The sequence below is a fragment of the Solanum lycopersicum genome, chromosome 3 (assembly GCF_036512215.1).
Source record: "Solanum lycopersicum chromosome 3, SLM_r2.1".
Lineage (NCBI taxonomy): Eukaryota > Viridiplantae > Streptophyta > Magnoliopsida > Solanales > Solanaceae > Solanum > Solanum lycopersicum.
This window is the reverse complement of record NC_090802.1, coordinates 54,318,592-54,372,615: the sequence shown is the minus strand read 5'-3', so window position 1 is coordinate 54,372,615 and position 54,024 is coordinate 54,318,592. Positions and strand designations below refer to the sequence as shown.

The 54,024-nt window shown below is 35.0% G+C and overlaps 3 protein-coding genes, 2 long non-coding RNA genes and 1 other non-coding gene across 8 annotated transcripts; 3 read left to right on the top strand and 3 right to left on the bottom strand.

Moving 5' to 3' along the window:
• The first annotated feature begins 10,249 nt into the window (after nucleotides 1-10,249).
• On the top strand, nucleotides 10,250-14,064 carry LOC104646459 (uncharacterized). Its single transcript, XR_740563.4, has 2 exons — nucleotides 10,250-11,652; nucleotides 11,832-14,064. It is a non-coding gene; the product is annotated as an uncharacterized lncRNA (long non-coding RNA).
• Nucleotides 14,065-28,462: 14,398 nt separating this feature from the next.
• Nucleotides 28,463-31,351, bottom strand: LOC104646458 (uncharacterized). Of its 3 annotated transcripts, none has more exons than XR_011220059.1 (4): nucleotides 31,213-31,351; nucleotides 29,440-29,497; nucleotides 28,882-28,960; nucleotides 28,463-28,781 (listed from the first exon to the last, which is right to left on the bottom strand). It is a non-coding gene; the product is annotated as an uncharacterized lncRNA (long non-coding RNA). The 3 variants fall into 3 exon arrangements; XR_740558.4 differs by lacking the exon at nucleotides 31,213-31,351 and adding an exon at nucleotides 30,685-30,825; XR_011220060.1 differs by lacking the exons at nucleotides 28,882-28,960; nucleotides 31,213-31,351 and adding an exon at nucleotides 30,685-31,132.
• LOC101258047 (protein VAPYRIN) lies at nucleotides 31,296-35,670 on the top strand. The gene is made up of 2 exons (XM_004235188.4): nucleotides 31,296-32,365; nucleotides 32,911-35,670. The coding sequence occupies exons 1-2, from the start codon at nucleotides 31,376-31,378 to the stop codon at nucleotides 33,349-33,351; spliced, it is 1,431 nt and encodes a 476-aa protein (XP_004235236.1). The 5' UTR covers nucleotides 31,296-31,375; the 3' UTR covers nucleotides 33,352-35,670.
• Nucleotides 33,674-35,455, top strand: LOC101257749 (peptide-N4-(N-acetyl-beta-glucosaminyl)asparagine amidase A-like). The gene has a single exon (XM_004235187.4). The coding sequence runs from the start codon at nucleotides 33,674-33,676 to the stop codon at nucleotides 35,453-35,455; it is 1,782 nt and encodes a 593-aa protein (XP_004235235.4).
• Nucleotides 35,671-37,504: 1,834 nt separating the features above from the next.
• On the bottom strand, nucleotides 37,505-43,631 carry LOC101257451 (eukaryotic translation initiation factor 2 alpha subunit family protein). The gene is made up of 7 exons (NM_001324457.1): nucleotides 43,103-43,631; nucleotides 41,288-41,344; nucleotides 41,115-41,201; nucleotides 40,888-41,034; nucleotides 40,543-40,647; nucleotides 38,691-38,789; nucleotides 37,505-37,888 (listed from the first exon to the last, which is right to left on the bottom strand). The coding sequence occupies exons 1-7, from the start codon at nucleotides 43,484-43,486 to the stop codon at nucleotides 37,733-37,735; spliced, it is 1,035 nt and encodes a 344-aa protein (NP_001311386.1). The 5' UTR covers nucleotides 43,487-43,631; the 3' UTR covers nucleotides 37,505-37,732.
• A 1,301-nt stretch (nucleotides 43,632-44,932) lies between these two features.
• TRNAK-CUU (transfer RNA lysine (anticodon CUU)) lies at nucleotides 44,933-45,016 on the bottom strand. Its single transcript has one exon. It is a non-coding gene; the product is annotated as a tRNA-Lys (tRNA).
• Nucleotides 45,017-54,024: the final 9,008 nt, after the last annotated feature.

Below are 54,024 nucleotides of genomic sequence, written 5' to 3'. Positions count from 1 at the left end.
GTTACGTCTTACTCAATTTTGTCTAAACTCAGTCAAACTCTGGATCACTCGAAAAGAATGAATGACCCAACCCACTAGTGATACACGACTTTAAAACGTGTCACTAGTTGGTAAGATCTTCTTACTTAAATCCCAACATCTCTTCTCTGTTCTGCTGATGTGGGACTTCTAGTCTTAAATTAGGTATTTAAGTTAGTAGGTCTTACCAAATAGTGACACGTTTTAAAGCTGCAGGAGTCTAGGCCTAAAACAGATAAGATTAATCACCTTTTGTTGCTCAAACTGAATTGTTACATTTTTGTAATTTTCTAATTGTTCCAAAGTTTTATAAGTTGAGTTAATAAAATTCACTTTTTCTAGTTATATCTAAGAGTATACATTCATTCAAAACTGCTCTCACTAGAAGGTCGAGCCGTTAAAAATGATATTAGAGTCATTCATGTGTTAGCCTTGTCGATGTGGACTAAGTTTGACTTAGTTTAGACAAATCCTAATAAGGGCGGAGGGGCAAACCTTAGTGTTGAGTATAGCCAAATCTCATATGGCGGGGAAAACCATAACGAGGACACTTAGTCCATAGATGAGGTGTAACTGATGCCCCATTATAAGATCAGGAGTCTCACGTCGGTAAAACAAAAGGGGGATGTTGAGTATTTAAGTAAGCATGTCTTATCAATAGAGACACGTTTTAATGTTGTGCGAGCCTATGCCGAAAATAGACAATATCACTAGTGATCTTGACCTTTAAAAATAATATGTCATAATAATTCATTAACTAGTTTTTACAATTATCAACCAAAATTAATAATGAAAAGTAAAATAACAAATTTTGATTTATCATTTGAAGTAAAATTTGGGACTCCACAAATTTTCTCCCTATTTTCATCATGAAATGTCCAAAATCCACTAGAGAAAGTCATTCTGCCACCACTCATTTTATCGGAGAGATCAATCATACTCTCCCCCTCAATTGTCTTCATCTCAACCACAAAACCTCACCATTCAGCAACCCTAAGCCATCGTACCACCAACTCTGAACGATAAATCTCTTCGTCATTGTTATCAACTCATCACACCCTCACCCACTTCATTCTCCCTCTCACATGTCTTTCTTTCTCCGCACCAACAACGACACTTGGAACCACCTATCCTTCCCAACCTCTTTGACGTACCAGCATTGCCAATGAACTCTATCTTTGCCTCTTAACATGCATGTAGTCACACTCCAACTTAACCATCTTAGTGCCATATAATCATGATCATTTGTCATAGGGTTTTTTAAGGGCTCAGTTGGTAAATGGTTAAATAGAATGGTCCATGATAAAAACTCATACAAGTACAGGAGAACGAAGGTTCTAGATAAGTTCTAAGTAGACGACTAGGCTTAGATTGAGTAGAATGGCGTAGTTTAGGCATAAAGCCACATAGTTTAAGTGCCCAATGCATTGGAAAAAAGACCAAAAGGACCTTGACTTAAAGCTGACAAAGTGACTTTAAGATAGGCTTCATGGGTTGTCTAGAGCATCACGACCCGTCAATTGAGTCGTGAAGATGTTGTGACCGATAGGGATTCACAATTTCGGATATAACTCTTTACTTTGAGCTTGAAATTAAGAAAACTTGGTGGCATTGGAAAGTGGACTCAGAGATTTTTTTTTATAGGTCATGGTTCACCTAATTTATTTTGTACCGAAAGATATAATTGGTTGAAGTTAACTCTAAACTCTAAATCTGATAAGTCTCCTTCACGGACGACTTCACAGTCCGTGTAGAGCTTCACGGACCATTTCTATTTTTGTGGCCCTTAACCAATGACTATGGGATTCAACCTCACTTAAATTTCGATAAAGTGATTTCAAGACAGGATTCACGGGCCGTCTAGAGCACCACAACTTGTCAAGCGGGTCATTAAGATGCTCTGCGCAACAGGGTTTCATTAAAATGAACATAACTTTTTACTTCTGGCTCGGAACTCGGAAAATATGATGATGTTAGAAAGAGGACTCAAAGACCTTTAATTAGAAGGGACTTAGGACACCGAATTCATTTTGTTAAAAGATGTGATAGTTTAAAGTTTCCCCAATAGTCAAGGCCTAACTTGGGTGCAACTTTTTTGTCTGAGTGACTTGTACAGACCCCTGGGTGGGATGTCCAAGTCACAATGAATCGTCTAAGGCGCCTTCTAGGTGACCCCTCCCACGGCCATCCTGGATGGTCACTCACGATATCCTTAACGGATCGTTGTCCCCTACACGGATTGTCTAGGATGTTGTGAATGGTCCATGGTCCATATTGGGTTCATGGACTTGCCCAAACTTTACCTTTTGTCACTTTGTCCAAGTCTGAGGTTGTTACATCTAAACCAATAACCGTAGCTAATAGAAGTGCATGCGAACCTCAAATCGTGCCCAATAATTTTTGAAGAACTCCAAAAACACTCGTTCATCTTCATATAGAAATACCGTTAAACAAAACCATATTTGGAGTCATAAGGGGCCTACTCTAGCTCAAATATCCATCATCAAGTTCATATAACCAACAAGGATTGAAATCATAATTGAAACACATCAAGGCTATAAAATACGAAAGTTACAGATGAAAGTCCAGAGCATATGTTTCTTCGAGCTAAACGGTTCATACTATCAAACTCAAATCGTTTAGATCAATCCAGAGGGAGTTGGAACTACCTACAATGATGTAATAGGATTTCTAAGGTATAATGTCTCAAAATAGCAATTCTAAGGCAATCAGTAACCTACACCTAGGCTAAGTTCAAGAATAATTAGCAATCATCAATACAAAAAGGCATATAAATCAACAACATGACATGATAAACATCGTGAATATGATGAAACATGCTCAATTTTCCTGAAATTACCCGTAAAAGAAGACAAAGGTAGGAATTCTATCAACCAAATGTGAGACATGCTAAGAACCTCCCAAGACTAGCTAAACACCATGTAAATACTAACACAAGCGCAACATAAGACTTGTATGTTGTACCCTACTTGAAGTTGATCACGAGCACTCCAAAGAATCCTAAGTCGAAGCATTATCCTTCTCAACATCAATTGATTGCTGCCACATTAACAAATAAATGATCATAACGTCAATATGTATGTTTTGACATCCAATTGACAACAATTTAAGACAAAATAAAATGATTAATCACAAACAATTCTGAAATTGACATGGTCAACAGATCCCATTCAGTTCAAGGCACTTGTGCCTCAAAAATAGGCACAACCCAAACTTGTAAAATAAGCTGAAACAAATCATGTGCACCCATATACTCAACAATTCACCGTTGAAGACTAAAACGGAGGAGAGGGAAGGAGACTTACAGGTTTAAACGTGTAATCCATGAGTCTAACAAGGCCCTAGTGTAGTCCCCAACTAATCCCGATATCAAAAGTTGATTTCTCACATAATTGAGCCCTCATAAATCCCGAAATTGAATAGCACTTAGGGTGAAAAAATATAAACTAAAAACAATGACCACTATAGTGGTCACTTGGCCTCTTTACCAACCACGTTGAACTGATGCCTTGACCTCTACAGCAACTAGGCCCTTCCTGATGGGTTCCGATATAGTGGTTTCCTGGATGCTTAAATGATGTTAGGGAGGCTAAAGTGATTAGTCCCTTGTTGGCAAGCCTCGCTAAAGTAGCTCCCTAGCAGCTAAAGCGGTGCCAGTGCCTCTTAGGAAACTACACCAACACATGCACTAGAAAAAAATTAGCAAAGTCTCAACAAACTTCACTCGGCGTTCGAGTTAAGTTTGGAAATCTGTGCACGCAAATGAACAATGCTACCCTACCAAATTTGATATTCTAAACTCAACGGAGATGTAAAAAGTTGCATTGAAGATTGTCTAGAAAGTGGGTCCCACACCCAAGACTTTGTTTAGCCAAAATCCACAAGGTAGCTCAAAATGAGCGCGAGGCCTTGGGACCTGAACTAAAGGTCTTCATAGACGAAACTCGATATTCCGAAGCTAACATAATCATAAAATCCATACTTTGATGTCGTTTACTTGAAATTTTGATTAAAGTTAACCGTTTAGACTTAAAGAGCTCCAAAACATAGAAACTTACATAAAAATGAAACGAACAACCAGTTGACAGAACTATCAGTCCAAACAAGTCATATATAACTTGGAATCGTTCTAGGAAAGCCTTTGATGCTGAAATATCTCAATACAAAAAAATGACCTAGAGGGTCTACAAGATATAACATTACAAAATTGATATGTTAAAAGTTATAAGTAAAAAAGAAATCTATTTTTAAAAGAGATAATTGTCAAAAATAAACCTAAATTATCTCATATTTTTTAGTTGCATACCTAAATTATTGAGAGTGTGAGTTTCATATCTAAACTATCGTTTATTAGTTTGATAAACACACCTCTCTCTTTAATTACACTCTCTTCTTGGTGTGTACTACACTTTTTTTACTTCATCTACTCCGCACCCTTCAAATAATTGTAGGATTTTTTAAAAAAATAAAAGTCTACGTACCCCACGCCACCAAACCCTCCACTTTCAATTTTTTTCTCGTGTTGTGTTAGATGTATACAAGTATAAAAATATTCCTAAGAATATATGTATATATCTAACACAAAATAAAAAAAAAATTAAAATGGTAAATAAATTAGAAGCGGAGAATTAGATAGGGTGGGATAGAATTTTATTTTATTAAAAATAAGATAATATCAATTTGTTTTAGAGAATGAGTGGGTAGTTGGGGAGGGGGTGCACATGAATTTTTTTAAAGTATTTTACAAACATTTAAAAAATAAAAGGACCGGGATTGTTCGGGGGGAGGTGGAATGAGGTAAAAATATATTTTTAGGGATAGTAATACGTATTTAATTTTTATTTAATTGTTAATAGTTTATTATCTAATTTTTCTCAAGGTGAAATATATTATTCATGTGGAATGTCATGTGTCAAGTTTTTTTTCAAATAAAAGAGAGAGAAAGCGAGTGTGTATTACACAAACCATTGAGGCGTGTTTGTTATGCCTCATTTGTTTTCATTAAGATTAAGACGTTTGAATCTGAACACACGTATGAATATTAAGATGTGTATTAAGATCTGCATTCTAGAGGTATAAATCTGAATACACATCTGAATATTAAGATGTTGTCTCTGAATCTGAACACTGAATTATTACAACGGTTTTTTTCAATATCGAAATGTGCATATGAAATTAAACGATATATCAATAAATATTATAAAACCCTCATTTTATTTAAATAGTTTTTTAAAAAATATAAAAAATAATAAATTGCATATTTTTATTGCAACAAGGTGATGTAATTTATCTTTTAAGAATTTAATATTAGTTTACACCATTAATATGATTATTCTTCGCACTAAAAAACTTTGAGAATCTAATATAATGCAATGTAAAATAGTTTATATAGAGTAGTAATACATTGTTTATGAAAATATGTTGTTATATAATAGACAATTTTGTTCTTGTTATTGATCAAATTATTAATAGTTCCTTATTTTCTGAAACTGTACTAAATATTATATAATGGGAGTACTTACCAATTCAAATATATTGATTAATTTATGAAAGTAAAAGACATATATTAAATTAATAAGAATAAAGGAAATTATAACAATAAACATGTAATTAACATTAATTAAATAAGAAAACCATATACCGTTTATGACTTGTTATGACGTAGTTGAATTAAGATAGGAGTCTTATTTTGAGTTTCAATGGTGTTAAGACTGTGTCACGGGATCTGATTCATTTAGATCTATTCAGACCCATTTAGAGACTTTTAGAGAAACAAAACAAACTTAAAGAATTGAATCTAAATAATTAAGATTCAGTCATCAAAAATAAACACACTTAGGTCTCATTAGTTTGCATTTAATGGAGGTCTGAATCTTAATCATTCAGATTCAGCTCATTAAGTACGTTTGAAATTTAGGACTGAATCTGAATCATTCATGTTCAACCAATTAAGTTTATTTGTTTTATTTTTCAAAAAAACCTTTTAATGGGTCTAAAGAGGTCTAAACGAATCAGATCTGTAAGAGACTCTTAACAACATTCAAACTGATTTGATAAGTTATAAAATAATAATAATAAATCATAATTGCTCTGCCTTGGGCGTGCTCTTTTTGACTTATAACTAAAATTTTCTTTCTCGCTTTTCTCAATCAAATACCATATTTTCCTAATTGGTATGTTTTTATAAATCCTTTCAAGTATTTTTTTTATATATTAATAACTTTTTTGTATTGATGTGTGTCAAGAACACTGATTGCAATAATATTTTTGGTGTATTAATTGTTGTTTATCAAGGTTTTTGAATGAAAAAATAGTACTCCAAATCATATGATTTATTAGAATATTTTTTTAATCAAAAGTGATATATTTTGTTGAAATGAAAATTTTATAATATTTTATTAATATTATATTTAATATGACTTTCACATTCAGATATTGAAAACAAACAACATTAATTATTTAGTGTTCAGATTAAAAGACCACATCTTAATATTCAAATGTGTATTCAAATAAAAAAACACTCAGATCTTAATGTGAATCTTAATATTCAGATGTTTATTCATATTCAGACCTCTTAATCTTAATGAAAACAAATGAGGTCTTAATGCGGTGAATCTGAATTATTAAGATTCAAACCCTCATTAAGTGCAAATAAATGAGATCTTAAACTAATAAATGATAGTTTATATATGAAACTCACACTAACAACAATTTAGATATGAAACTAAAATAAAAAAGATCTAAGTATGTTTTTGATAATTACATCTTTTTAAAACAGTGAACAAGGAAAACTAAAAGTGCATAAGAACGTATTCAATTTTATTTGTCCTGTATTTTAAAAAATAATTTTTCACCTTTACTGGTTACCTTTAATATAGGAACGGAAAATACTTTTTCTCACGTTTTACTATATCATTAGTTACCTTTCAAACTATTTAAAAATTTTTATACTAAATATCAATTAATAGGGATAGTCAGAAAAAATATTCATGTCAATCATTATTTTTTTAATGAATACGTCAAGTCCAAATATGACTAATAAAAATGAATGAATGAAATAACAACCGTTAATATTTTGTTAGTTTTTTTAAACTTATAATTATTATCAGCACTCTCGTATTCTTTACGTAAAATTTCCTACTCTTTATGCCAGTATTTGGTATACTGTATTGCAGAAGTTCTTCATTTTATAATAATATAACTATATATCTATATTACTTTAAAAACATAAAGTTCTTTATAAGTATTATCTTAAAAACATAAAGTTTAGATTAAATTTTTTCTTTTATAAAAAAAAAAATGGTCTGAAACCCCCAATCTATAAGTGAAATCTCAACTATACACTCCAACTTTAGGGGTGTCCTATTACCCATCTGAACTATATATTGCTCTATTTTCTACACTCCTAAGTGTTGACCTGTCATGGGAGGTGTTGTTACTGCATTTAGACGCGTCAAAAGTAGAAATTTAACGAAAAAAATTCTTCTTCTCCAATGATCATCTTCCCCACCTTTAAATAACCCATTGTTTCTTCTTCCGCACCATTAATCTTTGTTCCTTTTGTAAAAAAAACACGATTTCCTCTACAAATTTAGTAGGATTTAGTTGTTAATGTTCATTTCTACTTAAAATCTTGAATTTAGGAGTCGTAATCTGCTCTAATTTCTTATTAAGGTCCCTAATTAGAATTTTGATTTTTTTCAAAATTCATCAAAAATGTCAAATGAAAACTTGAATAAGCGTTGTATCGATGAATCAGACTCAATGTTCAACGCTGCAGAGAGATACAAACACATATTTTAAACACTTTGATGAAGAAGAGCCACTTATTGAAATTGTTGTAAATATCAATTGAGTTTCTCATATCAATCTTCGAGAAATGTTATAATAGCGGAAGAAGAAGCAATATCAGTGATAGAATTTTTAGAACAAGATTTTCTAGTGTTTAAAATTATGATGAAGGTTGAAGATGTGATAGTCATCAATTCGAGAAAAACTTCAAAGAAAAAGAAATGAAGGAACGGAAAAGAAAGAGAAAAAAGAAGATGAATATAAAGCAAAAAAAGTAAAATATAAAAGAATAATCTTTTTCTAAAAAAAACGGAGTAAACATTATGTGGCAGCACATGTAGACCATTGCCTAATACAAATTTGGGCGTGAGTTTATAGAGGCTAGATATTTTACTTTAAAATGTTCGGAAGGGGGTGATAGGAACTTCGTAAAGAATAAGTGTGTAATTGAGAATTCGATAATAGCCAGGAAAACTTTTGGCCATTTTCTCTAAAAAATATTCTGCAATAGATAATATGTCGTGTATGTGAGAATTTTCTAATAAAGATATGGGAAGGTTGTGTACGTGATGGGATCCTAGAATAATTAGGAAGACTTGCGAGTATGGGAAGTTTTGCTTATGTACGTGAGTGATCTTAAATATATGTGAACTAAAATAGACATGAGAAGTTTTGTTTGTGTACGTGATTGAAGGTAGGTGAAGGTTTTCTAATGTCCTCCTAAACGTCACTCAACTTTGAAATTAGATAGATGGAAGGGGTGGGGTGGGACGTGTACGTATGTGTAAAAAATTATGGAAGTGAAAAGAATGGCAGAGGGAGTGAAATATTGGGCTGGGAAGAAGACTTCCTTTTCAGAAGAATTAGTAAAAAAAAAAAGAACAAAAAACACCTTTAATAGTTTTACGTGCCCAGAGAATGAGTCACGATAACAAAAAGAATTATTAGCAGCAATTAATTTTTAATTATCGTTAAATATGTATTTTTAGCGCTAATTGTTACTCTTTGTATATGTCCGTAAAGACTTTAGCGACGTTGGTTCTAATAGCACTTAACTAATACCGATAAAGACTTTAACAGTCTTTTAATGTTAATATTTAATGCCGTTAAAAATTATTTTTATCATAGTGAATACACGATTTTTTACATGCAGTATTTTATATCTAATAGAGATAACGTTTGAACAAATAAAGTGTTTAATAGAAACAAAGATATATTAAAATGTTCAAATGAAACACGTAAACTACTTCAAAAGACTGTATATGACTTAAGTCAAAAGTCTAATATGACAAATACTTTTATGTAATGTGAACAAGGACCCACAAAGAAATAAAATTAAAGAAAGAACTCATTAAAGAATTTTTTTGAACAAATTTAATTAGTGAAACAAATAATATGACATTACTGTATATTTAATACTTACGAGTTATCATAATGAGTTTTTTTCTAGCCAAATAATTTATGATATTATTTATATTGTAAAATAGATAAACAATTAATTATTGTTAGTTTACTGCCCTAGCACATTCAAATTGATCTAACATACAAGACATTATATCATTTGAAAAACCTCTCTTTTTTTAGTCATAATATCATCAAAAGTTATTCCAATAGATCGACATATTGGACATTCAAAATCTCTTCGTCTTCTTTTTAACCATAATATATATTGAAAAATTTATTCAAATTGATCTCATAATATATCGTAAGTTAATGTATATCATAATATTTATTTTAGTAATTAAGTTTGTTCGTAAAATCTTTTTAATGATGTTTCTTTAAATTTTTTTATTTATAGGATTCAAGTTTATATATCATAAAAGATAAATTTATTTTGTCATGTCAATTTTTTAATGATAAATTTAGATAAGTGATTTTATTGACATAGATATCTAAGTTAAGTGATTTTATTGATATAAAATAAAATTTAATGACTTTATTACATATATTTTAAAAATTGAGTGACCTTTTGAGATATTAACTCAAACTATATGAAAAAGAACTATTAAAAAAATATATATCATATGGGAAATCCTGATAAAATAGTAATTAGTGTCTTTCTTATTATTATTATATGAATCCTTTATTTTTATAAACAGATATCATCAAATAATTATTAGTATTTAATTATTATTCTAATATTTATGCTTTGAAACTTATTAAAGTTGCGATTATTGAATATCTATTTTAATTATTTATAATTGATAAGAACTCTTAATATTTATTAATTTTTTGACTAAAATTTTATTTATTAAATCTTTCTTTATTTGAACTACTTTGAAATCCCAACAACTTTAATCTCAATTACGTATAGTTAACTTATGCAATCAGTTCTATACTAAACTGACTAATGAAAGTAGAACAAGTTCATCGGTGGATTATTTAACTTTATAAATTGAGTATTATTCTTTTCTACAACAATATAATATCCACGTCCTCAAATAAAGAATTGTTTATGATTAATAGAAGTAACTATAATTAATAATAATTATGTGACTCATGTGTAATTATTTATTCATGTTTTCTCTATATATATCGGATGTACAACCCTTAATCAATAAGACTTATTATTATATCATGGTAACAGAGCAAAGGTAAACTCTTCCGAAACCTAAAAAAAAAACCCTAAACCTTCTTCCTCTTCTTCTTCGTTCGCTGCCGATCAAATCAAAAAATAATTCTCTTTTTGTCTGCTTCTCTTCATTAACAATGGCACCCGATCCTCTTGCCACTCTTTCCTCCGGTGTGAAATTGTTTCTTCGCAATCTTCACAATCTCATCACAGAAAAATAACCCGATCATAATTATCCAGCCTGGTCGAATAGCGTCAAGACGGCGCTCTCCGCAAATCTTCTTCTTGGTTGGATCGACGGCACCAGAATAGTACCGCCAGTCAATATAACTGTCACGGACAAAGATGGTACAAACTCGACAGAACCAAATCCCGCTCATATGTCGTGGGCTCTTATCGATGCTCAAATTCATGCCTGCCTTCTCGTTGTGATTAGCCCGCAAATTCAGAAGTATGCTCGTGGCTTTACTACTTCTGGGGCTCTTTGGAATGCTCTTGCTACCCGCTTTAATTCCTTATCTACAGCCCATGTTTTTCAGTTGCGTGATCGTCTTCACACCCTTCGCAAGGGCACTCGCACCATGGTCCAATATCTAGACGAAGCAGCCTCGATTATCTCTGATCTTGATGCCCTCAATGAAGTTGTTCCCGAATGAGATGTCATCAATGCTGTTGTTCGGGGTTGCCTGCTGAATTTTCCTCTCTAAAACAGCATATCCGCTATCACGATGGTCCACTCACACTAAATCAAATTTCGGGCTGGTTGAATGCAGAAGAATTAAACCTTGCCATGGAATCCAAATTGTCCCTCGCTGACTCGACAGCTCAGCCAACCGACACTGCCCTTTACGCGGCTGGACAGCATGGTGGCAGCCGTCCAGGCAGACGCGGTGCACACCGCGGCGGAGGCAGAGGACGCCAGCAATCCATCGTTCACAGCAGCAGTTCTGGCCGCAGCAGATCTGACCAGGACAACAGACGTGGTGGCGGCGGCAATCTCTCTTCAAATCGCGACCTGCCCGTGTGCCAAATCTGTGAAAAGTGAGGCCACGCGGCTCGCGTATGTTGGTATCGCTACGACGAGCAATCTGCTCCTGCTCCAGACGGCGGGACTCGTGCGATGCATGCATCTACAAGCAACTCTTCAAGTGATTGGTATCTGGATACTGGTGCAAATTCTCACGTGACGCCTGATTACTCTCAACTCCATAATCCGACTTTCTATTCCGGCGCCAACACAATCACTGTAGGTAATGGCCAATCTTTACCCATCTCCAATACAGGTTCTGGCTATGTTTACACCCCCACAAGTACTTTCTCATTGTCCACGCTACATCACGTCCCATCCCTAACATCCAATCTTCTGTCTGTCTATCTGTTTACCAAAGAAAATAACTGTACTCTTCTTTTCAATGCCCATAATTTTCAGATAGTGGACAATTTAACCAAACAGATCCGGTACAAGGGGCGCTGTGAGCAAGGTCTATACACTCTTCCTTCCAAGCTATCTGCGTCTATCTCATCTTAAATTTTTCTAGGAGAACAAAATGAAGCTAATTTACAGCTCTTGTCATATATCTATAATTGCTTCCAATAATTATGAATATATAGTGAATTTTTTGCCCAAACAAGATGTCCAAATAAGAACATCCATGCCCAAACCGATAAACTATTCATACCAAAAGGGTTATATCCATTGATAAGTTGTGAAGAGTTTAACCATAAATAATCCCTTCATCAGTTGCTAATCAAGCCATTCGTTCCTCAACCTGGCACCGCCGACTTGGTCATCCATGTGCCGAAGTCACTAAGTCCATTATGTCTGTCTTAGGTTTTTCATTTTCCACTAAGGACCATTGTGAGTCATGTTATGTAGCCAAATCGAGTCGTTTACCGTTTATCTTATCTAATACTAAGGCCACAGCGCCATTTGAATTAATACACTCTGATGTTTGGGGTCCAACCTCCATCTCCTCTTTTAATGGTTTTCGTTACTATATTTGTTTTGTTGATGATTATAGTAAATTTACATGGCTTTATCCCTTAAAACGCAAATCTGAAGCATATTCGGTTTTTGTAAATTTTGAACGCATGGTCAAAACCCAATTCAACTCCAACATCAAAATCTTTCGCAGTGACAATGAAAAGAATTTTTAAACAATGCCTTTGGCTCTTTTCTCCATTCTCTTGGCATTATTCATCACACATCTTGCCCCTATACTCCTGAACAAAATGGTGTTGCCGAACGCAAACACCGTCACCTCATTGAAACCGTCGTCACTCTCCTTCATGAGTCTCATCTCCCTGCATGAGGCGTTGGCCACTGCCAACTATCTCATCAACCACATGCCCAAACCCTCCCTCTCTAACACATCTCCTTATGAATGTCTCTACACACACCGTTCGGATTACACTCACCTTCGCCCCTTTGGTTGTCTTGCCTATCCTTGGCTACGCCCTCACACTCAACACAAACTTCAACTCCGGTCCACACCATGCATCTTTCTAGGCTACCATCCCTCCATAAAAGGATACAAATGTTTTGAACCCATCTCTCAAAAAACATATGTCTCTCGTCATATTCGTTTTATCGAGGAGGACTTTCCCTATCCCCGGTTAAGTTCTGTCACTGCCACGTCCAACCCACTCGGTATTACTCCAATCTTTCCACCGAGCTCACATGGCCTTGTACCAGCACCCATTAACCCATCCATCATACACACACCACCCAATCCCAACACTCTCATCCCATCTGGATCACCCAGCACCCACAATTTACCCATCCCACCAATTTTCAACCCTCCTCATTAACAACCTCCACCAGCTGAAACAGCACCACCTCCACCCCCACCCCCATCCCCTTTACATCACATGCAAACCTATTCCAAATCCGGCATTTTCAAGCCCAAAGCCTACACCACCACTTTACCTGCTCCCTCTCCCTCTGAACCTATTACCTACAAACAAGCATCTACCAACCCCCTTTGGTGTCAGGCTAAGGATGATGAATACAGGTCTCTTATTAATCAACATACTTGGCAATTGGTACCAGCACCCAGACATCGAAAACCAATTGGTTGCAAGTGGGTGCACCGCATCAAACGTAATGCCGATGGATCCATCTCTCGTTACAAAGCTCGACTAGTTGCGAAGGGTTATCATCAAGAGTATGACATTGACTATAAGGAAACTTTCAGCCCAGTCGTCAAGCAGCAGACTATCCTTCTAGTCTTGTCTCTCGCTCTTCATAATGACTGGCCCCTACACCAGCTAGATGTGAGCAATGCTTTTCTCCATGGCACTCTCGACGAGGACATTTATATGGATCAACCGCCTGGCTACGTTGATTCCGCCACCCACATCTTGTCTGCAAGCTCAAGAAGTCCCTCTATGGTCTCAAGCAGGCCCCCCGTGCTTGGTATAATCGTTTCTCTTCCTTTCTGTAGGATATTGGTTGCCGAACGTGCACTCATGACACATATATCGGATGTACTAAATATTTCTCGTGTGTTTATTTTTTTGGTTCATATATTAGTATCTCAAATAAAGAATTGTTTATGATAAATATTTCTCGCGTGTTTATTTTTTTGGTTCATATATTAGTATCATTCATATGTAGGACAATTGATCAATTCAATTTAATATATTTAGTCATTTTTATATATATAATTTTTCTTTATTAGCTTTTGTATGACACTTTATTATTTCGATTTCAACAACATGCTCACAATTTGAGTTCAGTCATATTCTAAAGGTTCATTAAGAGTTGACGTAATTCACATATTTGATTATTATGTAATTCTCTTATATATCTTTGAAAGTACGTAATTTCATTATTTGATTTATCGTCAATATTGTTAATGGAATTAGACTATTTTCAACATACACTTTTTCATTTGTCGTAGCGTAAGGCATACGTTTTATCTCAAAGAGGAAAATATGTAAAATTAAAGAGGATCATATCTTTTAAGTAGAATTTTTATATTACAAATATTACATTATATTTATCAAGGTTTTGTAGTTGATAATATATCGTACAAACAACAATATTTTTCTAAATACATTTATTATTAATTAAAATGATACATACATGTAAAGCACGTACACTTAGTTACTAATATATTTAAAAGCATAAAGGTCCTTTGAATTGTTGATCGATCTTTTCATCATATCAGTAACTTTTTAAAATGACTATTAAACCTTCCTATTTAAAACTCTAATCATTAATTAGATAGACGTAACATTTATTTTGACTCCAACTGTTATTTTCTAATAATTTAATCTTCTTGTGTATAGTTTTACTAATTGACGTGAGATACACGTACAAAGTATCTAAGCTAGATTTTATTCTTTTTGTATGTATTTATTATTTATTAATATGACATATACGTACAAAGTCCACACATTTAACTAGTCTTTTAATAAATTGAATCAAATATTTTTAGTATACAAGGAACAAAGTAGTATAAACGAGTACTACAGTTTACTTACAAACTGATACAAAGAGACAATAATTGTGACTTTTCATACTTGTGTAGACCGCCTGTGTTTATTTTATTTTTTTAATAACAACAACATAATAAAGATTATGATAGAAACGATGAATCTTTTGTGTTTACATGCGTAGAGACACTTTTGAAATACAAGAGGTCAGTGTCCGCAGTACCTAATAGCTCATTCAACAACAATTGAGTGAGGGCGACCATTGGTGTCCCCCACCTTGACAATGTGTGACCTCGCCTCAAGTTCACAATTAGCATAGACCTCTCCGACTAGGTGAAAAATTTTAGTCCTAATCAATTCATCATCCATACAATTGAAGCAAACACAACAATAAGTAAGAAAGGCAATGGGTTGCGTCACCAACATGTTAAAATAGTAATAGGTATATACAATCCTCCTTAGAATATGAAGAGGAATAGTATATAGTGTCCTAGCTACTTAGAAAAGAATTGTATTGTAGTATCCTAGTTAGAAAAGGAGTCTATTGTAGTGTCTCTATGTAATAATGTAGATACAACAATTCAATAAGGGAAAAAAGGTCTGATATACCCCTCAACTTTGTCATTTAGAGCTGATATACCCTTGTTATGAATGTGGCTCATATATATCCCTACTTGTAAACAATTGACTCACATATACCTTTTTTTCTCTAACGGAAATGAAAAAAATAATTTTAATCTAAAATTTTATTATTTTTTTCAAAAAATATAATCTCATATGAGTAAATTTAATCCTCGTCAAACATTTTTTTTGACTTTTTTGTTTGAATGACTAATTTATAATTATTATTTTGATAATCAAATTTATTTATGTTTTACTAATATACTTGTAAACCTTATTGTAGATGACCAAATTTTTTCTTTGAATACGAAATTAAATTACCATACACGCACAAAAAATAGTTTAATTTTTTTTCTTTAAACTAAGGAATGAAAGAAAAAAACAAAATAAGAATAAGAAACTCAAATAATTATAATAAAAGAAGTCAAAAAATAATTTATATATGAAAAAAATTAAAATATACCTTGAACTTTGATAGAAGAATCATATATATCCCTGAATAATTTTTTTAAAAAAAATTAGAAGTAATAAATATAAATTTTAAACTAATTATTAACTTCCGTTAAATGAAGGGTATATATGAGTCATTTTGTAATGTCAGGGGTATATGTGAGCTGTTTGTATAACAGTAAGGGCATATATAAGCTTTTTTTTATAACGAGGGGTATATTAGCTCCAAATGAAAAAGTTGAGGGTATATCAGACCCTTTTCCCATTCAATAATATTGTTTTCCTATATTTTTCATATGGTGTCAGAGCCTCTATGATCTTGGTAGAAAATCAAAAAAACTTTCACTGTCGGCGGGTGGTTATTACTCATATATATCGACCGTCTGGCCAACGATGATGTTAGCAAAAGTTGAGTCACCATGTATCTTCAATGACTACCTTCTTAATTCTAATTTTTTTTAGCAACATGTCATCTTTTCGGTGACTACTTTTTTCATATTTAATTTATGTAGGCACTGTGTCATCTTTTTTGTGACTACTTTTTCATAATTAATTTGTGTAGCACCTTGTCATCATTCTGATGATACTTTTTCATAATTAATTTGTGTAGCACCGTGCCACCATTTCGGTGACTACTTTCTCAGATTTCTGATTTGTGCAACACCGTGCCATCATTTCGGTGACTACTTTTTTATATCCTATATGTATAGCACCATGTCATCCTTCCGGTGACTATTTTTTCTATTATTTGATTTGCGTAGAACCATGCAACTCTCCAACTACTTTTCATATTTGATTTGCGTATTATCGTGGATTTTCCAAAATATTCTCATATCTAATTTGCATATTGCCATTTATTTTTTTGGTGACTCCTTTTATTTGATTTGCGTAGTTTGACTCGTCTTTTTGATGATTCCTAAAATATGATTTGCGTACTTATTCCAATCTTATCCATATAATTTCTCGATCGTGACAGCATTTTGACCCACACGTGTACTTTTATTTCTTAGATTGTGACTACTTTCAACCATTAAATCTAATACTTCGACGTATGAGTATGACCAGTTTTTCAGTGACTATCTTTTTTAATATTGACTTATCTTATTGATTCCAACACAATCCATATACTTTATACTAGGATCGCTGCGTTGTAAAGAAACCGATATGGAGCAACCACCTAGTTTTGTTGCTCGTGGGATTCTACTACCTTATATGTCGATGGAGAAAGTACTCTATGGTCTGAAACAATCTTTGCAAGCTTGGTTTGGGAAGTTCAACACTGTGATTTTATCATTCTACGTTTTATCAACTTTATGCGTCAAATTCGTATTTCATGAAAAGACCAATCACTTGAGATTGACCGAAATTATGCATCAAATCTAGTATTTTATGAGAAGGCTAAACACATAGAGATTGACTTTCAATTTCGAGAGTCGAGTGATCAACTTACAGACATCTCATGAAACCCCTCATTAGTCCTCGTATTAATTACATTTGTAACAAACTAGATATATATGATTTGTATGCACTAGCTTGAGGGGGAGTGTTAGAATAGTAATAGGTATAGACAATCTTACTTAGAATAGGATAATGACTAGTAATAATAGTAGTATATAGTGTCCTACTTAAAAAATGATTGTATTGTAGTGTCTATAAATATGATCTCTGTGTAATAATGTACAACGTCTTATTTTTTTTTTGTGGCTCGACTCTTCTTTCCTTTTTTTTAAAGCTCCTAACCATTACAATCAATTGAAAATCTAAACTAAGTCTAAAATTCAAAACTAAGAAAACAAAACAAAGCATCATCTAATACACCAGGTCACAAGTTGCTTCCCATGTAGCGCTCGACCCAGCCCGTGAATTACTCATCATTCAACTCGAGTGCTTCTTGATCTTGATCCAAATCATTCCCTAAGTAATATTTGACATGCAGTCCATTCACCAAAAATGTGGAGCTCTTGTCTTTATTCGTTATCACCACATCACCATCATGCGTCATCCTCACCACTTGGAATGACCCACTTCACTTAGACCTTAGTTTTATAGAAAACAACTTTATTCAAGAGTTAAAAGAGTAGGACTTGCTTGCCAGGGTCAAAAGTGCAAGGGGCAACGTGCTTGTTGTGCCACCTCTCTATCTTCTCTTTGGCGTTCTTATGAGTATGGAGCCTAAACTCCTCAAGTTCATGCAGTTGCCCTATCCTCTTCTTACTGGACAACTTAGGGTAATGATTCAGCTTCTTGATTGTCCAATACGCTTGGTGTTCTAACTCTACCGGAAGATAGCAAACCTTACCAAACACTATGAGATAAAGAGAAGTCTCTATTGGTGTTTTGTACGCCCATAGTGCATTATCAAGCTTCTCAGCTCAATCCTTTCTCTGTGCATACACAGTGTTTTATAGGATTTGTTTCACTTCTTTGTTTGATGCCTTCACTCAGCCACTAGTATGTAGGTGGTAAGTTGTAGCCACCTTATGGCGAAACTCATACTTAGCCAATAGATTTCTCATCACCAATTGATTTATGAAGTGTTTCCCCCCAACGCTGATATAATAGCTTTTAAAGTGCCAAATCTGGTGACTATATTTTTTCATAAGCTTAATAACAACCTTTGAATAATTTTTGGGTAGCGCTACGGCCTCAACCCACTTAGACACATTATTCACCGTCACTAAAATGTATTGGTTCCCATTGGATGGTGGGAACTAATAAGTTTGAAAAGTTGACTCATTTGAGGCCTTTTTAGTTCAACAAATAGTGTCCTCAATGCCTACTTATGTTCGTATTTGATGATATTTTGATGTTTTATAGCTACAAAGGATAAAAGACAGAGAAAGAATGAATATGTGAAAAGAGACAAAAAACACATTGAAGAGAGGGTAAACCCTGCTAAGGATCACCTATAACGATGGGCGAATTGTCCTATAGGTTTTTTAACGACCTGTTTAGTCGTTTTGAGCAGCAGATTTTATTTCTGGAAAAACTGGCTGAGACAACGGATCCCACGACGGACCGTCATGGGCACGACGGACCGTCGAGGGGGTCTCGTTCCAAAACACTTAGATTTCTGAAATTTGGGTACTGAAATCGACTCTCTGAACTTCGTGACGGAATGGTAGGACGGACCGTCACAGGCAGGACGAACCGTCACAGGCGTGACGGGCCGTCACAGATCCTTTAGTGAAATTTAGTCTCTGAACTTTGTGATGGAAGTAGCAGGACGAACCGTCGCAGGAACGATGGGCCGTCACAGACTGCGTAATCCCAGGCTGGGTCGGATTTTTGTTAAATATTTTAAAGGGCGTTTTGGACTATTCTGGCTATAATTATAAATCTAGTGGGTTAATGTTAATAATTTAACTACTGGAGGGTTAAAGGAGATAACCTTGAATTAATTAATGGGTTAATTCATCATCTCTTATACTTAATTATATGCTAATTAGGGTAAAAGAAAGAGCGTTGAATAAGAAAAATAGAAAGAACAGCGAGAGGGAGAAGAACGATCGAGAGAGAGGAGAAACGAAGAGGAAAACAAAGCTTTGGGGAATTTGCTTGCTTGATCACTAATCTTCGGTGGAGGTAGGTTATGGTTTTTAAGCTATTCGTAGTTAACTCTTAATAGCGAGTGATATGTATTGGGTAGTGTTGTAAACCCTTCTATATGCTTAATTGTATGCTTGCATGGATGTGATGATATAAATGTGATGAAATAAGCATGAAGAAGCTATTGAATCCTAAATATTGAAAACCTCTTGTTAATGATGATGCCTTGGTATAAAAGAAGGCTTGATGAATTAAAAGAATGAGGTTAGGGGATCGGGTGTCACGAACCGACACGTAGTAATAGGGGGATCGGGTGTCACGAACCGACACGTAGTATTAGGGGATCGGGTGTCATGAACCGACACGTAGTATTAGGGGGATCGGGTGTCACGAACTGACACGTAGTAATAGGGGGATCGGGTGTACGAACCGGCACGTAGTATTAGGGGATCGGAGTGTCACGTTTCGACACCAGGATAGTAAACAGAATGAATCTTGAGTTTTGCTAATATACTCAGATTTAATGAACCTAGTTCCCAAATGAGTATGGTATGGAGGCTTGCATCCTCAGGGTGTACTTGGCGTTATTATCAATGATTCATGTACTTGTTGTTGCTACCTGTTGAGTATTGTAGTTGATTTTATGATATTATCTGATATATATTGCCTTCTATTTTGAGTTGGTCGATGATATCTACTCAGTACTCGTGTTTTGTACTGATCCCTACTTGTATGTTTTCCTTTTGTTCATTGTGGAGCGCAGCAAACGTACCGTCGTCTTTAACTCAACCGCAACTCTAGCCAGTCTTCATCATGTCAGATTTCAGGGTGAGCTAAAGCTTCTAGCTTGGACTGGATCTTCTTCTTTATGTCTTGATGCCTCGAAGTTCTGGCATAGACTAGCTATTATTTATGTTTAGTTTCTTAGATACTCTTAGCTTTAGTAATTTGAGGATAGATGTTCTTGTGATGATGACTTCCAGATTTTGAGGATAATAATAAGTGTTTGAGTTTTAGAAATTATTAATCTATTTTTATTAATGAGTTTTAAGTCTTCCGCATTGTATTCTGTTTATTATGGTTAAAATGTTGGGGTTGAGATTGGTTGGTTCGCTCACATAGGAGGATAAATGTGGGTGCCACTCACGACACGTTTTGGGTCGTGACAGGTTTGGACTTCGCCTAAAGTGAAATTGTTCACTTCTGAATATATTCAAGGAGGGTGCACAGTGCAAAGTGTAAACGACGATTCACAAAAGTAGTTGGGCGATCTAAGAGTTCCATCGGCGAAGGTGACTGACTAGTGAGTTAAAATGAAGGTTGAATGGGTGTAAAGGTGGTAATCGATAATTTGATGAATGTGAAAGGCTGACTTAATCGAGTTCGCCAATTGATATTCAAATACCTTAAGCCTGAAACCAAGAAAGGGTGAGCTGAAGAACAGAACATTGATTCGCCGTATCATGTAGGCTAGCCCAACTAATATAACCAACTAGGTTGCACATGGAATTTCAAACTAATTTTTGGGGAAATTATAAATAGCTCAAACGATAGAGAAAATGTATCTTTTTTACAGCTGGACTTTTATATTTTAGTGATTCTAGCTTTTCATTAGGATAAATAGACTTTCTACTCTTCTCTTAGCTTAAGGGTTTGAACAATCATGTAATTAACGATTTAGGGTTAAATTCATAGTGGTGTTTGAAGATTATTGTTGATTATCAACATTTTAATGGCTGAAAACATCATGGATATAATTTCTTTAGCTTCTATGATGTTTAGCTAAAATGTTGATTATAGGGATGTGATAATGGAGTAGGATGCTAATTTAATTTAGTGGGTCTGGTGTCTTGCGTTGTTTTTCTACTATATAATCATGGATTTGAGATATTTAACATGAGGATAAATTATGGTTTAAAGTTGAAAACTTAATCCTGGCTTATATTTTTGATTGATGCTTGAAAGAGACTTATTTGTGTGCATATATGGAAGTGTTTCATAATTTATTTCTTAGTTGTTTGATTAGTTGCTTATACTCAGTCGGTCTAACGTACTGAGTACATGTGACTTGTACTCACCCCTACTTCTATTATCCTTTTAATGTAGATCATAGTCAAGGTGATCTACGTAGCGATTGATTAGACCTTTCAATTTCTTCTCTTTCAGAGTTGTGGTGAGATCCTACTTTTCAGATCTCTATTGGTCTCCATATATCATTTACAGTCTTTAATTTCTTTTCAAATACTTGAAATGTTATCCAGATTCTAGAAATGTATTAGATGTTCTTTACACTTAAACTATCATGTTTTAGAATCTTTTTTGTTTCCCTTTGAAAGTCATGTATGTGTCATTTCACTTGGCTTACATAAATTTTGGGGTTCTTGAGGTGTGTGACATCATGACCTTGGATTTTAGGTCATGACAGGATAGGACTGGAAGAAAATGACATAAAAGAGGTTATCTTTGAAGGATCATAGTAAACAAAAGGGATCCAGATAGAGCGTCCTATGAAACAACAGTAACAAGTATTATCCAGACAGACATCGTTCTTGTTATACCATAAAACTGCTATAGGTAAGTGGAAGCATTACTCACTAAATAAGATTTGATATGCAACAGCTGAGATGAAGTAGAGAGCTAAGAGGAAAAAGAGTCTCCTAAGCAAAATCAAGGTGAAGGAAGTAATAACATATAACAAGTAGTTTGTCTAAATAAATAAAATAACATATAACATGCAGTATATGTTAAGCCAAAACTTGTTGGGTTTTATTTGCCCTGATTTCTTACCATAAATAGTTTTTCCTTTTAGCATTCACAATGTAGTCTTAAGGGCTTTCAGAGTTTTGGTTAAAGGGACAATTTGTGGGTCACAAGCTTGATAGGTTATCGCTTGTGTGAACCTCCAATGTATTCCGAGTGAATTGGTTGAGGTTGTTTCCCTCTGTATTTTGTACTCTCATATTTATAGTGGATTGCTCATCTCCTTTGTGGTCGTAGGTTGATTGACCGAACCACGTTAAATCTCTGTGTCTTCTGGTATATTTCTCGTTGTCTTCTTACTCGTGGTCTTTTAATGTTTTCTTTGCTAGCTTTCGCATTTACACCTGCTTTTTTCGGTCCTAACAAGTGGTATCAGATATTTCTGATCCTAACAAGTGGTATCAGAGCATTGGTTATTGTTGATTGTCGTTTTGAATGATGAAGGCAAATATGAGCAAAATGGTGTGTTTAAATGGTAGTAACTATCATATTTGGAAAGGCAAGATGAAAGATCTTCTATTTGTCAAGAAGATGTATTTACCTGTGTTTGCTTCTACTAAGCCTCAGTCTTTGAATGATGAAGAATGGGAATTTGAGCATTTGCAGGTTTGTGGCTATATTAGACAATGGGTTGAAGATAATGTTAGAAATCATATTGTGAATGAGACACATGCCAAAAGTTTGTGGGACAAGCTCGAGACACTTTATGCTTCGAAGACTGGCAACAACAAGTTGTTCCTATTAAAAAAATTAATGAATATCAGGTATAAAGAGAGCACTCCTATTTCTGATCATATTAATGATTTTCAGGGTGTTCTTGACCAGCTGTCCGGAATGGGTGTAAAGTTTGATGATGAGATACAGGGACTTTGGCTTCTTAATACTCTGCCAGACTCTTGGGAAACTCTTCGAGTTTCTTTGACTAATTATGCTCCCACTGGTGTTATAACCATGGAATATACTAAGAGTGGTGTCTTGAATGAAGAAATGAGAAGAAGATCTCAAGTCTCATCTTCTTCAGCTTCACACTCCGATGTTTTGATTACTGAAGATAGAGGGAGAAACAAGTCCAGAGGTCAGAATGATAGAGGTAAAAGTAGAAGCAAGTCAAAGTCTAAATACAAGAATATATTACATGTGACTATTGTCACGAGAATGGGCATATCATGAAATATTATTATAAGAACAAGAGAGATATGAGACAATAAAAGAGAGAAGGCGATAATGAAAATCGTGTTGCTGTTGTTGCTAATGATGATCTTCTTGTTTCTTGTGATGCAAATGCCATTAATCTTGTTCGTGATGAGTCTAGCTGGTTTGTGGATTCTGGTGCTACTTCTCATGTCACGCCAAAGAAGGAATTATTTTCTTCTTATACTCCAGGTAATTTTGGAACGTTGAAAATGGGCAATAATCATGAAGTTGAAGTTATTGGCATTGGGACAGTTTGTTTGGAAAGTAACAATGGTTCCAAACTAGTTCTTAATAATGTCAAGCATTCTCCAGATGTTCGCTTCAATTTGATTTCTGTGGGATATCTTGATGATGAGGGTTATGTTAATACACTTGGTGTTGGCCAGTGGAAGCTTACTAGAGGTTTGATGGTTGTGGCCCGTGGTGACAAGTTTTCTAACTTGTATGTATTTCATGGCTCCATGTCCAGAGACTCAGTAAATTTGGTGGAGAATGATACTTCATCAGAGTTATGGCATAGAAGACTGAGTCATATGAGCGAGAAGGGGATTGATAGCTTGGCTAAGAAAATTTTTCTTTCTGGAGTGAAACAAGCAAAGTTGAAGAAATGTGTTCATTGCTTAGCCGGTAAACAGAAAAGAGTTTCTTTTCAGAGTCATCCGCCTTCAAGAAAGCTTGATTTGCTGGAGTTGGTACATTCTGATTTGTGTGGTCCTTTTAAGGTAAGATCTCATGGTGGTGCACTATACTTTGTGACTTTTATTGATTATCATTCTCGCAAACTCTGGGTATTTCCTTTGAAGTCCAAGGATCAAGTACTTGATGTGTTCAAGAGTTTTCAGGCCTTGGTTGAAAGACAAACAGGAAAGACATTGAAATGCATCCGCTCAGATAATGGTGGTGAGTATATTGGTCCTTTTGATAGATATTGCAGAGAGAAGGGTATTAGGCATCAGAAAACTCCTCCAAGGACTCCTCAGTTAAATGGTTTAGCAGAGAGGATGAACAGAACTCTAGTTGAGAGGGTTAGATGTATGCTTTCAGATGCTAAGTTGTCAAATTCCTTTTGGGCAGAAGCACTTAATACTGCTGCTTATGTTATTAATTTATCTCCAGTTGTTACTTTAGATGGTGATGTCCCTGATAGAGTTTGGACTGGTAAGAATGTTTCTCATAATCATCTTAGAGTCTTTGGGTGTAAAGCCTTTGTACATGTTTCTAAGGATGAAAGGTCAAAGTTGGATGTTAAAACTAGGTAGTGTATCTTCATTGGTTATGGTCAAGATGAATTTGGCTATCGTTTCTATGATCCTGTTGAGAAGAAACTTGATAGAAGTTGTGATGTTGTGTTCTTTGAAGACCAAACCATTGAAGATTTTGACAAAGCTGACAAGGCTGATTTTCAGACTAGTGAGAGCTTAGTTGATGTTGATCCAGTTCCTTTGACTATTGCACCGGAAGAAAATCTTCATAATGATGAAAATCAAGTTGATAATGAAGATGGTGATCATGTTCAGAATGACCAGCATGATGTTGTTGATGCTCCAGTGCAAGATGATGTGGTTGTCCAACAACCAATTATAGATGCTCCAGAGAGTTCTCTCAGACGATCTAGTAGAGAGAGAATTCCTTCATCTCGTTATTCTCCCAATGAGTATGTACTCTTGACTGACGGGTGAGAACCTGAGAGTCTTGATGAGGCCATGGACAGTGAAGAAAAAGAAAGGTGGTTTGATGCTATGGAAGATGAGATTAAATCCTTGCATGATAATCATACCTTTGATTTGGTTAAGTTACCTAAAGACAGAAAAGCTTTGAAAAACAGGTGGGTTTTTTGGGTGAAACATGAAGATGGTAATCCAGTTCCACGGTACAAATCTAGATTAGTTGTCAAGGGATATAATCAGAAAAGGGGAGTTGATTTTGATGAGATATTCTCTTCAGTTGTGAAGATGTCATTCATTCGTGTGGTTCTAGGCTTGGCTGCAAGTCTAGATTTAGAGGTTGAGAAAATGGATGTTAAAACTGCTTTCCTCCATGGTGACTTAGATTAAGAAATTTATATGGAGCAACCGGAAGGTTTTGAAGTCAACGGTAAAGAGAATTATGTTTTCAAATTAAAGAAGAGCTTGTATGGTTTGAAACAAGCTCCCAGGCAGTGGTACAGGAAGTTTGGTTTTTTTATGTGTCAGCAGGGCTTCAAGAAGACTTCTTCAGACCATTGTGTTTTTGTGCAAAAGTTCTCTGATGGTGACTTTATTATTGTGTTGCTTTATGTTGATGACATGCTTGTTGTTGGTCATAATACTTGCAGGATTCAGAAGTTGAAGCAAGAGTTGAGTAAGTCTTTTGCTATGAAAGACTTAGGACCAGCAAGGCAGATTCTTGGCATGCAGATTGTCCGTGATAGAAAGGCCAAGAAATTGGTATTATCACAAGAGAAGTACATTCAGAAAGTACTTCGCAGATTCATCATGGACAAAGCTAAGGTTGTCAGTACACCTTTAGCTATGCACTTCAAATTGAGCACGAAACAGTGTCCTTCTAGTGATGATGAGAAGGAAGATATGAAGAAAGTTCCTTATGCTTCAGCTATTGGTAGTTTGATGTATGCGATGGTTTGTACAAGACCGGATATTGCTCACGCTGTTGGAGTTGTTAGCCGTTTTCTTTCTAATCCGGGAAGAGAACATTGGAATGCTGTGAAGTGGGTTATGAGATATCTCTGTGGCACTTCTAGTCTGAGTTTGTGTTTTGGTACAGGGAAGCCTATTCTTTGTGGTTATACTGATTCAGACATGGCTGGTGATGTTGATACTCGCAAGTCTACTTCAGGGTACTTGATTACTTTTGCAGGGGGAGTTGTGTCTTGGCAATCTAGGTTGCAAAATGTGTTGCTCTATCTACTACAGAAGCTGAGCTTATTGCTGACGTTGAATCTTGTAAAGAATTGCTTTGGATGAAGAGATTCTTGTGGGAACATGGTTGTGATCAAGAGAGGTATGTGCTTTATTGTGATAGTCAAAGTGCTATACATCTTGGCAAGAATTCTACGTTCCATGGTCGGTCTAAACACATTGATGTGAGATACCATTGGATTCGAGATGTGTTGGATTCTAAGTTGCTTGAGCTTGAAAAGATTCATACAAATGACAATGGTTCCGATATGATGACTAAAGCTTTGCCAAGAGGGAAGTTTGAAGATTGTTGCATGGTCGCCGGGATGGCGATCTCCTCCACATAGTCGTGAGAGGGAGAATTGTTGGGTTATGGGTTTTTTTCCCTTCCTATGTGGATAAATAAAAGCCCAATTTGGACCAACCCATTTTTGCCCATAGGCCCATTCTTATGAGGCAAATATAAGCCTATTTAGGTCTTATTTTCAAATACACAGAGAGTTTTTTCAGCAGCCAAAAAAAAGAGTAAGAGAGCAGTTTTCGCAGTCAAAATTCAGCCCTAACAAACAACTTCAAATTGCGATTCCCGCTTCGTTTCTTGCTCGATTGAGCTGGTTTTTGGACAGCATATTATCTTCATCTCAATATTTGATTAGGAAATGACAGAGTTGGATTTGGTGGCCTGCAGCTTCAGTTTTGCTGTCGTGAACAGTAGCTGCGAAATTGGTGATTTTGCTCCTTTAATTCTCTAGATTTTGTACAATCTTATTTTGTTGTTACTCGTTTTTTGGCACTTGTTTTGTGGACAATTTTGGAGAACAATATTGTAACTCTTGGTGATTATAGTGGAGCTTTTGGTCCCGTGGTTTTTTACTCTTCACATCGAAGGGTTTTCCACGTATATCTTGGTGTCTTGTGTGATTGATTATTATTGTCTTGCTATATTTGTTTGGTTGAATTACTTGCTGCCTTACTATCATATTGCTTGTGGTTGTTTGTCTTTTCTTGGTTCAAATCGAGAAGGGAAAGTATAGACTTGGGTATTCTTCCGCTGTTATCCTGTCAGGCATTCTTTGTTAGTGCCTTTTCTTTCCCAACAAAGTGGTATCAGAGCTAGATTCAATGATGGAGTCAGGTTTAGTGGTTCGATAATCGATTATTGAACCAGGTTAGAAGAAGGTGTTCATCTTGACGGGTATAGTTCTAGCCGCAACCTTTTTGACAGTAATAAAGATTTTGTTGGAGAAATTGTTTCAGAGAGGTTCTTTGTGTTGAGACATAAATTTTGCAAAGGAGACTATGGAGAGGATAAGCAAGTTGTTGAAGATTAAGTAAAGAAGGTGGACAAATTTATTTTGTCAGAAATTTAGGCCAAGGGGGAGATTTGTTGGATTTTATTTGCCCTGATTTCTTACCATAAATAGGTTTTCCTTTTAGGAAAAGGTTTTGAATTGACTAATCCTTTTTTTGTAGGAAAAGGTTTAGGACTCTATAAATAGAGTCATGTTCCTTCTAACTTAATTAACATTTACAATGTAGTCTTAAGGGCTTTCAGAGTTTTGGTTAGAGGGACAATTTGTGGGTCACAAGTTTGATACGTTATCGATTGTGTGAACCTCCCATGTATTCCGACTGAATTAGTTGAGGTTGTTTCCCTCTGTATTTTTTACTCTCATATTTATAGTGGATTGCTCATCTCCTTTGTGGTCGTAGATTGATTGACCGAACCACGTTAAATCTCTGTGTCTTTTGGTATATTTCTCGTTGTCTTCTTACTCGTGGTCTTTTGAGGTTTGTTTTGCTAGCTTCCGCATTTACACCTGCTTATTTTCGGTCCTAACAAGTGGTATCAGATATTTCCGATCCTAACAAAACTAACATATACTGCATGTACTTCACCAAAATGTCCTCAAAATAGAAAAAAGAGCTCAAGCACAAATCAAACTGATATGTTTAAAAGGTAAATACAAAAAAAACATTTTACTCAAGTAAAAACAGGCTACCATAATTATATGCAACAAATAGTTGTTACCATGTCAAGAGTCTCAAGTATTGAGAACATATGCTGGATGAGCCACAAGTTTATATTTAACAGGGCAATCACTATTACCAGCCACTTCAGCTTTATGCATAGCTTCCTGCACCAAACATGAAAAAGATCATAAAAAAGGCTAACATTACAAATAATATGTAGCCTCTAAAAAATTCCCTTTTAAATATGTAATGGTATCATTGTAGTAAACTACACTAGCATTAAGAAAATGCATCTATGAAAAATGTGTTATCCAATTCCAAACAAGATGCAGTTTTTATTCTCTAATTCAAGTTCCTGAGCTCCCCACATCAATCTCTCCCGTTCCTGTATCTTCCTCCTCTTCAGTATCTTCATCACCACTGATCTCCTCATTTTCACAGCTGAGCTTAGCCATCTTTTTGTCAATCAATTTGTCTTCCTGCTCACTCAGCTGAATAGATACGCCACATTAGAATCACCACAGATGATATAAGATAACAGAGTGAAAAAACAGAAAGCAAGAAAAGAAAAAGATAGCCATAGATGCATACATTTCTTTTGATTTTGTTCCTTATTGAAGTGTTCAATTCCAGTCGATGCATTTGGAGAATCCAACGTTCCAAGACTCTCCTAGGAACATGTACAGGGTCTAACTTACACAAGTCGCCATTTTAATTGATAAGCTAAATAATTAATGTATTTTTCCTCAATTATTTAATCCTCCCACAGTTTCAATTTGTTTGATCCACTTTCCTTTTTAATTTGTTTCAAGAAGAATGACCCGTTCCTTTTTTAACAATTTTAATTTCAATCACATGTCATGTTTAAAACCACAAGATTAAAGGACATTCTGTTACATTTGACAGATCTTTAATTTTAGACTACAAAATTCACAAGTCTTTTTACTTTTTAAATTACGTGGCAAGTCAAAACAGGTGACTCAATTTGAAACGGACAGAGTACTATTTAATTTGAAAACCTAAAACAAGTCTGTTACAATTCAAAGTTATCAGGATTGGAAATCCCTTTTATTAATTGTTGAACTCTTGACCATGTACATCCATACTATTGCAATCAAAACCAAATTAGAGATTTTAGAACGAACTTACATGACAATGGTATCAATTAGTAAGCTTCAAGACTCCAGATACTAGTGTCTAGCAGCGCCTTGCAAAGAGAGGACAAACCGAAGAGGCAGTTTATTCAGTTGAACATACATATTTCCAACCACATATATCTATCAAGGACCATGTTGTTCAAGTAGATTGGAAGTACTCTCAAAGTAAAAAACGCTAATCAAGTATGACATTTGTGATACAGAATCCCCTAACTTTTGGCTAAACCATTACATGATCATCAAGAGATTTACCAACAACATGTGTTATGGTTAATCTGGTCTCAGATTTTACAAATTTTAGTCCCATATCACTGACAGCACACTTAAGAGAGAAAATAAAATGGTAATCAGAAGAATGATCCTATCAAGTCGATATTCATTTACCATAGAACTTGAAAATAAGCACAGGAAAACCAAAGAGAAAGTCAAAAGAAATTTGGAAGCATCCTGTGGTGGATGGTAGAAAAATGACAGAACAGAGGTGGTCTTTGAAGGATTGTAGTAAGAAAAAGGGATCCAGCTAGAGCATCCTTGAAAACAACAGTAATGAGTCCAAACAATCATCCTTCTTGTTTAACCTTAAGACTTTATAGGTAAGTGGAAGCATTACTCATGAAATCAGAACTCGATCTAACAGGATCTGTTCAGGTTGGTCGATCGATCTCTCCTTTATTTCCCCAGTCTCTGGACTCCATGGAATAGATTTCATTGGAAGGAAGGTGAGGAATGAACACAGTGGGGTTTGACTGTTGGGATCCCAATCGGCCAGCATCAGTGGAAAATGGAACTATCAATCGTAGGTTACTCGCGTAATCGAGATGGGAGGAATTGCAACATCAGCATTTCCCTAAATCGATCCACTAGTAGGTAGTGGTAGGAGATATCCATTATGGTGGGATGGCCTCGATTTCCAGCCAGCATTTCTGTCAATCAGCAGAAGACTCACACATACTGGGAGGGTACGGCTTCAAGGGATGGACTGAGATGAAGTAGAGAGCTAACAGTAAAAAGAGTCTCCTAAGCAAAATCTAGGTGAAGAAGTTAATAATAACACATAAGAAGCAATCTATATGAACAAATAATGTACAAGTCGGAACTAACATATACTGCATGTGCTTAACAAAAATGTCCCCAGAACAACACAAATCAAACTGATATTTTTGAAAGGCGAATACTAAAAACATTTAACTCAACTAAAACAGGATACGATAATAATATGCAATAAAAAGTTAGTTACCCTGTCAAGAGTCTGAGTATTGAGCACAGGTGCTGGAGGAGTAACAAGTTCAATTTATGTAAAAAAAGTAGGCTAACATACAAACAATATGTGACGTCCGGAAAAAAAATCCCCTTGTTGATAAGTTATGGTATCATTTTATTGAACTACACTGGCGTTTAGAAAATGCAATCTCAATAAGTGAGAACAACTGGTTCAAGAAATAGATAATAACACGAAAATAATGATGCCATGAAGAACGCCGTCAAACTGAAAATATTTTATCTCTATATCTCCATGAATCTTCAAGGGATGTGGAGTCAATCTTCTCCTAATATTTTTGATTAATGCATCTTTAACTTCGTTTGACTATGAAAATTTAAATTTGATTACTATGACTTTATGTAGTTATTTAATGATAAGTATAGCATTGGATGAAAATAATAAGCTTCTCATCATTTGCTAAAATGAACAAGTAAAAATGAAAGGGAGGAAGTATACTAGAGCGGTAGGGCTTGCATTTCGTACTGTCAAAACAAAGAGTGTTACCTCTTTGTCCAATTTCGTGTTTTTTCTTCAACGTCTTGTGTATGGTCCCCACGAAATCACATGTACCCATTATTTAGTATCACATGCATCATTTTTGTATGTATATAATGTAATAATACTGTATCAATCTTGAAATTTGAATCCCCTTTCAAAATAATCATTGATGGAGAAATTGGTGGAAGTATCAGAACCAGAAATAGGAATAGACTTTGCACTAGGCTGTAAATGCCGAGCCACAGTGAACCTTAGATCACTTAGTGCAGCCTATCCAATAGCATTCAAAGTTCAAACTTCTTCTCCTCACAAATTCCTTGTCAATCCACCTAGTGGCCTAATATCACCATTATCTTCAACCTCTTTCCAAGTGATTCTCAAGCCCCAACCCCAAATCCCTCCCACTTTCCCTCGCTCCCCTTCGGATCGTTTCCTCGTTAGAACCGCAATAGCGTCAGAACTCGAACTCAAACTCAACTCGTCTTCTGAATCGACTCGATCCGAAATCGTTAACTCCTGGTTCAAGTCAATTGGGCATCGTTCAACTCATGACATAAAACTCAAGGTGGTTTTCGTAGGTCCATTTCTTCTCCGCCATGCCGTTAGTAACGGAGATTGTGATTCCGTCAGAAACATTATCAAACGGCACCGATCCATTTTCACCGAGTTTTCAACCCGAGAAGCAGAGTCACTCTTCCGAGTAGCAAAGCAGTTACCTAATAACAACAAGGACATGGTGAATATCTTAATTGAAGGTGGACTGAAGGTGGACGCATGTACTGAACCAAACGACGTTAAATGGGTGTCCAAAGGGTGGACGGCGTTACATATCGCCGTGGCGAATGACCGGAGGGAAGAGATTGAGAGGTTATTGAGAGTGAACGGGGGGTGCAGGTGGTTGGATAGCAGAGACAAAGAGGGAAGAACGCCGTTACATTTAGCAGCAAGTAAAGGGTTATTGGGTAGTGGTAAGGCGTTGATAGGTGCAGGTGCGCAAGTGGATGCGAGAAGCAAAGATGGTCGAACGGCTTTGTTCAGAGCTGCTGCTAATGGCGACTGTGAAATGGCGAAGATGCTTGTTGAAATGGGTGCTGACCCTACTCTAACTGAATTGCATCTTAGGCGTTCTGCTCTTGATATCGCCAGAGCTAAGGGACATGTAAGTCTCCAATTTGTTTGTTTCATATTGAATTATTTGAAGAAAAAAAAAAGATAATTATTTTTATTTTATGAAAAAAGTTTCAGTACTTTTCTTAAAAATTATGAATAAGTTACTTGTTTTAAATTATGGATAAAAAAAAAATCAGAAATTTACTTGATAGGGACGAAACAGAGTATATAACAAGACACAGAAAAAAAAAACATTACTGTGTTATTAGAACTCAGAAGTGTGTGTTGACATTTCAATGACTATAACACATATCATAGCCGTAAATAAAAAATCAAAAATTTAAAATATTATTTTAGATCACACGTTTCAAAACTTTTTATCTTTTTTAAATTAACTCATATGAAATTAGACTTAGAGAATGATAATTATCAAGGTCCCCAGCTTTAATTCTTGAAAATGAAGTTACTGAAGAATAGTTGGGTTTCATGCTGCATGGTTTTATTTTTGTTACCTTGTGTGTGTATCTTCATAGTTCATACAATTGTTTAATACATGCATTTTTGTTTCCTTAATTCCATGTGTACTATTGTCAGGGGGTAGTTGTTAAAATACTCGAAAGAGGAGAAGCGGTTCTACATGCAGCAAGGCATGGAGACGTTCAGCTACTCGAAACTCTTCTTGAAAAGGGAGCCACCACAAACTTCCGCGATCAATACGGTGTAGCAGCACTTCATATGGCAGCTATTAAAGGAAAGAAAGACGCAGTAATGATATTGGCTGAATTTGGAGCCGACTTGGAATGCCAGGACATACAAGGTCACACTCCGCTGCAAATGGCAGTCGAAGGCGGATGTGCACACACAGTAGAAGTGCTGCTGAACAGAGGAGCCAATGTAAATGTCAAGAACAACAAAGGTATCACTCCGCTTTCTGTTTCCAAATTTTTGGGTTATGAAGATATAACACAACTACTTGTTGATGAGGGTGCAGTGCTTTCTGAAATTCCTTCAAATTCGCCATCTCCCGTATCTTGATTTTTGGCTATGTAGGTATACAGTTTTAATGAATATATGTATAATAAATATAAGGTGATTCAAGTATTGAACAAAGTATAAATTTTCTGCCATTTCAAGAGAATTTTTGAAGTTCAGACTCATCCAATTAATAAATAGTGACATGAATAAACTTTTACACGAGTTGTAGCAATAAATAAAACAAATTAAAAACTTGGACATGTGATTTGCCGTATAAGTTGGACTGTTGAAAGTTATGACAAGTCAAACCCCCAATTCAGCTTCTGCCTTTACTCTCGTGCTAACCCAAACTACTCAACCCATTCCTTCATTTGCTACCAAAATGCGGACCTCCATTGATACTACTATTCTCCTCTTCTTCTTCTTCATCTTCAACTTTACTGCCCCATTTTCTTCTTCACTACCACACCACCATTCGCATTTCCTCAAACACACTCTTCCCCACACCAGTAATCCACAGCCATACATCGAAGTCACTCGCCCATTACCCTTCACTAACCTAACTCCATCTTGTTCTCATCCCTTATTCACCCACAACTTCGGTAACACATATGGCCTTCCACCTGTATCCGTCCCTTACTCTCCTCCTTTCAATTGCTCATGGACCCATGTGGTTCTCTGGTTCAAAGCATCTTGCAAAGGCGAACAGTATGACCGTATTGCCGCCGTTTGGTTAGACGGCGCTGAGATTCTCCGTACTAGCACTGCGGAACCCAATGATGACGGAATTTACTGGACTGTTACGAAAGATGTCACCAAGTACAGTTCGATTCTTGTGAAGGAGAATATTACTCTTTCTGTTATGCTGGAAAATCTGGTTAATGATATTTTTACTGGAGTGTATCATGTGAATGTTACTTTTTTATACTATGATGCCAAGAGTGTTACGGGGGTTCAATTGGATGATTATGTTGATAATCCGATTTCAATGGGAGTGAGCAAATTGGGAAGTTTGCTGGGTTCAGATGACAAACCAGCGGATTTGATATTGCCCATATCGGCAAATGGAGATAATGGGCTTTGGTTTCGAATTGAGAGTGAATTGGGAATGTATGGGCAACAAGTTGTGATTCCAAAGAATACTTATAAAGCTGTGATGGAGATATATGTATCGTTTCATGGGAATGATGAGTTTTGGTACTCTAATCCGCCTGATTCATATATAAAGATGAATAATTTGACCACAAAGAGAGGACATGGAGCTTATAGGGAGGTTTTGTTGAAGATAGATGAGAATTTGGTGGGATCTTTGGTACCATTTCCAGTGGTTTTCACAGGAGGAATCAATCCTTTGTTCTGGGAACCAGTGGTTTCAATAGGTGCCTTTGATCTTCCTTCTTATGATATTGATTTAACACCATTTTTGGGGCTTCTGCTTGATGGTAAATCCCACTTTTTGAGTCTTGGAGTGGCGGATAGTATCCCATTTTGGCTAGTGGATGGGAATTTGCATCTATGGGTAGATAATTGCGCATTGCCATGTGAAGTTAAGGCTAAAGTTGTTGATTATGGTACTCCTAAATTTAGCATTGAGCGATCATCTAACTTTCGAGGGCTTGATGGTTCATGTGAGATTGAGATGAAGAGGAAGAGCAAGGTTTCAGGGTGGGTTAATTCGACTTCAGGAAACTTAACTACAACAGTTTCCAGGGAAGTTAAATTTAAGAATAAGATACAGTTCTATCTTAATGGTACTGAAAAAAGGGTAATACAGAATGTGAGAGAAGAAACTATAGTAAGTGTACTGTCTGATACAGGTATCAGGATTTCTCGGACCACTACAAAGAAGACATATCCACTTAGCATGACCACTAAGAATTCACCTTCATCAGAGAATGATACAAGCTTGATGCTTACTGACCTAGACCATGAATGGAGGGGGAAGAAGTCCATTGGGGATTTATCAATCTCCTTGATAAATAGGCAGAAATGCAATGGTTGGATGGTCGTTCAAGATCATGATGTTCTATCTGGTGGTGCCACCACTCAACAAGCTTATTCTTATAGGGATGAAGTTGGTTGTTATTCTCGGATCGTTTCAGCTGCCAATGGCACACTTATGAGCGACACTTCAAGCAGTCTTTGTTCATTTTCAGCTTTGTGAATTATGACTTAGTTTGGGGAGTCCTTTTTATAAGTTAAATGATCCATTCCCACAATCATTCCGTTCCCTGTGACCATATTGTAGTGTATAGCATCAGTTGATTTGATCCCCTAAATCTTGTCTCAGTATTAAATGTAAGCAATTTATGTTCTTGTATGCAAGTTTTATGGTTCAATAAGAATGTGAACGGCCAGGAAATGAACTTACATTGATTATTTGCTGGTATTTCTTGTTTGGTATGTGATTGAACACTGGATAGTCTTTCCTGCCTTCTGGATATCAATAAACCTTCTAGATTTGTTTCCTCAAATCCTCACTGATGGAGAAGTGGCTGCAGCCTCCAGTTCCATCACGTCTCATTTGGGAAGTAGCTGGTGGTTTTATTATTATCCGGAGACTTCATGACATTAGAATGCTGATACCATTCTTGCTAACGTTACCATATGTGATTGCCTCACATTTCAGTTACATTGACAAATAATGTCACCAAATACGAATGGACAAAAGAACAGAGTAGCTGATAGAATGACTGAAAATTTGAGCATAGGTTACTATCTTCAATCTAGAGGATTTTATGTATACCTTGTTATGAAAAGATTAGGAATATAAAGAGGGTGCTTACTGTGAATTCTGCACTTGTAAATGGACCCTATCACGTTCGCAATCTGGAATATCAGCTTTGGAGTTCCAGAGACTGAGAGAGTGCCAAGGATACTGCACTCTAGTGCAAAGACCTGAACCTCATGTTCAATATTTTGCACAAATGACTCCCAAGGATCCCCTGTCCTTCGAGTGCTGAAAGAGACACCGATCATAGATGGAAGTTACATTGGAGTAGCTTTGAAGCTAGTGCTTTACTTTTGTCATTAGCAAAGTGTAGTAAATTCTGCTTGTTGCTTTTGTTTAGAATGTTGCCGCTTTTTCTTCTGCTGAAGCAACATTTCTATCAGTTGGTGAGCTAGCCACTACTATAGTGGTGAAACTTTAACCAGCAACTAACCCTTGAAGCAAGCAATATCACAATTCACAGCCAACGTGGAAACTACCTTGTATGTTTCATTTTTTACAGTCTGAATGAGCAGCAGAATGACCTGTCACAACTAACACTCTCTCCCTTGAGCAAAAAAAGCACAAAAGGGGAGAAGGATGAAAACAAATAGGAAAACAGACTGTTATAAAACGAAGATATGCCTCTTGAGGAAACCAAACTCGATAAGCTAGCTCGATACCAAATTGGTCGAGCTAGAGACCAGTTTTGGCATATGGTAAAACACATCTGGAGCAAAGGCGAAAAGTCTCTGTAGCTTTTGCTATCGAGTATAGTGTTACAACTTCAGAAAAGTTGATGCACATAAACTACTAGTAATTGATTAGGAAAAATATAAAAAGTGCGTGTGATTGATAAATAATATTTTTTTCCTAGTTAATATTTTTACATTAGTCAAATCCAAATAGAGTTAAATGAATATTTAACATCAGACTGAACTTCCAGAATCACACAACAAAAACCCAACCTAATTAGGGCTAGTTGTATGGATCAACACTAATCATGTCATTCCATTTAGTCTCATCTCAAGCTCAGTCAAACTGACCTAATTTCACTTAAGCCAAACCGAGTCTAACCATACTTTAATCGAAACCTGACCAAACCAAGTTACAAACAGAACCGATGAGGCAAGCCTAACTGAGCTAAAATATAAACAAACCTTGTCTAGCAAACCTAGTTCACTGGCACCTGCTTGAACTTAATTTGCTACACTATCAATGGAGCATATGCAGGAACCTTAGAAGCAGACATGCAGGAAGCAGTAGAAGCAGAATTTTCTACTACAAATGATATCTCAAGATCCAACAGTAAAACTGAAGCTTCGCATTAATCAGTTAGATGATAACACATTGCAATGACATTCTAAGCTTCTCAAAAATACGACAAAATGAAGTTCTCCATTCACAGCTCTATCACAACCATTGTTCAACATTAATCCCGCTCATCTAGAATAGCTATTCCAAAATATATTTATGACAGAAAAAGAAATGAGATGACAAGGTGTAGAGTTGTTCATTCTCATTGCAAAATGTATAATAAGATTGGAATTGTCAAACAGCCGCACAAATTTAAATTGCAAGATTGATTTTGTGTAAAAACTAAATGCTTGTCAAGAAAAATTGCCAAAGTAAACTAAGGGCTAATAAAGGACAAGAAAAAAAAGGTGAGGTAGCTTCTGTAGGAGCTGCAACTGTGAAGAATGTGCTATCCAAGTTCATACAAGCCGCAATTTACTCTCTAATTCCAGTTCCCGAGTTCTCCACGTCAATTTCTCCCATACCTGTATCTTCCTCCTCTTCACTATCTTCATCACCACTGATCTCCTCATTTTCACGACCGAGCTTAGCCATCTGTTCAGCAAGCAATTTGTCTTCCCGTTCACTCACCTGAACAGATAAGTCACATCAGCATCACCACAGAAGAAATAAGAATAACAAAGTAAATTACAGAAAGCAATAAAAAAAAAAGATAGAGAATGCATACATTTCTTTTGATCTATTTTTTCTCAACTCACATAAACTCGGTTCTATTTGATTCTCCCCAATAATTTAATGTTTTACTCAAAAAACTAAAACAAGTCCGTTGTAATCTAGAAAACATCAGGATTAGAAGTCCATTTAAGAATATCTTTTTTTAAAAAAAAACTGGTATGATTGTAAGTCCATTTAAGAATATCATCCATACTTTTGAAATCAAAACCAAATTAGAGATTTTAGAATCAACTTATATGGCAAGAGTCTTGATAAGTAAGCATCCAGGGTACTAGCAGTGCCTTGCAAAGAGAGACAAATCAAATGAGCACTTTATTCAGTTGAAAGAGAGACAAATCAAATGAGCACTTTATTCAGTTGAACATACATATTTCCATCCACATAAACATATGTATCAAGGACCATGCTATACTAGTTGGGGAGTAATTTCAAAGTGAACATAATAATCCAGTATGGCATCTGTGATACAGAAACCCCCCCTTCTCTTGCCCCAACATGAACATGATTATTAAGAGAGTTTCCAACAATGTGTTATGGTCAATCTGGTCTGAAACTTAACATCTCAATCTCAAATCCCCATTGAACTATGGTGGCTATCAAATTAAGGTCTCTCAAAGGTGTGAAGAAGCACATCCCCACAATTATGATGAAACTAGAAAAGCACTCATAATATAATTTTTTTTTAAAAGTAGCTCACCGCTCTTGGAGCCTCCTTGACAGCAAGTTTTCCTTTGTGACGCTCTATTTCCTCAGTGCAAGCTGCAATTGCTTTAGTAAGGATTGCTATGCCTTGCTCCTGCAACAAGAAATAAAATAGAAACTGTAATATAAAAAACTGAATTTCCTTTAAAATTATAAATTTTAGACCAGAAATAATAATAATAATAATAATAATAATAATAACAACAACAACAATAACAGTAATAATAATAATAATAATAATAATAACAATAATAATAATAACAATAATAATAATAATAATAAGAAGAAGAAGAAGAAGAATGGCATAATACGGTAGCCCGGTAGGTGATAACAGCTGGAAGTGATCTAGCATAGGGGTGTGCATGGTCTAGTAGATAAAATTACCATACCGAAACCAAAATTTTTGATACCATGTGTTCAGTACTATGGTTTGGGCATGTATATTAAATATTTTTGGTATTTGGTATAACAACATACCCAGTATAGATCCACAACCTGGGTCTGGGACTCTTGCGAGGGTGAGTGTACCATGTACACAAACCTTACCCCTACCTTTGTATGATGGAGGTTGTTTCTGATAAACCCTCGGTTCAAATTTTGGTCGGTACTTATAAAGAATATTGTACTGAAGTATATAATTACATATACATTATTATAATATTAGAAAATATATGAAACAAACTAGTACAAATTAATCATTTAGACGTTGGAAATTTGATAAGTCTATCCTGATTGAAATGTCCTTTACTATTATTTTGAATATTTCTACGGTGTAATGTGATGATATAATATATTTGATTTGATTCTTGAAAAGTCGAAGTCAGAATTCTCTATAATATGAGTATATGTACGTCGAAGTCAAACAAACTATGATTACTGATTTATCGTATCGCAAAAATCTGAAAATAAACTTAAAAATACCGAATCAATTGGTATGGTAATGGTATTGTATATTTAATAACCAAATTACCCGAACCAAAGTTCTCAATAACTACCATGCTCACCTCTAGTCTAGCACATAAGATTTAGGAATTTAGCTGCTTATACTTGTGAGTTGTGACCAGTTAAGAAACTAGTGGAAATTGTTTGCATTACTCTTACAATTTTTAAGAAGGATCATTCTCCTCAAAGTGGAATTTTTTGAAGGAACTATGCTCAACAATTGACCACTGAAGTATTTTCCATTCTTTTTTCCCTTTCCAGCAGCGAAGCAACATAAAAGAATAATCCTAGAGTATCGTTGAGCCTTTAACATTGACAACAGTTGATGCATGAAAGAAGAAAAACACATAGGAAAGGCGAGAGCATACTTGAGAGAGAAATGACAATGCCAGTCAAAAGTATCATCTTATTTAGTTGATAACCATTCAACCCTTAACTTGAAAATAAGCACTGGAAAACCAAAGAGAAAGCCAAAAGATGTGGTCGTTGAAGGATCATAGTAAGCATAAGGGATCCAGCTAGAGCGTCCTAGAAAACTATTATCCAAACAGACATCCTTCTTGATTGACCATAAACTATAATAAGTAATTGGAAGCATTATTCATAAAACAAGAATTCAATATGCAACAGCTGAGATAAAGTAGAGGGGCCAAGAGAAAAAAGAGTCTCCTAAACAAAAAATCAAGGTGAAGGAGGTAATAGCACATAACAAGCAGTCTATAAATAAATAATGTACATTTCTACTGGAACTAACATATACTAGATGTGCTTGACCATAATGTCCTCATAACAATTAAAAAAGCTCAAGCACAAATCAAACTGATATTTTTAAAAGGTGAAGACTAAAAACATTTTGCACAAGTAAAACAGGGTACCACAATTATATGCAATAAACAGTTAGTTACCTTGTCAAGAGTCTGAGTATTGAGCACATATGCCGGAGGAGCAACAAGTTTAATTTTAACAGGGCAATCATCATTACCCGCAGCTTCAGCTTTGCGCATAGCTTCCTGCACCAGGCATGAAAAAAATCATCAAAAAAAGGCTAACATTACAACAATATGTAACCTCTAGAAAACATTTCCCCTTTTTGATAAGTAATTGTATCATTTTATTGAACAACACTAGCATTAAGAAAATGCAACCTCCAGACCCACGTGTGGGAACACACTGGGTTTGCTGTTGCATAAGTGATAACGGGTTCAGGAAATAGATAATAACATGAAAATGATGATGCCAAATGTACAAACCTTAATGTGAAGAACACCATCAAACTGAAAACATTTCATCTCAATATCTGCTCGAATCTTCAATGGCTGTGGAGTCATTCTTCTCCTAATATTCTTTACTAATGCATCTTTAACTTCCTCAGATAAAGCAGGAGCAACCTTAGTTACCTAGAGAAGATAAGATAATAAATATTATTTGACATCATTGGATGGATTAACCTAGAAAATGATATGACAAAAAACTCTACCTCCTTCCCATCAGGGCCAACTTCTTTAATTTCACGGGTGAGGGAATTAAGAATTGAATCTGGATCACTGACAACCAATTTGAATGCCTGGAAATCAAAACCAAAAAATCCAAAATGAATCTTGCCAATCAGAAGAGGGAAAGAAATATTTGGAAATTAATATAAATTCTCACCTCAAAAGCATGACCATATTTTCTGTATAAAGGCCAACCTACATGAATGTACAAGTCCTGCAATTAACATGCCCAATGATTAAAGAGAAATTGAAAAGTAAAAATTCAAAGTTCTATTGGACAGGAATTCTAGAAAAGGAAAAAACCTAGTAGTGTTACATGGATACACATTCTTCTAATAAACAATAATGCATATTCCTCTATATCCCACTAAGGTAGGAAACTAGGAGTAAGGTTTGCATACACCGCACCCTGCACAGACCCCACTGGGTATGTTGTCGATGAAACAATGATGAATATTATATTATTTCTCAAACAGCAAGTAAATGCATTTCCCGCAGTACATGACCAAATTTAGGAAAAGCATTTCGTGGCAACTCATTCCTCAGAAAGAAAAGAAAGGAGGGGGATAAATTCCCTTAAAAGTAGCAGAAGTTCTAATTAACATGCAAAACAGTTTGCATGGCCAAGGGCACATAGAAAAAGTGCAGTGACACCCGTTTATGAAATTTTAGGCAGACATTCATATAATAAGGCACATAAATCATTAGAGATGCCGGGACAGAATAATCACTTAAGCCAACATATAACAAGGGCAACAAAAGAGAGAGCAAACAGAAGTAACAAACTCATTCATGCTAAGGCATTACATAGAGTATGTACATTTATGCACCCCCAGTTACAAAGCAGTAAGGCAGAGAAAAGTAACTGGTAAAATACCCATGTGCAAAGAGTTCAGAAAGTGATGGCAAATCTATATTCACACTTTTTTTTGAGATAAGCAAATCTATATTCACACTTGACTAACTCAAACCAGATAAACTCAATAAAATTTATCAGAATTTTATCAATGCTCTGTAGAACCACCAATCCAGAAGGACTAGACCATTACACCAGCAGAGCAGGTCTTTTCCCCCTTCAATGCAACTCATGAATAATATGCTGAAACCCTACATTGACCATGGACAATATCTAATTGCAGTAACATCAAGTATTTTCTTTTATAATATACTACTGTTACTTAGAAGAGCTTTCATGTACACCTAACAAGAAAAATCAAACTTGATAGTATCCACAAACAACCTGATAATGGAAACATAAACTTAAACTCGTTTTTTCTTATTATAATATACGACTGTTATCTTAGATGGAGCTTTCATGTATGCCTACCCTTAATATTTAAGACATCGCACAAAGTACCATACTCATAACTTATTTTTCACCAAACAACAGTTTTCATTCTCTGAGTTCTTCTAAGGGATATCTGTTTTATCATATGCTAATAAGCAGAGCATTTCCACTTTACCAAGAAAACCTAAATTTAAGAACCACTTCGTGAAAACTCTTCTTTTGATTTTTTGTTTTTTCTTTACGACAGTACAACGTTCTCAGAATGGGAATGCAACAAAATGCAAAATCAACAATACTAACTCAGTCATTAGCTTAGCACTTCAATTCTACAATTCATAGACCTCATATTCAATAGAAATTCCAAACTGAACCAAATGTTTTGCTCCCTTTGTTTCAATATACCTAACACTTACCCCATTTTCAGATATACAATAATTAAAATTCATTAAACTATTCCAAAATTTCAAACTTAGATAAAATGTCTTCTAAAAAGAGCTAACTTCTCATCCCTTGCATTATTTTTTTTTCCATCCATTATCGCGAATTATACAAAAAAAAATCGAAACAAAATGTAAAATCCAATATCCAGAATAATTCCTTCATATATATGAAATAAAATGAGATAGTAGCAACTTCCTGTATGACCATAGTAGAACAAAATGAGATTTTGAGAAATTATCTAACCTCCAGATCAATTCCCATGGTTTCAGCAACATGACGCATGATTGAATGAACAAGCTTACTCTTATTATACCTCTCCTCACAAGCCGAAATATCTTCCTCAGAAACCCTTCGTTTACTGAGATCGATATATCCTTTCTCCTTATCAACCCTAAGAACCATAACCGGTTCGATGCGTCCAACTTTGATAAGACTGCTAATACTCCGAATACGACGACGAGAGAGCTCAGAGAAAAGGATCATTCCTTCTATGTTATTGTACTCTAGAAGGGCAACGTAGGCACCGCTGTCAGCCATGCTTTTCACCTGTATCATCACAGCTTGGTCTACTTCCGGGTACTTGGCTTCGTACATTCGGCATTCGAGGTTCGGGGAGTTGGTCGCCATGATGGGCAGAAGTTGCAGTTACTAGGGTTTCGCAGAGAAAGAGATGATAGGAATGGGTTTTGACTGTAGAGGGGCTGAAAGAAGAGAGACCACTCGCAATATATTCCTTACACAAATATATTCAAAATACAACCCTTGAGGTCTCATGTGTTTAAATTTAGACCTCTAGGCTATTTGTAAGGCTCAAAGTTATAGTAGTACGAGTTACGTTGATTATTTTTAGTAATTGTTTGGTTTGTTTTATTCAAATCTATATTAATTGCATAATTTTTAAGAATAAATTGTTTTTTATAAAATTACTTTTTACCTTATTTAGTTTTCCTTTTATATATATATTTTCTTCGCAAGCTTTAATTATTCATACTTTAAAAATAAAATTTTCATCTTATTTAATTTTAAAATAAACTTTCATCTTATTAGCTTAAAAATAAAATTTTCTATCTTTTCATCTTAAAAAATAAAGAGATAAGTTTCAAAAACACACTTAAACTATACTCTTTTTTTGAATTTCATACATAAATTATTGAAAATGTGAATTTCATGCCTAAACTATTGAAAATGTGAGTTTTATAGCTAAACTATCAGTATTTATAGTAGAAGAAGTTTTCCTATAAATAAATAGGAAGACGTGATTGGTAAAGTTGTCAAAATGGATCAGTCCAGCCCTTCGATATTAAAGCCCTAGTAATGGAGGAAGAGACTTTGAAACTTGTGAAATCCTAACCTTGTCTTAGAGATCCTTGGTAGAATATTGGAGAACAAGACTTGGGGGAATTTGTGGTTGTGAGTGAATGATCAGAAGGAATGAGATATTTTTTAAGAGAAAAATCATTAATAGGGGTAGTTTTAGGGTCGACATAGTTTAGGGGTTAAATGTGTAGGAAAAGACCAAAATGTTCTTACTTAAAAACTGCCGGATGACTCCTTTGTTTCCGACCTACAAATCGTAGGACTTTCTACGGATCATCAGGTCAACTATAGAGTCAATTACTGGGTCAAAATAGTGAGCAATTCACACGGAGCCCTTCTACGGGTCGGCGTCCCTTCTATGACTCGTAAAGCTAGTATATTGGACCCAAGTTCAAGTCCAAAAATTCATGAAGTTTGAATCACTTCTACCTAACCCTCCTATAGTCCATAACACTTTCTATGGTTCGTCTTGTTCATCCATAAACCATTATTAGAGAATGACACTTTCCAAAATTCAATGCAAGCCCTATGACTGCCTTCTTACGACCCCTAGAACTTCCTATGATCTATAGGCCAACTCGTAGATCTGCTTCCTTTCCAACTCACCATTGTATTTCCTATGTTCCACATTGCTGCTTGCACAGACCAAAGTTGAAGTATTTTTTGACCTTTGTTAGTTAAAAAGTGTCATACTATGAAAAAGGTCGGTTATTTTTTTAATTGTGTACCTTTCGAGGGGCTTTGTTAGTTAAAATGTGCCAATATCGCCGACCATGGGGCTCGAGAACCCAGGACCACAAGGTTAAGAGCCTTGCACTCTACCAACTGAGCTATACAGGCTTCTTACGTATAAATGTCGCGAGTAATTATATCAAATGTATATTTACTATATGGTACCCATAAATGTTTGTTTGAGTTTTGAAAAAAAATGAGAACTTTTGAACTACAACACTACTTTGTATGTTTTAATAATATACTCTATGCATTCATATAGGCAGCCAAAAGGTTTTTAATAAAATATACTTAATAAATTGCTACATTTTACAGATGAACCTGCAATCCATGTCGATTTAGGATTGAAAATCAAGAAAAAATAATTCATTCTCTTCTATTGATTCCATTCTGAATTGTTGAATGATTGGCCGGGACACTTTTGTTTATAAAGTTATAGGCATTAAATTTAGTCAATTATTTTTTGTTGAATAGGATGACACATTTAACAATTATTTTTGTACAAACATCGGGGTGGGCTTTCGATATTTCGGTTTGATTTTGTTTTTTTTTTAAAAAAATTTTGGTTTTCGATTCTTGTAAAATGTGTATCGAATACCCAACCGAAATATTCTGATTTGGTTCAGTTTTTATTAATTCGGTTCAATTTTTTAATTCAATTTCTTAATGGGCCTGCCGTCGGAACTCGAAAGTCTGCTGCCACCTGTACAACTGTGCTGTTCGTCGAAAAATGGCTGGAAAATTGACGGAAAATGGGCCGAGAAAATGAAATAAAAAAACCTTGAAAGGAAGAATGGTCTAATGGAAGTAAGGTACTATGGAACTTGGAATAATGAAGAAGATGAATTATTTTCATATTAGGTCTAGCCTTCTAGGTCAGTAGGTGTGGGGGTTTCTATAAAGTATAAAGTAAAAGTACAAAAGATTAAAAGTTAAAAAAAAAATATAAAGTTGTTTTTACTTTTCAGTTTTTTTTTTTAAAAAAAAATTTGTTTAACATAAATAATTAATATAATATAAATATATATTATAATATAAGATATTTCGCTTTAAATCGAAATATCGAAAAATAAAAAATTACGTACCAAAAACCAAATCGAAATATCAAAAAATATAAAATATACACCGAATATCGAACCGAAAACTAAAATATTGAAATCGAAATATAAAAAAAATTCAGTTCGATTCGGTGTTTCAATTTTTCGATATTTATGTACACCCCTATACAAACACGAGAATCATCAAATGAATATCAAATTTAAATAAATTCCATTGAGTACGGAAGAACCTTTTTTTAATCCCTGAACATTAATTATTTATTAAGGGTATTAATGAAAATATCCTTAATATGATGTGAATTATTAGTTTCATCCCTTAAATATTATATCTTTCAAAATATATCTCTATTTAATTAACTTAGCTTAAATACACCCTCTCATAAATACACATAAATGTGTTATTCACGCACACACATGTGGAATTTGTGTTGATGTTGCATATAAATAAATATATTATATGACACGAGAAGGGGTGTTTTAAAATTCAGTTAGTTAAGTAAAAGAGTATTTTTAAGATCATTAATAGTTTGGAGACAACTAATAACTCATGTCAAGTTCACGAGTGTTCTTAATACTTCTCTCTAAAAGTTATAGTGGAGGAGAAAATAGATTCCATAGTTTTTGTATTTTTCTTGAAAATGTCGTGAATATATGTTGTTTATGAACGTTAAAATATGGACGGATAAAATGGTAAATATCTAAAATACCCATTGTCCACTCTCTCTCTCTCTCTCTCTCTCTCTATATATATATATATATATATATATATATATATATATTATTGAATTTCTTTAAAAGAATACCAACTGAGTCTTTCATTTTGCAAGACATTAGTATTTTAATATTCAGTTACTCAAGTAGAGATGTGTTTTCAAGTTTTTCAATAGTTTGATGACGAAACTAATACTTCTTGCCAAGTTAAAGGGTGTTTTAAACACGTCTCTAAACTTTTTTAAGCGTTTCACGCTCCCACAAGGGTTTGAGACCACTTGCTATGCCATGTGATAGGCAGATGATGTATTTAAGTTTTGCTAGTGAAAAATTTACAAGATAACAAAATACAAGATTACAATTGAAAATAAAAATGAAGAAATAAATCTCTTCTGGCTGAGGCACAAATATATTGCTCTCTTTAAAAGGATTCAAGCCTATTGCAACAGATATTTTTCACCGATCCAACATTCTTTTTGACTTGTCCACTCCATGATATAATAACCTGCACAAAGTATAACTCAACAACTCTAGACAAGAGTTGAGTCCAAAACTCCACAAAAAAAAACACATCCTTTTAACTAATAAGAACTATTTTTTTACTAACTCTTTCACTTTATATTTTTCTTTTGTTGTGGAGACCAAACCAAAGGAATATCATCAATATTTATAATAGATGAAGTCTTCCTAGAAGCAGTACTAAGTTCCACCAACGGCCAAAAGCCATTATTCCCCATGTTCTGCATATGAAAAGTCAACAAACGTATGCAAAAGGTAGGAATGAAACTGCCCACTAACTGCTTAAACAATCAACATTCTTTTAACTCCAAAATAAAGAAAATTAATATAGTAATGTTGAGTTTTATTTGCCCTAAATTTCTTATCATAAATAGATTTTTCTTTTAGGAAAAGGTTTTGGATTGACTAATCCTTTTTCTGGTAAGAAAATGTTTAGAACTCTATAAATAGAGACATGTTCCTTCTAACTTAATCAACATTCACAATGTAATCTTAATGACTTTGAGAGTTTTGGTTAGGAGGAGAAATTGTGGGTTACAAGCTTGATACGTTATCACTTGTGTGAACCTCCCATGTATTCTGAGTGAATTTGGTTGAGGTTGTTTCCTCAGTATTTGTATTCTCATATTTATAGTGGATTGCTTATCTGCTATGTAAACGTAGGTCGATTGATCGAACCACGTTAAATCTTTGTGTCTTTTGGTATATTTGTCGTTGTCTTCTTACTCGTGATATTTCGAGGTTTGCATTGCTAGCTTCCGTGTTACCCCTGCTTATTTGCGGTCCTAACAATTAAAATATTTAATATTAAAATGCTAACAAACTAACAAGTTCAATTAGTCAAATAGAGAGGTTTTAAAACAGGTAATACTGATGAAACTAATAATTCGCGCTAATTCATGAATTAATTTCACCACTTCTCTCATATTTATTTTCCAAATAATTTCCTAAATTTAAAATTATATATTAACTAATATGAATATTGTGATAAAATATTTATATTAATAATCAGTTGTAATAAAGTAAATAAAAAGTTAATAATGGACCAATAAAAGTCAATGAAGGAAGTAATTATTGGTGAAAACTATAACTTGTTAAAGGTTATACTAAAAGACTAACTTAGCTATATGAGAATTGAGAATAAGGACTTCAGAGAAATATTAACCAACTGACAAAACATTAAAAGTCAAACAAAAACATGTAAGAAAAATTATCGCATGCACACATTCCACAAATAAGACATGGAGAAAAATAGAAAAAATTGCAAAGATATTAGAAAAAAATTGTATTTAAATTAAAATTTATTGAGAATAAATAGTATGCATTTAAACCATAAAATTTGAAAAAAAAATAACACCAAATATTTGCTTTAGGACAAAGCTGGTTGATATATCTTAGGGGAAAAGGACAAATATATCTGAACAATTGTTAATGGTATACATATTTATCATATTTTTGGGACATTGATGTCCATGTAGTCCAAAAACTAAAATATATATGCCCTTCAATCTAACGGAAGACTAAATAGGGACACGTGACACAATCTTATCTGTCAATCCGATATTTAATAAATGTTGGGTCGATGGATAAGAATTATAACACGTGTAGGTCCGTTATTATTGAAGTGTATATTGTAACATTTCACAACTAGAAGTAACTAGAAAAGTTTAAAATATGAAAATACTTATTTTTGGAAAGAATAAGAAAATCTGAAAATTTTAAGTAAGTTAAAAAGTGAGTTTTTGGTCAACTTCAAATGACCATAACTTCTAACTCAGGATGAGTTAGGTGTAGTTCCACATATGCTTTGAAAGCCCTTAGAATAAAATTTCCAACGCCGCCGAATTTGTATGATTTTGATATCGTATGAGTAAGTTATGCCTTTCGAAAGTTGAGCTCTTGGATTTAGGAAAGCCCAATTCGAATTTGGGAAGGACAAAGTTGTCTTTTCCTTACCTAATTTAATTAATTCATTTTTAGAAATTAAATTGGGTTAAAATAAGACTTTGTTCAGTTTAGGAAAAAGAGAATTCATGTTAGGGCTCAGAGAAGAGAGAAAAGAAGAGAAAAGAGGAGAGAAATCAAGAATCACCAAGAACGCTCAAACTTTGTGTGTGAATTTTATCGGGGGTGATCCCTAAAAAGGTATGTGAGATCACATTGTGTTGGATTAGTTCACCCATACGCCAATCTTGTTTAAATTCAGCTGATCTAAGTTATTTGAATGTTAAGAAACCAAGCTCTTGAAGAACATTGTCGAAAATTCATTGAATTTTTTTATGGTTGTGTTGTTGAAGTCTCTTGTTGATTTGATTCATGTTTCTGGATGAATTTTTGAGTTAAATCCATTGGGTATTGATAGTACTAATGATCCCAAGTTTTAGGGTAAAGAACCATGGGAGTTTAGTGATAAGAACGAGGAGAAAAGTCGAGAACACTTGTGGATAGGGGTTGAGGCGCCGTGCCTCCCATAGCCCCACAGGATAGCCTCTGTCCATTGGGCCTTGGGGCGCCGCACCAACCAAAGTGTCCCAGCCTGCTCTCTATAATTTGAGGGTTGGCGCCCGCGCCTCTTATAGCGCCAGAGACGCCAGTTCTCCACATTCTTCCCCCACCTTTTCGTACTAATTCATAAGTGATATACCTATGTTTCCTAGTTGATTCTAATACTCTAAGGTACATTTAAACATCATCAAAAAATCCATAAACATGTGATCATGAACCTTGAATCCCTAATCCAATTCAAGGAAAGTTAACATCAAAGTCAAAGAAGGTAAGAAGCAAGTCAAAGCAAAGTTCTTTAAAGTTTTAAAGAGTGTTTAGCAATATTTTAACTTTTTTAGACTCAAGTTTCAAACTAAGTAAAGAGTAACGAGTTAAGTTCATTTCTCAAATGTTATAAGGGAACTAAGTATTTTCTAGGAATTTATAAACATTTTCACATTTAAGATAAGAGGAAACTAAGATTTCCAAAGAGTTTTGAGCAAGAAAAGGGAACATCAATTCCAAGAGAGCTTTTAAAGCTAAGTGTTGAACAATTATCTCAATCCAAAGAAAGAACTTGTTTTAAAAACACATGAGCTAAGTATATTTTTGGGAGTAGTATTGAGCACCGATATAGGGATGCGAGTTCATAATAACTCATGCCTCCATAAACCATGTAGACATCATGGGTATTAGTGAGTCATACTTTTTAGATGATCACATAAGTTAAGCTAGTATGGAACGTGAGAAGCAGATGATTAATCATCTGTTTCCGGAAGAAATCGAAGAATTTCTTGGGAATCCTACAAGATACGTTCGTTCTTTTTCTCTGATAGATGGTCTGATCCACTAAGTTAAGTAGTTCTATGCGATGACAAAGTATATGACAATTCTGGAAACATGGGCAAGACGTAAAGTTGAGTTTGCTATTGCATTTCTTTAACGAACTAAGTTGTTTACATTGGTTTTACAAGCTTTATATCTTATTTCTTTATATTAAGTTAAGTTATTCATGAATTGAGCAGAGCCAAGGTAAGTGTTTCTTTCATAATCTCTTTCAAGCCTATGTTGTTTTAGCATTCTAATTTGCATACTCGTACATTCAATATACTGATGTCAGTTGGTATGCATCGTATTATGATGCAGATGCAGGTAACTAGGTTCAATTCCTAGCGCACAGTTGATCCAGTGAGCAGCTCATAGTCAGATGGTGAGCCTCATTGCATTCGAAGGACTCCTTTTTCATAATTTTTCAATTTTATTTTTAGTTGTTAGGATGATCGGGAGTCTTGTCCCAACACCCATCTCAGTTATTAGAGGCTTCATAGTAGAGAGATAACACAGTTCTTTAGTCTTATTCATTTCAGTTGTAAACTTTTAAGACATGAGTTTCCACTTTGGCCAAGTATTAATTTATGTTATTTCTTGAGTTATCTCTTGTGTTTAAGTCTTCCGCTGAGTAAGTAAGTCAGGCCAAGGGGCCGCTCGAGGCCAGCAACGGTCTTTGAGTTGCGGCCTAAGGTGTAGGCTCGGGGAGTGACATATATATACTCTAGTTTTTGGATTACAGAGACACCAATGTCCCAAAAATATGACAGAGAGTATTTACCTATCATTTACCATAATGACAATTTTTTTGGTAAAACAATAAACTCTACAAAATGTATATTTTTAAGGAAAAAGGACAAATATATCTCAAGCTATCGTAAATGGTATGCAGATACCCTCCGCCATATTTTTGGAACATTAGTGCCCTGCCGTCCAAAAACTAGAGCAATATGCCCTTCACTTTAACGAAACACTAAATAGGGATACGAGACACAATCTTAGTCATCGATCTGAGAGTAATAAATATCATATCGGTGAATAAGATTATGAAACATGTATGTTCATTAGTATAAAGGATAAATATGCTTAAGTTTTTGGGGCACCAATGCCTTAAAAGTATGACGGAGGGTATCTACTTTACGTTTAGTTTAGAAATATATTTGTACTTTCCCCCTATTTTTAATAATAATTGGTCTTGTAAATTGTGAAGAAGATGAAATGGTGAAGATGTATGAAAATTTAGTGTTTGGGAAAGAGAATTCAACCTTCTCAGATTTATTACTGAGTTTTGTGTTATAAAATCTTCAGTCAAAGAGTCAAATGACACTTACTCCACCCTTTTGGTAAAATAAAGTGTATACATAGAAATTTTTCTTAGAAGATGTATACAAAATAAGTAAAACAAAGTTAAAAAATTTTAATCAACTACTATACAAAACAAGTAAACACAAAAAAAAAAGTCAAAGAAATTTAATAGTGCCAACAATTTTCTTTGCTTCATTTATTTGATGCACGTTAACATGATATTTAAAATTTTATTTTACTAAATGTCACGACCCAAATCCGGGCCGCGACTGGCACCCACACTTCCCCTCCTATGTGAGCGAACCAACCAATCTAAACCTTAACATTTCAACATAATATCAACAGAAAGTAATGCGGAAGACTTAAACTCATTAAATAAACACCAATTCAATAACTATCAATATTCAACATCTATTATTCCCAAAACCTGGAAGTCATCATCACAAGAACATCTACTTTAAACTACTAATTCTAAGAGTTTCTAAGAAGCTAAAAATACATAAGAAGCTAGTCCATGCCGGAAGTTCAAGGCATCAAGACATGAAGGAGAAGATCCAGTCCAAGCTAGAAGTGTTAGCTCACCCTGAAGATCCGGTGTGACGAGACTGGCTTGAATTACTGTTGAGTCGAAGATGACGGCACGTTTGCTGCACTCCACAATTAACAAGAAGAAAAACATAAAAGTAGGGGTCAGCACAAAACACGGGTACTGAGTAGATATCATCGGCCAACTCAAAATAGGGAACAATATATATCAAGTATTATCATAAATCAACTATAAAACTCAACATGTAACAACAACAAATACTATAATCATCAATAAGTACCATCAAATTCACACATGAGGACTCAAGCCCCAATACCAAACTCATTTGGGAATCATGTTCGTTAGATTGAGTATATTATCATCTTTCAAGATTCATTATCTTTCCTCCTCTTGTGTCGGTACGTGACACTCCGATACCCTACCACTATGTGTCGGAACGTGACACTCCGATCCCCTAATTCTATGTGTCGGAACGTGACACTCCGATCCCCTACATGTGTCGGAACGTGACACTCCGATCCCCTACATGTGTCGGTACGTGACACTCCGATCCCCTACATGTGTCGGTACGTGACACTCCGATCCACTAAATCTATGTGTCGGAACGTGACACTCCGATCCCCTACATGTGTCGGAACGTGACACTCCGATCCCCTACATGTGTCGGTACGTGACACTCCGATCCACTAAATCTATGTGTCGGAACGTGACACTCTGATCCCCTACATGTGTCGGAACGTGACACTCCGATCCCCTACATGTGTCGGTACATGACACTCTGATCCACTAAATCTATGTGTCGGAACGTGACACTCCGATCCCCTACATGTGTCGGAACGTGACACTTCGATCCCCTACATCTATGTGTCGGAACGTGACACTCCGATCCACTAAATCTATGTGTCGGAACGTGACACTCCGATCCACTAATATCATTCTGTAAATCATCAAGCCTTCTCTATACCAAGGCATCCTCAATCCCATTACTTTAATTCATCAAGCCTTCTTCCATACCAAGGCATCATCAATCCCATTCCTTTAATTCATCAAGCCTTCTTCTATACCAAGGCATCATCATTAATAATGTATATTAAAGTTTCTTTTCAAGATTTAGGATTCAATATTTTCATCATGCTTATCTTATCACAATCACATAATCATATTCATGCAAACATACAATTAAGCATATAGTAGGGTTTACAATACTACCAATACATATCATTCTCTATTAAGAGTTTTACTATGAAAGCATGAAAACCATAACCTACCTCCACCGAAGATTAGAAATCAAGCAAGCAAGTTCCCAAAGCTTTGTTCTTCTTCTCGTTTCTCCTCTTTCTCGTTCGTTTCTCTCTCTTTTTCTGTCTCTCTTTGTTCTTTCTATTTTTCTTATTCAACCCTCTTTCTTTTACCCTAATTAGTACATAATTAAGAATAAAAAGGTGGCAATAATACCCCACTAATTAACTTAGGGTTACCTCTTTTAACCCTCAAGAATTTGAGTTATTAATATAAACCCTCAAAATCTATAATTAAGGAAAGAATAGTCCCAAAACGTCCCTTAAAACTTAACCAGAAATCCGACTCTGCCTGGGATTTGCGCAACCTGTGACGGGCCGTCGTGCCTGCGACGGTCCGTCCTGCAGGTCGTCGCAGAGTTCAGA

What these genes read in the sequence shown, in the direction of transcription:
- LOC101258047 (XM_004235188.4), top strand. Translation starts at nt 31,376, where the DNA reads ATGGAGAAATTGGTGGAAGTATCAGAACCAGAAATAGGAATAGACTTT. An exon ending in TCGCCAGAGCTAAGGGACAT is followed by an intron (nt 32,366 to 32,910) that starts GTAAGTCTCCAA and finishes TACTATTGTCAG; the next exon opens with GGGGTAGTTGTTAAAATACT.
- LOC101257749 (XM_004235187.4), top strand. Translation starts at nt 33,674, where the DNA reads ATGCGGACCTCCATTGATACTACTATTCTCCTCTTCTTCTTCTTCATC.
- LOC101257451 (NM_001324457.1), bottom strand. Translation starts at nt 43,486, where the DNA reads ATGGCGACCAACTCCCCGAACCTCGAATGCCGAATGTACGAAGCCAAG. An exon ending in ATACTCAGACTCTTGACAAG is followed by an intron (nt 38,790 to 40,542) that starts GTAACTAACTGT and finishes TTCTTGTTGCAG; the next exon opens with GAGCAAGGCATAGCAATCCT. An exon ending in TCAAGGAGGCTCCAAGAGCG is followed by an intron (nt 37,889 to 38,690) that starts GTGAGCTACTTT and finishes TTATCTGTTCAG; the next exon opens with GTGAGTGAACGGGAAGACAA.